This window comes from Melanerpes formicivorus, unplaced genomic scaffold (assembly GCF_026170545.1).
Source record: "Melanerpes formicivorus ecotype bairdi unplaced genomic scaffold, bMelFor1.0.p_v2 SCAF_9, whole genome shotgun sequence".
In the NCBI taxonomy this organism is placed as follows: domain Eukaryota; kingdom Metazoa; phylum Chordata; class Aves; order Piciformes; family Picidae; genus Melanerpes; species Melanerpes formicivorus.
The window spans coordinates 27,422,355-27,494,443 of record NW_027142361.1 but is presented as its reverse complement, the minus strand read 5'-3'; positions in this window follow the sequence as shown (position 1 = coordinate 27,494,443).

Here is a 72,089-nt window from a genome sequence, read left to right as displayed (position 1 = left end):
ATTAGAGGTGCCCTACCTCCAGCCAGGTGGAGGCCAGGGACAACAGAGTATACTGGGATGTGTACGTGAAATGGCCTGGCACTTCAGAAGACCTGAAGTACCGAGCTCTGGTGGACACAGGGGCCCAATGCACCCTGATACCATCGGGGTACAAAGGGGCTGAGTCCATAAGCATTCAAGGAGTCACAGGAGGCTCACAAGACTTGACTGTACTGCAAGCTGAGATAAGCTTGACTGGGAAGGTGTTCAGAAGGAGACTTGATGGGGTGCTTGGTGCCATGGGTTAGCTGTTTGGGTGGGTTGGATTGGTTGATGGGTTGGACGCGATGATCTTGAAGGTCTCTTCCAACCTGGTTTGGTTTATTCTAATAAAGGTTTTTTGTTTGTTTTTTTTTATAAAGGGAATGAATGGGGAAAGCACGACATAGTGACTGGTCCAGATGCACCTTGCATTCTTGGCATTGACTTTCTGCGGGAGGGATGCTTCAAGGACCCTAGGGGGCACAAGTGGACGTTTGGGGTGGCAGCAGTGGAGACTGCAGGCAAAGAACAGCTGTCCACCATGCCCAAGCTGTCAGATGACCCCTCCGTAGTGGGCAGCCATAAGGTGCAGGATTTGAAGTTACCTATTGCCTCTCGCATAGTACATCGCAGGCAATACAGGACCAACAGAGACTCTCTGCACCCCATACACCAACTGATCCGACGACTGGAGAGCCAGAGGGTGATCAGCAAGGCTCACTCCCCCTTCAACAGCCCGATATGGCCAGTGCGGAAGGCAAATGGGGAATGGAGACTGACTGTGGACTACCGTGGCCTGAATGAAGTGACTCCTCCAATCAACGCTGCCGTGCCGGACATGCTGGAGCTCCAGTACGAGCTGGAATCGAAGGCGGCCAAGTGGTATGCCACAATTGACATTGCCAATGCCTTTTTCTCCATTCCCATTGCAGAAGAATGCCGGCCACAGTTTGCTTTCACCTGGAGGGGAGTACAGTATCGGTTGCCTAAGGGCTGGGTCCATAGCTCAATCATCTGCCATGAGGTGATCCAGACTGCCTTGGAGAAAGGTGGAGCCCCTGAGCATCTGCAGTTCATCGATGACATCATCGTATGGGGTGAGACAGCAGAGGAAGTTTACCAGAAGGGTAAGAGGATAATTGACATCCTGCTGGAGGCTGGCATTGCCATCAAGAGAAGCAAGGTGAAAGGGCCTGCCAGGGAGATCCAGTTCCTGGGTGTTCAATGGCAGGATGGCTGTCGCCACATCCCTCAGGAGATGGTGAACAGGGTAGCCACTATGGTGCAGCCCATGAACAAGAAAGAGACACAGTCGTTTTTGGGGCTTGTGGGCTTCTGGAAAATGCACATTCCCGGGTACAGTCAAATTGTGAAGCCTCTCTTCCATGTAACAAGGAAGAAAAATGATTTTGTGTGGGGACCTGAGCAGCAGGTGGCGTTTGACCAGATCAAACGAGAGGTGGTCCCATGTTGTGGCTCTGGGACCTGTTCGAACTGGGCCAGAGATCAAGAATGTGCTGTACACTGCGGCTGGTGAGAATGGTCCTACATGGAGCTTGTGGCAGAAGGCTCCTGGTGAAACCAGGGGCAGGCCCCTAGGTTTCTGGAGTAAGGGGTACAAAGGCTCTGAGGCCAACTACACCGCGACAGAGAAGGAAATCCTAGCTGCCTATGAGGGCGTCTGGGCTGCCTCTGAGGTAATTGGGACTGAGTCACCTCTATTTCTAGCTCCGAGGCTTCCAGTCGTGACCTGGATGTTCAAAGGGAGAGGCTCAACCCCACATCATGCCACAGATGGTACCTGGAGTAAGTGGATGGCCCTGATAACTCAGCGAGCTCGGATGGGGAACTTCGAACACCCTGGCATAGTGGAAGTGATCACCAACTGGCCAGAGGGTGCTGACTTTGGAATGCCACCAGAGCAGACAGTGACCCGTGCTGAGGAGGCTCCCCCATATAACGATCTCCCTGACAACGAGAAGGGCTATGCTCTATTTACAGATGGGTCCTGCCGGCTTGTAGGAAGCAAGCGGAGATGGAAGGCAGCTGTCTGGAGCCCAACAAGGCAAGTGGCAGAAGCAAGGGATGGAGAAGGTGAATCCAGTCAGTACGCAGAGGTAAAAGCTGTCCAGCTGGCCCTGGATATAGCAGAACGAGAGAACTGGCCAGTGCTGTACCTCTACACTGACTCCTGGATGGTAGCCAACGCCTTGTGGGGGTGGCTGAAGGAATGGAGGAGGAATGGGTGGCAGAGAAAAGGGAAGCCTGTTTGGGCCGCTGACCTGTGGCAAGACATCGCTGCCCGCCTGGACAGGCTGCCAACCAAGGTATGGCACATCGATGCACACATCCTCAAGAGCAGAGTCACAGAGGAGCACAAGCACAACCACCAAGCAGACCTGGCTGCTAAAATCTCCCAAATAGACTTGGACTGGGAACACAAGGGTGAGCTGTTCTTAGTTCGCTGGGCCCATGACACTCCAGGCCACCAAGGGAGAGATGCCACATACCGGTGGGCTTGGGACAGATCCCTGGACATCTCTATGGAGGCCATCTCACAGGTCATCCATGAGTGTGACATCTCTGCTGCCATCAAGCAGGCCAAGCGCATGAAGCCTCTGTGGTATGGGGGAAGATGGTCGAAATATAAATATGGAGAGGCCTGGCAGATCGACTACATCACCCTTCCTCGGTCTCACAGTGGCAAGCAGTACGTACTGACCATGGTGGAGGCAAGTACAGGGTGGCTGGAGACCTACCCAGTTCCTCATGCCACTGCTCGCAACACCATCCTGGGCCTAGAGAGACATATCCTGTGGAGACACGGCACCCCCGGGAGGATTGAACCCACTTCAGGAACCATCTCATAAGGGACTGGGCAAAGGAACATGGGATTGAGTGGATTTACCACATCCCATACCATGCACCAGCTGCAGGGAAGGTCGAGCGCTACAATGGCTTGCTAAAGACCACCCTAAAAGCCATGGGGGGTGGAACCTTCAGGAACTGGGAAAAGCACCTAGCTCAAGCCACTTGGTTAGTGAACAGCAGAGGATCTGTGACCCGAGCTGGTCCTGCCCAGTCCGACCTGCTGCAAACAGTGGATGGAGATGGAGTTCCTGTGATTGCTGAGAAGAACCTGCTGGGGAAGTCAGTGTGGGTTTTCCCTGCTGCTGGTGGGGGCAAACCAACCCGAGGGGTGGTCTCGGCTGAGGGTCCTGGTCACACGTACTGGGTTATGTTAGAAACTGGGGACATTCAGTGTATCCCACAGCAGAATGTGACTCTGGCTGAGAGAAGATGAACTCAGAGGAGGCAACACTCATCAATGTAATTAAGTGAATAGTTATAAGTTGTTCTAAGTTTCTCCATCCTAGCTTAATACCAGCCTAGCATCCAAGACTCAACGTACCCACTGCACACCAACCCAAAGAGCTCCTGCATCATCTCACCTGCACCTGTTCCTGATGTCCTTACAGCAACGGACTGTTCCCTATGCCCCTACAGCAATGGACTTGTGACCGTTTGACACTGTCCCCTTAAGAAAGGGAATATGGTGGACGGAAGTTGATAAACGAAAAGAAGGATCTAAACTAATTTCATTGGTAGAGTGGGAGGAAGCACCTTCTGAACTGGGAGTGCAGGAGGGTATCCTGGGCACTCCGGCACTTTTATCTTTAGTCTTTCTTCCGCTCCTCCACCGAGCAGCAGCTCTCTGTGCTGGGCTTTCTGCCAAGGCTTTGGCCTTAAAACTGATAAGCTACCAGGCCTGTATTAACTCCTCGCCAATTAACACAACTGCTCCTAAACTTTGTTCTCTTTCTCTCTCTTTCTAACCCACTCTAGGGAAAAGGGGGAGAGAGGGGGAGAGCGGAGGTGGGGAACCCCCTCAGCAGAGGGGGGAACTCTCATTTCTGTGCTACTCTGTTGTATATCTTTGTATATATTGTAAATATTGTAAATTTGTATATATTCCCCTGCATATCCTACATTGCTTTGTAAATATACAGCTCCACTGCTTTGCTAATTCAGCTGTGAGTTTTTTTTCCCTTTCCCTTCAATTTTCTTTCCCTTTACTTTACAGGGGGGAGGGAGGAGGCTTCTTGGCCTTACCCTTCCAACCCTCGACAGGACTGTTCCTGATTTTTTTTTTCTTTCCCTTTCAAAGACAGACTGATTCCTGATTCTTCCCCACATGCCTGCCCAGTTCAAGCACCACCTACAGTGACCATCACCGAAAAAAGAGAGAGACTGCCCTGGGAGAGAGCGAGCCGGGATAACAAGAGACTTGCACCAAGGATTCACATACCACATGTCAAAATTGCATGAAGGGGCTGTGGCAGGAGAGAAGTGGAACAGAGGGGTGGATTGTGGTGGATTAACGTCTTTTTCTGAAAACAAAAGAAGAAAGCAGGGTGGAGGGCTTGCGGGTACTTTACCCTCCCTGAAGGGCGTTTCCCCCTGAGAAAGCTGAGTCTGTTACACTCGCCCCTCCCTGCCCAGCTAGGGTATAAAAAGCAGGACATCATAGCAGTTGGATCTCCTTTTTGGCTCCTGCCTCTGCTGGATGAGAGCTACTGCAGCTGCCCTCCTGCTCCTCAGCCACGTGGCCGGACCTGATCCTTTTCCCTGCTGCCTCTGCACCTCCTCAGAGAAAGACTGGTTTTGTATTATTTTTTTTCTGTCCCACTCCCATCCATTCTTGTTCCTTGCCCTTGTGAACCTTTTTTTTCCCTGTTATTGTCATATATATATATATATATAATTTGAAGAAAAAAGTCCTTGCCTCTCTACTTCCAAGCTGACTCCAGACTGTTGTTTAGTGGATTTGCTCCTTACCCTTTTTTTTTTCCTTCTCCCTGTTTGGAGGGAGGAGGTGGGGGGGGGAGTGGGGAAGAGATTCTCAGCCTTTTCCCCATTTGAGCTTTTAGCTCTCAGTTAAGGCTCAAACCACTACAAGGCGTTTGAATGCCCGAGGGGTGGAGGCAATTTTGATTCTGTACCACGGCGGTAGAGGTGGCCAGAGCCCTGCTGTGTGCTCGGGCAGCGGTGGGTCTGGCCGTGCACTCGGAGCGGCAACGGTGGTCCCTGGCCGTCCACCTGAGCTGCGGTGGCGGCGAGCACAGCCGTGCGCTCGGAGCGGCGACGGCGGTCCTGGCCGTGCACTCGGGCTGCGGCGGGGCCGGCCCTAGTCTCTTCCCCGACCTGTTCGGACGAGTTCTGAAAATGGCGCCGAGCACCTGGCTCCACCTCTCTTCTTCTCAGTAGGTTCTGGTGTAGCCCCTCCCTCTTCCAGGGGAAGGTTGTGCAGTTGGATGCTGTCACATCTTGGTACGCGAACGCCTAGTGGGAAGGCGGTGTACTGTGACATGCATCTGTAGAGCCTCAGGCCGCGTCTGGAAGCGGTCAGCACTGGGCTTGGGATAGGTCCGTGCAGGGTTGTGAAAGGCTCAGCGTGCTGTTTTCCTGGAGGGGTGAAGAAGTAGTTAGAGCCTGATTGTTCTGACTGGCTTGCCCCAGGGGTGGAAATATGCCGCTGAGTAAATAGAGATGGGAATAAAGGTTTGGTTGAGAAGTTGTGAGGTTCTTCCCAGGTGACCAGGATGTCCAACGGATCCATGAAGAGCCTGCACTGCAGAAGAGTGAACTCTGCATCATCAAGAGTTTCCATTAGATGAGGGAAGAAGAACTGGAATGGACGGACACTAGAGCCTGAATGAGAGACTGTTTGGGTGGATGCCCAGATGAAGATATGGACTTCGCCGAACATGTCATCAGAAGATTTCTGATTTAATGATGTGTTTGGGTGCAAAGATTATGGTATGAAATAAGGGGTGGTGTGTTGCAGTTTGCGCTGGGTGCCCCCCTGCAATGTTTATTTTCTGTGTCCAGAAGTCCAGCCCAGAGGGATGGACACAGGAAATTATGTAGTATTTCCTACCACAATCCTTGGCACCCACTATAAGATCCAGTGCGAAGTCTAGCACACTCTCTTTTCTTCCTCCTCCGTCGGCCAGTAACTGGGGGGACATGTCTCCTGGCTTTGGGCCTGGGTAGGCCCAAGGCCATGGGGGGATAGGCAGTCTCAGATCTAGCCAGCTGAGACTAGCCTAGCAGTGGGAGGGGGAAGAAGGAGCCCTGGGGTTCTTGGGTGTACCATCAGGTGGGGATGGGATCTCTCTGGGTCTGTTTTGGGATCTTTCTTTGTCACTGCACTTTTGGCTTTCTGTAAAAGTTCACTGCTTTCTATTTAAACTTTTCATCACTTTTGCAATCCGTTTGTCTGAGTGTTTATTGTTGCCAGTGGTGGGGAAGGGGGCTGCCTCAACCCAGCACAATATTGTGGTTGCTCGATAACTTTGTATTCTCTCTTGTTAACTAAGTGTGCCTCTGAATGTAGACATCCTAGAGCAGACAGTTTCACCTTTACATTTTGCTTAAAAAAAAAAAAAAAAAAAAAAAGGGAAAAGAGAGAATACCCCATAGCAAAAATTAAAATAAACCTTTATTTAGAATAAACCAAACCAGGTTGGAAGAGACCTTCAAGATCATCGCATCCAACCCATCAACCAATCCAACCCACCCAAACAGCTAACCCATGGCACCAAGTACCCCATCAAGTCTCCTCCTGAACACCTCTGTAGTGGTTTGAGCCTTAGCTGAGAGTTAAAAGCTCAAATGGGAAAAGGCTGAGAATCTCTTCCCCACTCCCCCCCACCTCCTCCCTCCAAACAGGGAGAGGAGGAAAAAAAAAGGGGTAAGGAGTAAACCCACTAAGCAACAATCTGGAGTCAGCTTGGAAGTAGAGAGGCAAATAATTTTTTTTTCTTCAAATTATATATATATGACAATAACAGGGAAAAACAAGGTTCACAAGGGCAAGGAACACGAATGGATGGGAGTGGGACAGAAAAAAAAAAAAAAATACAAAACCAGTCTTTCTCTGAGGAGGTGCGGAGGCAGCAGGGAAAAGGATCAGGTCCGGCCACGTGGCTGAGGAGCAGGAGGGCAGCTGCAGTAGCTCTCATCCAGCAGAGGCAGGAGCCAAAAAGGAGATCCAACTGCTATGATGTCCTGCTTTTTATACCCTAGCTGGGCAGGGAGGGGGAAGTGGAACAGACTCAGCTTTCCCAGGGGGGAAACGCCCTTCAGGGAGTGTAAAGTACCCGCAAGCCCTCCACCCTGCTTTCTTCTTTTGTTTTCAGAAAGAGGCGTTAACCCACCACAACCTCAAATGACGGCGACTCCACCACTCATGGTAAACCTAGAAATGCTGTAACCCTAGAAACATCAACCCTAGAAAGTGTTGTAACCCTAGAAACATCAACTTTGCAAAGTGCTGTAACCCTCTCACCAGAAGACAGCACGAACACGGCACAACTGTCATGAAAATGACAATCAGCAAACCTGCTTAGCACTGACATCAATGACTGTCACGATAAACCAAGATGTCAACAGAAAGCATCTAACTTATAACCGAGTGTCGTGACTGCTTTACTGTTGTGTGAACATTATGTGTGAACATTATTCAGTGTAATTTTATATTGGGCAATGCAATGAAGCTCTTTTTGCTCTTGCTGCTTGCCTGCAAGTTTTCTGTCTGTGAAGCTAGAGCCTGGCCAGATCTACCTTTACAGATTAAAGAAATCTTGCTACCATTAAACAATTCAAGATTTTCGACCATCCTAGAGAAAATAAAGATGCAACATAATCCTAAAGCAGATAGCAAGAGACAGTGCTAAGGATTGCATTTGTGCCTCAATCTCTGTTTGCAATGCATTCAGGCATAATCAAGTCTTCTCTGTCAATAAGAGGAGTGAAATGTAAAGATCGGAACTGTTAAGATCTAAGTTCTTCTTTACAATGTTTGTTATCTTTGACCATGTATTATGCCAACTCTGTAGAGCATTGTAACTAGTTCACCTTAAGCTTTGTGCCTTGTATGGGTTACACCAGTCTGTTAGACATGCTGCACTACAGAACTCTTGCTTTTGCTATACAGCTTAGCTTTACCTTGCTTGCTTCTGTGTTTGCAGTAGCATCTTGTATGGGATGAGAACAACTCCCATGACCAGATTGCTCACAAAAACAAAAAGGGGGATTTGTGACAATGCCAGCAACGAGCAGTGTGAGCAATCTGGCAGTGCAGGCCTAGAGCCTGACATGGTGGTAGGCCACGATCAGCATAAGTGCAGAGCCAGCTAGCAGTGTAGCAAAATAGTGCTGTGCCTGCAGCATGTAACTAAACCAAAACACTGGTAGCTATAAACATGGACAGTTATCTTGGGACAACAGGACATGCACCTGCATCAACAAACCTTGTGTGTCGTTAGTAGTTGGACCAATAATCTGTAATAGTGCAATGTGTGGTCACTCCTAGGGAACCAATGAAGCCATGCCAACAAGGCACTCCGAGTTTATATAAGTTGTAGCAGTTGCCTTGCTACGCACTTCTGCCTTTCCTGTCTCCTGTTCTTCTTCACTTTACTGTGCTATACTTGCACTACAGGCCTGCTCTACAGGCCTCCACCTCAGGCCTGCACCATCAGCCTGCAACACTGGAACAATAAAGGAACAATACTCGATCATATTGGTCAGCCGTATTGATTCCCATCTCCGTCTCCCCAATATCCATACATTCCAATGGCAAATTACTCTTTCTGGGAAGAACTTTCTCCTCACCTCCAGCCTAAGCCTCCCCTGGAACAGCTTGAGACTGTGTCCTCTTGTTCTGGTGCTGGTTGCCTGGGAGAAGAGACCAAGCCCCACCTGGCTACAACCTCCCTTCAGGTAGTTGTAGACAGCAATAACGTCTCCCCTGAGCCTCCTCTTCTCCAGGCTAAGCAGGCTCCCTCAGCCTCTCCTCACAGGGCTGTGCTCCAGACTCCTCCCCAGCCTCATGGCCCTTGTCTAGACACATTACAGCATCTCAATGTCCTTCTTAAACTGAGGAGCCTAGAACTGGACACAAGACTCAAGGTGTGGCCTAACCAGTGCTGAGCACAGGGCAGAATGACTTCCCTGCTCTTCCACCCTTAATTTGGTTTTCAACCCTGATTATTTTGTTTGTTCTCTGGGAATGTTTCTATTGTCAAGACACAGCTCTAGGAGGGGAGAGAACCAGCAGCACTCTTGAGTGATCCATGCTAAAATGTCAGGGTAATATTCCTGCACCTTAGCAGAAGGGAATGGTGTTTGCTTTTACTTTCTCAGAAACCTGGGCTGATCGGTGCTTCTCACCCAGAGGTGTTGGGAGGGATGATGAAGTGCAGGCTGCTGGCCAATTTAGTCTTTGCTTTCAGAAGAAGCGAGTGAATTGCTGCTGCGGTTGGCAGCACTGGGTTGTTGTGACCGTTTGAGGCTGTCCCTTTAAGAACGGGGACATTGTGGCTGAATGTTTATAAATGAAAGACAGATCTAAACTCATTTCATTGGTAGATTGGTAGAAAGCACCTTTGAACTTGGAGTTCAGCAGAGACTTGTGGGCAGTCTTGCATTTTCTCCCCTTCCTGCAGCTCACAGCTTCTGGGCTTTCAGCCAGACTGACCTTGGAAAAAGATAAGGCCTCTGCTAACACACTTGCTCTAACCATATAACTGCTTTTAATTAACAATTGCTCTTTTTCTCTCTTTCTAACCCTCTCTGGGGAAAAGGGGGAGAGAAGGGGGTACAGGGGTGGGGAACCCTCCTCAGTGGAGGAGAGAATCTCATTCCTATGTCATTTTATTGTATATTTTCTGTATATATATTGTAAATACTGTAAATTCTGTATATATTTCCCTGCGTCTCCTAAACTGCTTTGTAAATATAGCACACAATCCCTTTGCTAATCTGGCTGCATTTTTTTTCCCTCTCAATTTTCTTCCCTTTACTTACGCGGGGGGAAGAAGGCTTTGCAGCCTTCCCCTTCAACCCTCGACAGTTGTTAATCTTCACGGAGGTGCCCTGGAGGGATTCTCCCAGCCCTCCTTTGCCATGCCTCAGGCTGTGTGACTGCACAGTAGCTTTCATACTACCCTCTGCCACCAGCCTCTTTTCTCAGTCTGGAGGAGGTACAGAATACAGAATTAACCAGGTTGGAAAAGACCTCAAAGATCATCAAGTCCAACCTGTCATCCATGACCTCCTAACTACTAAACCATGGCACTAAGTGCCATGTCTAATCCCCTCTTGAACACCTCCAGGGATGGTGACTCCACCACCTCCCTGGGCAGCACATTCCAAAGGGTAACAACCCTCTCTGTGAAGAACTTTCTCGTCACCTCAGTCCAACCTCTCAACCAGCACTATCTAATCAACTAAACCATGGCACCAAGTGCCTCATCCAGGCTCTTCTGAAACACTTCCAGTGATGGTGACTCCACCACCTCCCTGGGCAGCACATTCCAATGGCCAATCTCTCTTTCTGGGAAGAATTTCTTCCTCACATCCAGCCCAAAGCTCCCCTGGCACAGCTTGAGACTGTGTCCTCTTGTTCTGTCACAAGGTGAACTTGATTCTCTGAAGCAAAGTTTTCAGATACACTTTGGGGGTGAATATTACCCTGTGGCTTCCTAAAGCAGATGAGAGAGAAGACTTGAGGGGGCATCTTATCAATGCTTCTAAATACTTCAAGGGTGGTGTAATGGGTTGGGGCAGACCTCCTCCCCACCACGCGCAGAAATAACAACTCAGACAAACGGATTGCAAAAGTGATGAAAAGTTTAAATAGAACAGTGAGTGCGTGCAGAGAACTAGAAACACAGTGACAAGAGAGAGACCCAAAACAGACCCAGAGAGATCCCATTCCCACCTGAGGGTGCACCCAAACCCCCAGGGCTCCTCCTTCCCCCCCCCCCACTGCTAGGCTAGTCTCAGCTGGCCAGATCTGAGACTGCCCATCCCCCCGTGGCCTTGGGCCTAACCAGGCCCATGGCCGGGAGATCTCTTCCCCAGTTACCAGGTGGCGAGGAGGAAGGAAAGAGGAAGTGCCAGACCCCGCCGTGAGACTTATAGTGGTGCAAGGGATCATGGTAGGAAATAACCTAATTTCCTGTGTCCACCCACTGGGCTGGACTTCTGGACACAGGAAACACCCCTGTAGCAGAGGACACCCAGCCCAAACTATGACAGGAGCCACCCCTTATTTCATATCATAATCCCTGCACCCAAACACATCATCAAATCAGAAAACTGATGACATGTCTGGCGAAGTCCGTGTCTTCATCTGGGCGTCCACTCAGTCTCTCAGTCATGCTCAAGTGTCTGTCCATTCCAGTTCTTCCTCCTTCATCCAGTGGAACCTCCCGGCGATGCAGAGCTCATTCTCCTGCGGTGCAAGTTCTCCATGGATCCGTTGGGCATCCTGGTCACCTGGAAAAGCCTCACGACTTCTCAGCCAAGCCTCTACTTTTCACGTATGATCACTCGGCGGCATATTCTCCACCCCTGGGGCAGGCCAGTCAAAACAATCCAACCCACGACTGCCTTTTTCAATCCATCCAGGGTGCCGCAATCAACCGCTTCCAACTGCGGTCCAAAACTACACGGATGCATGTCCGAGGTACTCCACCCCCCCACTAGGCATACCCATACCAAAGCAAGACAGCATCCAGCTGCACACCCCCCCCGGAAAGGGAGGGGCTGCACCACAGCTCACTGAGAAGAAGGGAGGTGGAGCCAGGTGCTCGGCACCATTTTCGGAACTCGTCCGAAAAAGTCGGGGAAGAGACTAGGGCCGGCCCCACCGCAGCCCAAGCGCATGGCCAGGTCCGCCGCCGCCGCTCGCCACGCAGCAGGGCTCCGCCCACCTCTGCCGCCGTGGCACAGAATCAGAATCACCTCCACCCCTCGGACACTCAAACAGCTTCTCAAGCGAAAGCCATACACGCGTTCTCAGAGCCCTTGAAAACGGCTTTCCAGCTGGAGTCCCCGTCGGCCCCCCAGGGTGTCGGGAGCTGGCTCGCCCGCTCGCAGCGGCTGGCTCTATCCCCGCAGTGAGAACGGACCTGACTCTGATCTGCTCGCCGCTGCCCCTCCCCCACTTCGCTCCCCGCCGCGGAGGAGGGGCAGGTTCCGCGTTCTCAAGCGGTACCCTGATGCCGATGGTCGAGAACCACCCCTGCCTGAAATAGCAGGAGAAGGTCCGAACCACCGGCAGCGCACCAGTTATCCCCCCACAATCCACAAGAACTCACACGGTCGCCCCGGCAACATCACTTGAGCCCCCAACTGCCAAACCCAAACCGACGCCCAGAACTAAATTTAAACTCTCCATCCTTTGCAATCGATCTGCAGAGTGGGCACAACAGCCAGCCCCACGTTGGTGCGCCAAAATGTAATGGGTTGGGGCAGACCCCCTCCCCACCACGCGCAGAAATAACAACTCAGACAAACGGATTGCAAAAGTGATGAAAAGTTTAAATAGAACAGTGAGTGCGTGCAGAGAACTAGAAACACAGTGACAAGAGAGAGACCCAAAACAGACCCAGAGAGATCCCATTCCCACCCGAGGGTGCACCCAAACCCCCAGGGCTCCTCCTTCCCCCCCCCCCCACTGCTAGGCTAGTCTCAGCTGGCCAGATCTGAGACTGCCCATCCCCCCGTGGCCTTGGGCCTAACCAGGCCCATGGCCGGGAGATCTCTTCCCCAGTTACCAGGTGGCGAGGAGGAAGGAAAGAGGAAGTGCCAGACCCCGCCGTGAGACTTATAGTGGTGCAAGGGATCATGGTAGGAAATAACATAATTTTCTGTGTCCACCCACTGGGCTGGACTTCTGGACACAGGAAACACCCCTGTAGCAGAGGACACCCAGCCCAAACTACGACAGGTGGGTATCAGGAGGATGGGACCAGGCTTTTTTCAGTGGTGCCAGCAACAGGACAAGGGGTAACAGGCAGAAACTGGAACACAAGAGGTTCCATCTAAACATGAGGAGGAACTTCTTTAATTTCAAGGTGGCAGAGCACTGGAGCTGGATGCCTAGACGGCTGATGAAGTCTGTATCTCAGAAGACATTCCAAACCCACCTGGAGGTGTTTCCTGTGTGACCTTGTGAAGCTGAACCTGCCTTGCAAGTGGTCTTGGACTAAACAATCTCCAGAGGTCTGTCCCAGCCCTGATGAGTGTCTTGATTGTTAGGTGGGGAGTAGGACAGAAGTTGGTCTTATTTGCCCTCTCTGAATCATTACTTCTTTTCTGCACAGTTTCAACAGGAAGGATGAAACACCTAGGAGTCAGCAAGTAGGTGTCTGAGTCTTCTTGGGCTGAGAAAGACCCTGAACCCAGGTGCCCCATCCATGGAGCAAGTGCTCCAGACACTAGACTGTGTGTAATAAAACACCACAACCTCTTTTGCCCTTTAGGCCAAAAGAGCAAGGAATCACAGCCTGGGAACTCAGATTTTTATCTGACTATTTCATTGGGCCAGGAGTGAAGAAATGTTTTGGGCTGTGATCATGGTGACTAAAATCAGGAAAAGGGGAGAAGCTGGGAAGCAGCTCTGCCAGCCAGGTTACTCCACTCTGGATACTCTGCTCCTGCAGCACTAAACTGTCAGAAGACACTTGCCCAAGTTCAGCCAGGACATCCACAGCAAAGCAAGGAATCATAGAATAATTGTTTCACCTGGAAAAGACCTCGGGGGCCATTGAGTCCAACCATAAAAGACCTCTAAGGGCAACAAAGTTGGTGAGGGGTTTGGAACACAAGCGCTATGAGGAGAGGCTGAGGGAGCTGGGGTTGCTTAGCCTGGAGAAGAGGAGGCTCAGGGGAGACCTTCTTGCTCTCTACAACTCCCTGAAGGGAGGTTGTAGCCAGGTGGGGGTTGGTCCCTTCTCCCAGGCAACCAGCATCAGAACAAGACGACACAGTCTCAAGCTGTGCCAGGGGAGGTTTAGACTGGAGGTTAGGAAGAAGTTCTACAAAGAGAGAGAGATTGCCCATTGGAATGTGCTGCTCAGGGAGGCAGTGGGGTCACCATCATTGGAAGTGTTTAGGAGGAGACTTGATAGGGTGCTTGGTTGCATGGTTTAGTTGATTAGGTGGTGTTGGATGATAGGTTGAACTTGATCATCTCAAAGGTCTCTTCCAACCTAGTCTGGTCTGGTCTGGTTTGGTCTATTCTATTCTATTCTATTCTATTCTATTCTATTCTATTCTAAGGTCGTAGCCAGGTGGGGGTTGGTCTCTTCTCCCAGGCAAGCAGCACCAGAACAAGAGGACACAGTCTCAAGCTGTGCCAGGGGAGGTTTAGGCTGGATGTTAGGAAGAAGCTCTTCCCAGAGAGAGAGATTGGCCATTGGAGTGTGCTGCTCGGGGAGGTGGTGGAGTCACCATCGCTGGAGGTGTTCAGGAGGGGATTGGACGTGGTACTTGAAGCCATGGTTTAGTTGGTCATGAGGTGTTGGGTAGCAGGTTGGACTTGATGATCTCTGAGGTCTGTTCCAACCTTACTGACTCTATGATTCTATGATTATATTCTATTGAGTACAGCCATAAAAGACCTCTAGGATCACTGAGTACAACCATAGGGGATGTACAGGGGTGGCCCTGTACATCAGGAAGGCAATAGATGCCATTGAGATGGAGAATAGGGACAATCAGGTTGAGTGCTTGTGGGTAAGAATTAAAGGGAAGACCAGCAGGGCAGACATCCTGGTTGGAGTCTGTTATAGACCACCCAACCAGGAGGAAGATGTTGATGAAGCATTATACAGGCAGCTTAAGGCTGTCTCAAGATCTCCAGACCTTATTCTCATGGGCAACTTCAACCTGCCTGACATTTGCTGGGATCTCAACACAGCAGAGAGGAGACAGTTGTCGAGGGTAGAGGGGAAGGCCAGGCCTTCTCCCCCCGCCCCGTAAAGTGAAGGGAAGAAAATTGAAAGGGAAAAAAAAAACCAAACCCACAGCCAGATTAGCAAAGGACTGCGTGTTGTATTTACAAAGCAGTTTAGGATATGCAGGGGAATATACAGAATTTACAATATTTACAATATATACAGTACTATATAACTAAGTAACACAGGAATGAGATTCCCTCCTCCGCTGAGGAGGGTTCCCCACCCCTGTACTCCCCTTCTCTCCCCTTTCCCCCAGAGAGGGTTAGAAAGAGAGAAAAAGAGCAATTGTTAATTAAAAGCAGTTATATGGTTAGAGCAAGTGTGTTAGCAGAGGCCTTAGCTGTTCCAAGGTCAGTCTGGCCGAAAGCCCAGAAGCTGTGAGCTGCGGGAAGGAGGGGGGAAGAGTGCAAGACTGAGACTAGTCTCACTGAATTCAAAACTTAAGACAGTGCTTCTGTTTCTCCACCAATGAAATTAGTTTAGACCTGTCTTGTTTATAAAATATTCAGCCATGGTGTCCCTTTGCTAAAGGCACCGCCTCAAACGGTCACCGTCCACCCCTTCTAAACAATTTCATTGGCTGTTCATACTGTCCATCCAATCCAAGACAATATTTACAGTTCGTAAGTAAAGTTCATAGTCCATTCCAGCCATGCTCAGATGTAGATGATTCAAAAGTCCAAGAAAATCAGAAAATGAGAAAAATGGAAAACAGTCAATTTCTTCGCCGACGAAGCGAAGAAAAGGGAAACGGGGATTCTCAGGGTCTCTTAGTTGACTCAGGGCTCTCAGGGTTCTCAGGGTTCGTACACTGTAGATTCCAAGTAGATTCTTCCTTTGGACGCGATGTAGCTGTACAACAGTTTGAAATTAAATTCTTTCAGCTAAAGTTAAATTTCTTTGTGGAATACACTGAATTTCACCATTCTCTTGCATTACCCAATAAGTGTGACCCGGACCTTCAGCTGAAACCACCCCTCGGACAGGTTTAGCCTCTCTTGAGGGAGAAAATACCCAAACAGCTTTACCCAACAGATTCTTTTCTCTAACAACAGGAAATCTATCACCTTCTACTTTCTGTAGCAAATCTGAATGTGCAGGTCCAGCTCGGTTCACTGAACCTCTACTATTTACCAGCCAGGTTGCTTGCACTAAATGCTTTTCCCAGTTTTTCAAAGATCCACCCCCTAAGGTTTTAAGAGTGGTCTTCAACAAACCATTGTAGCATTCAATCTTCCCCGAAGCTGATGCATAGTAGGGAATATGGAATATCCACTCAATACCGTGCTCTTTTGCCCAGTTCTTTACAAGGTTGTTCTTGAAATGAGTTCCGTTGTCTGACTCAATCCTCTCTGGAGTTCCCTGTCTCCACAGGATTTGTCTCTCCAGACCGAGAATGGTGTTGCGTTCAGTTGCATGTGGAACTGGATAAGTTTCCAACCATCCAGTGTTTGCCTCTACCATAGCAAGCAAGTATTGCTTACCAGAACGAGAATGTGGTAGAGTGATGTAGTCAATCTGCCAAGCTTCACCATACTTGTACTTGGACCATCTGTCACCATACCACAAGGGCTTAAGTCGTTTTGCCTGCTTAATAGCAGCACAAATGTCACAGTCATGGATGACTTGTGTGATAGCATCCATGGAAATGTCTATGGATCTGTCACAAGCCCATTGGTATGTTGCATGTCCGCCTTGATGTCCTTGACGAATCATGAGCCCACCGAGCTAAGAATATCTCACCTCGGTGTTTCCAGTCGAGATCAAGATTAGAGTCCATGTCTACTTGAGAAACTCTTGCAGCTAGATCTGCCTGATGGTTGTGTTGCTGTTCCTCAGTAGCTTTGCTCTTAGGAATGTGAGCATCGATGTGTCTCACTTTCACTGGAATTCTCTCGACTCGATCAGCAATGTCCTGCCACAGGTCGGCTGCCCAAACAGGTTTTCCTTTCCTCTGCCAACTACTCTTCTTCCAGTTCTTTAGCCAACCCCACAGAGAATTGGCTACTATCCATGAGTCGGTGTAGAGATAAAGCTTTGGCCATCTCTCACGTTCATCCACGCCGAGAGCTAGCTGGACAGCTTTTACCTCTGCGAACTGACTGGATTCTCCTTCTCCATCCTTCACTTCTGCAACTTAGCATGTTGGACTCCACACTGCAGACTTCCACCTTCGCTTGTTTCCAACAAGACGACAGGAACCATCTGTGAACAAAGCATATTTCTTTTGATCATCAGAAAGGTTATTGTAAGGAGGAGCTTCCTCAGCGCGAGTTACTTTCTCCTCTGGAGGGTTAGCACAGTTGATACCTTCAGGCCAACTTGAGATCACCTCCACTAGACCAGGTCTTTCAAGATTTCCCATTCGAGCTCTCTGTGTTATCAGAGCCATCCACTTAGACCATGTTGAGCCTGTAGCATGACGTGGTGTGGAGCCTTTACCTTTGAACATCCAATTCAAAACTGGTAATCTGGGAGCTAAGAGAAGTTGTGATTCAGTTCCAATTACTTCAGAAGATGCTTTTACTCCTTCATAGGCAGCTAAAATTTCTTTCTCTGTTGGAGTATAATTAGCCTCTGAACCTCTGTAACCTCGATTTCACAAACCAAGAGGTCGTCCACGTGTCTCACCTGGAGCTTTTTGCCACAAGCACCAGGTTGGACCATTGTCACTTGCAGCTGTGTACGGAATGTTCTTAATGTCTGGAACATCTCGGAAAGGTCCCAGACCCATTGCTTGAATCACCTCTTGCTTTATCTGGTCAAAGGCTGCTTGTTGTTCAGGTCCCCAGTGGAAATGGTTTCTCTTTCGAGTCACATCATACAGAGGTTTCACAATCTGACTGTATCCAGGAATGTGCAGTCTCCAAAATCCCACTATCCCCAAGAAACGTAAGGTCTCTTGCTTGTTTGTGGGATTTGCCATGGTAGAGACTCTCTTTACCACATCCACTGGAATGTGTCGGCGTCCATCCTGCCACCGCACTCCCAGAAACTGAATCTCTGTGGTAGGTCCTTTCACCTTGTCTCGTTTGATGGCAAAACCTGCATTCAGAAGAATGTCAATGATTTTGTTACCTTTCTCGAAGACTTCCTCAGCAGTTTTACCCCAGACGATGATATCATCGATGAACTGGATGTGTTCTGGAGCACCGCCTTTCTCCAGAGCATCGTGGATTACCGCAAGACAGATGCTAGAGCTGTGGATCCAGCCCATTGGCAATCTGTTGAAAGTGTACTGGATTCCTCTGCAGGTGAAAGCAAACTGAGGCCTGCATTCCTCTGCTATGGGAATAGAGAAAAATGCATTAGCAATTTCTATGGTAGCATACCATTTGGCCTCTTTGGATTCCAGCTCATACTGTAGCTCCATCATGTCTGGTACTGCTGCACTCATAGGTGGTGTTACTTCATTCAGGGCTCGGTAGTCGACTGTCAGACGCCAGTCTCCATTCTGCTTCCGCACAGGCCACTCTGTACTGTTGAAAGGTGAATGAGTTTTGCTGACGACTTTCTGACTCCAACTGACGAATCAGATTCTGAATGGGCAACAAAGAGTCACGGTTGGTTCTGTATTATCTTTGATGCACAGTCTGAGAAGCAACCGGCAATTTAATGTCCTGTATCTTATGTCGTCTCACAACTGCAGATTCATCGGAAAGCTCAGGTCTAGCAGACAGCTTCAATTTTTGTCCATCAATTTCTATAGAAGCTACTCCAAAAGCCCATTTGTAACCTCTAGGGTCTTTGAAACGCCCTTCTCTCAGAAAATCAATTCCCAAAATACAAGGTGTGTCAGGTCCAGTCACAACTGTATGCTTCCTCCATTGTTTACCAGTTAAACTTATATTAACCTCCACCTTACTTAACTCTTGAGATCCACCTGTGACTCCCAGAATAGTTACAGACTCAGATCCCTGATAATTTGATGGTATTATGGTGCACTGAGCTCCTGTGTCAACCAAGGCCCTGTACTTCCAAAATTGTGAAGTGCCAGGCCACTGGATGTACACATCTGTGGTGGTTTAGGCTGGGTGCTGGCCCGGATGCCACTGCACAGAACACATCTGGGAGGTCCCTACGGGTGGGCCCAGCCCAGGGGGTGGTCACAGGCAGGTATTCAATCCCATAATGCCCTGCTCCCCTATAAAATTCCCATGCGGGGTCTCCACTTCCTCTTTCGTCCCCAGCTGCAGCCTAGGTAAAATGGTGTGAGCCGCCTCCCTTGGGCCTGTCCAGGCCCAAGGCTGGGTTGGGGGGGGAGGAAAGAGCCCTGGGGGGGTTTGGGTGTACCCCCAGGTGGGGATGGGATGTTCTTGGGCATGTTCTGGGATCTCTCTCTTTGTCACAGTGCTTGTGGTTCTCTGTAAAGCTTTCATTGCTGTTTGTTCTTAAATTGTTTTTCCTATTTAAACTTTCCATCACTTTTGCAGTCCCTTTGTCTGAGTCGTTGTTCCTGCCCGTGGTGGGGAGGGGGTCTGCCCCAACCCATTACAACATCCCAATAGATTCTATTATCTCTGTTATCCCTCTCCTCCCCCTGGCGGGAGGCAGGGCACCCCTAGTTATGGAGAGCATGCCCACATGTGCATTGCACACAGTGTGCAGTGTTATAACTGGAGCCACTGTTGGAGCTACTAGAGTTGTTCTGGGGAACTGTGGAAGTAACAGCTACCCTTCTGGTATTGCTACCTCGGGTTCTGCCACTTTGCAATTCCCTTAGTCTCCTGAAAAGATTAGAAGTTGGTTGGCCATCCCAGCGGTTCATGTTCTCACCAAACTGATCACGCAGAGTTATCCAAATAGTCCTACGTGACTGCCTTGGTGGTCTGTTTTGATTTGATCTCTTTTGGAATGACCTCCTTGGAGGACGTGTATTCCTCACAGATGAAACTTGTATCCACCTGGAGGAAGAATTGAAATTATCCCTTTGTGCCAATTGGGATATGGAATTTCTAAATTCATCCTTTAAGTCTCTCATGCAATTCTGTATATCACCAGACATAGTTTTAATGGCCGAAACCCAAGAAACATGTGTCATGCTATCCTCCAATTGTCTCATTTGATCACTGAATTGGCTGACCGTAGGAGAAGCTCCACCATAACTTCTTGACACAATTCTGCTTGCCAGCATGTTTGCATAATTAGAAGGAACAAGCTTGATGATCTTTTTAGCAAGACCAATACCCACAGGAATGTCATCAGGATTCAGAGTTTCATGTTCACCATAGAGTAGCTCTCTAACAGCAAATTCTCTCAAGCGCTTAATTCCCTCATCTATGGTAGTCCAGGGTTTAGGATTCCATGGAAGATCATCTCGAGAAGGGTATCTCAGGGCAACCGCCATTAAAAGGCGTATCCACATATTAACCTTACCGAGAACCCTGCCTAGATGTCTATCTATTCCATTATCCCTTGAGAGAGTTCCTAACTGAGCTGCTGACTTGTCTCCAACTGTTAGAGCTGGCGCACCTGTATCATAACACGTACTAAGCCAAGCTACAACTGGCTCCTTATCTGCCCTGGTGTAATCTTTATGGACATTTCGCAATTCTTCACGTGGTGAAGAACACTCGGAAATGTCATCTGACTCCTCCTCTCCCTCAACTTGTTGTCCTAATAATCCGGCTGCCATTTTCTCGGGGACCTCTTTAAGCTGAGAACCACCTTTGCCAGCTCCTGTCCTAGCTGCATCTCTATCCCTCTTTGCTCTCACTAAGTCAGCTAGATCTTTAAAACAAATCTTCTCTTCCTCCTCAGCAGGATCTTTTCTAGTAGAGGGTCCCTCATCAGGATCAGTGTCCTGCTCTTCTCCTCCATTAGCTCCTGGATCAGCTTTGTTCTTTCCACTTCTAGTCTTTAAAACAGCCACCTTAACTGGAGCTGTGTTTGAATTTACAGCCACCTTAACAGAGGCTGACAGGTCCTGAGATAAATCAGCTGCTGGGGCAGTGGCTTCCGGTCCCACCATGCAAGAAGACGGAAATGACCCTGCCCTATTAATGGCCGTAAAAGAAGCGGGAGGAGGAGAAGGAGGAGGCGCCATATTGGCATCTGCCGCCGCCCCTGGCAGCTTGCCAGAATCAGCGGCAAAACCGTTCAGAACAGCTTTTCCAATTAACTTTTTAGCTTTCTTTTTAACTGAGACATATTCTCCACACTCCTCATCACTAGACGTCTCTGGGACTGACCCAGAGCCACGCCGTTTTCTCTTTTATCTAGTTTTAATAACAAAACACGGTCTGGATACCTTCCTCTCCCGATGCAAAGAAAACAGCAGATATGCAATCACCATCACCAGCAGCAGATTTACACACACCAAATAAATCACCTTTGGATCCCAGCCATCACTTAAAGTTACTCTTTCTTCTAGTGGGATCTTAAACTCTTTTATCTCAGTCGGGAGAGTGCTAGAGGTCACATTCCTGTATCTCACTGGCCAGAAGAAATCCACACATTTTCCATACCAGAGTCTATCTCTATACATAAACCACAAATAAATTATCCACACCAAATATTTACCCAGGTAATCCAGAATCAAACCCAAACAATATCTGTAAACCAGAGCCCCAAAAATTGAAAAAAATAAATGCTCTAATATCCACAGCAGCTTCATGTTTGCTAACCTGGCTATAAAACACTAAATCAATAAAGCAATAAAGCAATAAATTAAGCTAATTATGCAACGCACGTTGGGAAGCCAAGAAAAAAAATGTCAAGGGTTGAGGGGAAGGCCTCAAGCCTCCTTTCCCCCCCCGTAAATAAAGGGAAGAAAATTGAAAGAAAGGAAAAAAAACACAGCCGGATTAGCAAAGGATTTTTGCTGTATTTACAAGCAGTTTAGGATATTCAGGGGAGCATATACACAATTTACACTATTTACAATAAATATACAGAAATATGCAAAAAAAGTAACACAGGAATAAGATTCCCCTCCCCCACCAGGAGGAAGGGTTACCCCCTGTACCCCCTTCTCTCCCCTTTTTCCCCAAAGAGGGTTAGAAAGAGAGAAAAAGAACAATTGTTAATTAAAAGCAGTTATATGTTAGTAGAGGCCTTATCTGCTCAAGGTCAGTCTGGCCGAAAGCCCAGAAGCAGCAAGCTGCGAAAGGAGAAAGTGCAAGACTGAGTGAGACCAGTCTCACTGGGAATCAAAACTTAAGGCAGTGCTCTGCTTCTCCACCAATGAAATTAGTTTAGACCTGTCTTGTTTATAAAACATTCAGCCATGGTGTCCCTTTGTTAAAGGCATTGCCTCAAACGGTCACATGATCGAGTCAAGAGAATTCCAGTGAAAGTGAGACACATCGATGCTCACATTCTTAAGAGTAAAGCTACTGAGGAACAGCAACACAACCATCAGGCAGATCTAGCTGCAAGAGTTTCTCAAGTAGACATGGACTCTAATCTTGATCTCGACTGGAAACACCAAGGTGAGATATTCTTAGCTCGGTGGGCTCATGATTCGTCAGGACATCAAGGCAGAGATGCAACATACCAATGGGCTTGTGACAGATCCATAGACATTTCCATGGATGCTATCACACAAGTCATCCATGACTGTGACATTTGTGCTGCTATTAAGCAGGCAAAGCGAATTAAGCCCATGTGGTATGGTGACAGATGGTCCAAGTACAAGTATGGTGAAGCTTGGCAGATTGACTACATCACTCTACCACATTCTCGTTCTGGTAAGCAATACATGCTTACTATGGTAGAGGCAAACACTGGATGGTTGGAAACTTATCCAGTTCCACATGCAACTGAACGCAACACCATTCTCGGTCTGGAGAGACAAATCCTGTGGAGACATGGAACTCCAGAGAGGATTGAGTCAGACAACGGAACTCATTTCAAGAACAACCTTGTAAAAAAATGGGCATAAGAGCACGGTATTGAGTGGATATTCCATATTCCCTACTATGCACGAACCCTGAGAACCCTGAGAGCCCTGAGTCAACTAAGAGACCCTAAGAATCCCTGTTTCCCTTTTCTTCGCTTCGTCAGCAAAGAAATTGACTGTTTTCCATTTTTCTCATTTTCTGATTTTCTTGGACTTTTTGAATCATCTACATCTGAGTATAGCCGGAATGGACTATGAACTTCACTTACAAACTGTAAATATTGTCTTGGATTGGATGGACAGTATAAACAGCCAATGAAATTGTTTAGAAGGGGTGGACTGTGACCGTTTGAAGCAGTGCCTTTAAGAAAGGGACAGTATGGCTGAATGTTTTATAAACAAAAGACAGGTCTAAATGGATTTCATTGGTGGATTGGTAGAGTGCAGCTTTAAGTTTTGAGTACGACTGAGACTTTCCTCAGTTCACTTTTCCCTCCTCCCTTTTTGCAGCTTGTGGCTTCTAGGCTCTCTGCCAGACTGACCTTGGACTGATAAGCGTGAGGCCTGCAAACCTACTAACATTTTGCTCTAATTTATAACTGCTTTTAATTAACAACTGCTCCTTTCCTCTCTTTCTAACCCTCTTTGTGGAAAAAGGGGAGAGAAGGGGGAACGGGGAGGAACCCTCCTCCAGCAGGGGGAGGGTAATTTTGTTCCTGTATTACTTTGCTGTATATTTCTGTGTATATGTTGTAAATACTGTAAATTGTGTATATATACCCTGCAGTCCCTAAAACTGCTTGTAAATACAGCGTTCCTTTGCTCATCCAGCTGTGCGTAGCTGTGGTCATTTTTTTCCTTCACTTTGTGGGGTGAGAAGGCTGGGCCTTTATCCCAAACCCACGACACTGGTGATAAGGAAGGAGGAACACAGACACCAGACAATGGGTACACTTCTTCTGGCCAGAGAATGGCCTGGGCAGACCTTTCCAGCTCTTATCTTTATAGCCCACGTTAGGAACAATTGCCATGTCCTCAGCTTTTATTTATGGAGCTCTTATCCTGGAGGTTAATGATTCTAAACAAGGCTGCTGCCTTCAGCATGGTGGGGGCAGCCTGGATGCTCACACAGCACAGCAGAGCTCAGCAGGGAGGTGAGAGCACAGAGTCACAGAAACATTCAGGTTGGAAAAGAGCCTCAGGATCACCAAGTCCAACCCAGAACCCTGCTCTACAAGGGTCACCCCTAAACCATAGCCCCAAGCACCACATCCAAACCACCTTCAAACACAGCCAGGCCTGGGGACGCCATCACCTCCCTGGGTGGTCCCTGACCACTCCTGCTGGGAAAAATTTCTTCCTACTGTCCAGTCTAAACCTACCCAGTGGCAGCTTGAGGCCATTCCCACTTGTTCTATCACTAATTACCTGTGAGAAGAGACCAGCAGCAGCCTCTCCACAGTGTCCTTTCAGGCAGTTGTAGAGAGCCAGGAGGTCTCCCCTCAGCCTCTTCCTTTCCACACTAACCACCCCCAGCTCCCTCAGTCTCTCCTCATCAGATTTATTCTCCATGAAGAGCTCAGTCCAAGCAAAGAATAATATCTAGCCCTGCTCAATAATGAAAACAGTCAGCATGATGTCATTGTGTTGTTACAGCCGTGGGAGATAACTCCTGACATCCTTATTCCCTGCTCCAGCGGTGCCCATGGTGTTCAGGTCCTGGCAGGAGACAAGATGGCTCAGCAGCAGCAGCAGCCAGGGCCCAAGTGATGACTGCAGAAAACTGCTGATGTTTTCCTGTATTGCAGGGTCCCTCCCTGCAGGAAATAATGCATTGTACTGTGGAGCTCCTCGCTTTCCTGCCAAGTCCCCCTGGGGAGCCAGCCCTTACCCCTGCCCTACACCACTGACACCCCACCACCAGCACTGGGAGAGAGAAAAAGAAAGAGTTCACCTTGTCCATGGAGGGGGAAAGTGAGTAAGAGCCTTGCTTCCCAAAGGGGAAAACCCCCAGAGGTGCTTTAAAGCTGGGCTCCCATCAATTAAGGCAGGGACCTGATCCCCAGATGACATCAGCCCATGGCACATAGGGCTCTGATCCAGTTCTCCATGTGGAAATCACAGGTAACTGCTGGGTGGGAGAGCCGATCTGCTCAGGGCTCTACAGAGGGATCTGGCCAAGGTGGATTGATGGGCCAAGACCAATGGGATGAAGGTCAACAAGGCCAAGTGCCAGGTCCTGCACTTGGGTCACAACAACTCCATGAATGCTCCAGGCTTTGGAAAGAGTGGGTGGAAACCACCCAGCAGAGAAAGACCTAGGGGCATTGGTTGACAGCTGGCAGAAGGTGAGCCAGCAGTGTGCTCAGGTGGCCAAGCCCACCACCAGCATCCTGGTCTGGATCAGCAATAGTGTGACCAGCAGGAGCAGGGAAGTGATTGTCCCCCTGTTCTCAGCACTGGTGAGGCCACACCTCTAATACTGGGTTCAGTTTTGGGTCCCTCTCTCCAAGAAGGACTCAGGTGTTGAAGCATGTCCAGAGAAGGGCAATGAAGCTGGAGAAGGGTGCAGAGCACAAATCTTGTGAGGAGCATCTGAGGGAACTTGAATTGTTTAGCCTGGAGAGGAGGCTGAGGGGAAACCTTCTCACTCTCTTCAAGTCCCTGAAAGGAGGTGGAAGCAAGGTGGTGAGTCAGTTTGTTCTCCCAAGGAACAAGCAATAGGACAAGAGAAAAGAGCCTGAAATTATGCCATGGAAGGTTTGTGTTGGTCCTGAGGAACAATTCCTTCCCCAGAAGCATTGTCAAGCCCTGGAACAGTCTGCCCAGGAGGGCGATAGAGTCCCCTCCCTGCAAGCACTGAAAAGCTGTTTTAATGTGGTGCTGAGGGCCATCTGGCTGTGCTGGGTTAATGCTTGGACCTTAAAATGTCTTTTCCAACCCAAATGATGCTAGAGATTGATTGCCTTAGCAGACTAATACTGCAGATGGATTCATTACCCACCCACGAGCTGCCCTCAGGTGGTCACTGTGGCACACGTGTGCTGGACCTCCACCTCCCCCAGCATCACCTCCTGCAGAACAAGGAGCTGGAAAGAGGGAAGGAGCTCCCTGCATTGCCAGTTATTGTTCTCATATGGAAGTGCATTCAGAGCAACTTAATTGTGGACCCAGTCCAAAGAAAACAGAAGATTCTGCTCCAGTGGCAGTGAGCTCTGGAGGGAATCCATTCTGGTTCACCAACTCCTGCAGGAAGGCTTTCTGATGCTTTTCTGCGCCACCTCCTGCATCTAAAGGTCTCTCCCCTGCCACAGCCACAATGCTGGCCCTCTAATCTGGGGACGACGGAGATTGGAATCAATACGGCTGATCAATATGATCTAGTATTGTTCCTTTATTGCTTCAGCATTGTTCCGTTATAAAGCAAGCATAGTGCAAAGCAGACAGTAGAGCTGACAGGCTAGTAAGGAGTGCGCAGAAGTGTGTATTAAGAAAAACTTTACAACTTATATAAGCTCAGGGGGCATTGCTGGCATGGCTTCATTGGCCCCTCACGAGTGACCACACACTGTACTACTGTGGATTATTGGTTAACACGCAGGATTGTTGATATATGTGTGTGTCCTGTCATTCCAAGATAACTCTCTATGTTTATGGCTACCAGTGCCCTGCTTTGGTTACACAGTGCGGGCACAGCACTGTTCTGCTATACTGCTAGCCACTTCTGCACTCATGCTGGGCACGGCCTACCACCATGTCAGGCTCTAGGCCTACACTGCCAGATTGCTCACACTGCCTGTCACAACCATTACCACAAATCCCCCTTTTTGTTTTTGTGAGCAATCTGGTCACGGGAACTATTCCCATCCCATACAGCATAGGTCAATCATTGCATACATTAAAGGAAACAGCATTAACAGCATTGTCAGCTATAAGGCACAAAAGCAATGAAAACAAAAGAAACATCAGCAGTAAAGACCCAGTCAGGTCTGAGCACGTTGTGTACAAAGATCAAGGCACAAGCGGTTCACAAATACAGCATGTTAATCCTCAGCACGATCCTCTGCAATCTACTTTATGGGCAAGTCACATCTTTATTTTTCCAAGATGCTTGAGAGTCACAAGCTGTTTAGGGTTAGCAAGACTCTCCTCAATCCACGAAGATGAAGTTGGCCAGACTTCTTCTTCACAGATAGGGGAAAACTGCTTTGCAGGCAAGCAGTGAGAGTGAAAAAGGCTCCATCAGTGGGTCGTAGATGACATTCTGAGGACTCATTATTTTAAGCTAAACTAACCACAATGATGCCTTTCTACTCATCCTGATATGAATCTCTTAGGTGTTACACTCAAATCTAAGCTAGATGCTTCCTGCTGACATCTTGGATTATTGTAGGAGTTGTTGAGGTCAGTGCTAGGTAGGTTTGCTGCTTGTCATTTTCATGATGGTTGTGCTATCTTGCGGTGAGAAAATTGATGTTTCTAGGGTTAGAGCACTTCTAGGGTTACAGCATTTCTAGGGTTAGAACATTTCTAGGGTTACAGCATTTCTAGGGTTACCATCAAAATATTTTTTTTTGCTATGGGGTATTCTCTCCTTTCCCCCCTTTTTTTTTTTTTTTTTTTTTTTTATAATCTCTCGTGTTGGGACTTAGTTTGCAGTTGATTTTGTTATTGGCTCTGTTAAGGTTTTGTGCTTGTCTGTTGCATATTTGTTGTTTTGCTGCATGTACTTTTGTTTCATTATAATCTTGTTGTTACTTAGTTATATTCGTTGGTATTATTTAATTGCTTGTTATTTCAATTTTTGTAACTGCTTATTTGTATCATGTTTCTTCATTAGATTTTCTATATTATGTTACTCTATTAATTTTGTCATTGTTGCTTTGTTTGCATTTTTTATCATATATTTGTTCATTTCTAAACTTCACTATACATTTTGTTGTCAACTCTACTATATGCATGTTTTGTTAACTTATCTTTATCTATTTTTTTGTTAATTTTTTCTTTATTTTTGTTAATTTATCTTTTATTTTTTCAATTTTTTGTTTGTTTTTGTATATTATTTGTTATTCTTATTTTTCTATTTTGTATTCTATTTAGTCATACTTATTCTAACAATCCTTATCTATGTTATATTTTACTTAATCATACGTATCTTAACAATCTTATTATCTTAACAATCTTATTATGTTTGCTAATAATCCTTACGGTTAACTACATTTCTTATATTACTAACCCCTTCATGTCTATTAATAACTCTTTTTCTTTGTTGTTTTTTAAATAATACTCAGTAATCCTTATTTTTTAATTACTATGAACACAAAGGAACACTTATATTCTGATATCCTTATATTAACCTCTTAACTTATGCTACTACCAAAAATCCTTAAAACTTCAATACCTAAAAGGACAATAAAAGGAATGGTAGGCTAACTAAAAACAAAATCCTTAACATGAAAAAATCATTTAACACAATATTCATCTATGTCCTATATTCTATGGAGATATCCTAAAATGCCATGGCATGCAGAAAAGGACTATAAAGGAAAAGAAAACTATAAACCAAAGGAAAATCTTTGGAAGACCTAAGGTCATTATCCTAATGCCTAATGAATCAGCCTAAATTAGCCAAACATCAATCCACACGGACATAAAAAGGAAAAATGAATTTGAACCAACTAATACTATAGTTGCACTCAAGTGGCAGAGGTATGAGCTGCTTCGTAGTATTTGCCTTTTTTGAATGGTTTTGGCGCTGATTTTTCGACTGCCTGTACGGCTGTGGCCAAATAGGTAGCCGTGTGCTGGTGCATCATTCGTTCTGCTGCATCCAGCAGCTGTGCAGTAGAAGCACCTCTCGGTACAGTGCTTAGAGCCTGCTTAGTTTTGTCGTTAGCATTATCAAATGCCAGAATGTCCATCATTTTAGCCTTCATGTCGGCACTCAAGTCTGGATTAGAGTTTACTGCTGTGTGCAACCTATCTATGAAGGAACCGAACGACTCTGTGGGGCCCTGCCGAATGGAGAAAAATGTAGGGCCGGACTTACCGTCCTGGATTTTCCACCAAGCTCTGATCGCTAGATCCTGGCTTAACTGCAGGACCTGATCAGGGAGTCGTATTTGCCGATCTGTTCTAATGAAGTCTCCTGTCCCCATGAGTTGATTAAGAGTGACACCGTGTAAGGGGTCTGTTGGCTGCCGGGGTGTGGCTTCCGCGGCAGTGCAGGCAGTTTGCCACTTATCGAGAAATTGTAAGCGCTGATGTGGTGTTAATAAGGTATTTGCCAACATGCATGTATCGAAGGGCGTTAGCAAATGTGTTGAGAACAACTGATCGATTATGGCAGAGGTATAGCCTGACTTCAGACCATAAGTAGTTATAGCCTGCCTAGCTTCTTTTAGTAGTTTCCAATCCAGAGATTGCCATACTCTGTCTTGACCTTGCAGTGCTACTGGATATGCACATACAGGAAAATCTACAATCAATCCCTCTGTAGCTGCATTTTGCACAATAGCTCTCCACTGACCCAATATTGGGTCGATTCCCGATCCTCCCACCTCCCCATTCCGTACATTATCGGCCCGTCGTAATACGAGCTGATTTTCAGTCGTGATGGTGTCGTCCCCCGATAACGACTGAGATGAACGAGGCGAGAAGGGTACAACGGCCAAAGGCGCTGGGGGGGCCGCTGCTGGAGGAGCCGTTGCAGGAGGAAGCGCCGTTAGGGCTGTTGGGGCTGCCGAAGTCGCTGCTGCGGTGACTGCTACCGGGGCGGGGACGGCCGTCAGGGCTGCCGGGGCGGAAATCGCCGCCGACGCCACGGTCGGTGGTAGTATCGGTGGTGCGTCGGTCCGGGTCGCGTTGGTCGGGACCGCTGGGACCGCGAGGGCAGCCGAGACTGGTGGGACCGCTGGGGCCGGGACTGCGGCGGGCGCCGGGGCCGGGACCGAAGCCGAGGCCGGGGCCGGGGCGGGCGAGGTCGCAGAAGTGCCGCAACCACGAGCCTCTAAGCGATCCATCCTGTCCAGGAGAAGCTGCAGAATGGCGCTGACGCTGTTCGGCTTCCTGCTATCGGTGCATTCGTCTTCTGAATCTGAGCTGTTGCTGGCAGCATTGGAGGAAGATGACGATGATGAGGATCGAGCACGCCGAGCCACAGACTTTACTGCCTTTTTGTTGCTTTTTTGCTGCTTTGGACGAACGGCAGGTGTGGCGTCTGCTGAACGCGATGTGTGCACCAAGATGGCGGACGTGGCGTCTTCTTTCTGCATTTTTTGGCGCGCAACGACCTCCATCTTGTCTGTGGGCGTTTCCTCGGTCGGGTCGGAATTTTTATCTGTCGCTACTGACGCAGTGGTAAAAGATCTTTCTTTGCAAGAAGCAGGTAATAAAGGAGTAGCAGTTTGTGCAGAAGAACGCGTAGCCGGTAATTTATTTTGCGATTGTGGCGAGGAGGCTGTCGGGGCGGCAGACGATGTAGGGGGGGGGGGGGGGGGGGGGGGGTGCGGAAGGTTCCGCGTCTCCCTTTTTCGTCCCGGCTTCAACTAACGCCGCTGCAGCCGAATCGAGAGCAGATTTTTCTGCTTTTAGCGATTGCAGTGTATCTGTAACCGTTCGCCACAAGGTGCCATAGCGAAAAGCCCTTTTCGAGCCCTGAGACACCTCATCCCACAGCCGGGCTCCAATTTTGTCCCATGCTTCGGAAGTAAAAGCTTCATGTACTGTGGGGATTAGACCGTGATCCCGGGCCCAGGCTAATAGCCCTTTCAAAGTCCCAGAATTATAAGTAATACTTCTCATAGAGAGAATATCTTGGAGGACTTTCAGCACAGCCTCTTCTTCTTTACTAAGTGCTGACCCCATGTCCTCCCCCGGCCGCTCACCGGATCCTGGTGAGATTCACTTCCTTTTCGAGCGCGCGCTGCTAATTTTTTCAGCACCGGGGCAGTGCTGTTCGGCCGGCTTTCCGTATCGCTCAGACGTACCTCTTTATGCTGAATCGATCAACATTGTAGGCCGAGGATCCCAAATCACGAGTTCGGGCGCCAGTTCTGGGGACGACGGAGATTGGAATCAATACGGCTGATCAATATGATCTAGTATTGTTCCTTTATTGCTTCAGCATTGTTCCGTTATAAAGCAAGCATAGTGCAAAGCAGACAGTAGAGCTGACAGGCTAGTAAGGAGTGCGCAGAAGTGCGTATTAAGAAAAACTTTACAACTTATATAAGCTCGGGGGGCATTGCTGGCATGGCTTCATTGGCCCCTCACGAGTGACCACACACTGTACTTGTGGCAATGCCAGCGACGAGCAGTGTGAGCAATCTGGCAGTGCAGGCCTAGAGCCTGACATGGTGGTAGGCCATAAATGCAGAGTTAGCTAGCAGTGGAGCAAAACAGTGCTGTGCCTGCAGCATGTAACTAAAACAAGACACTGGTAGCTATAAACATGGACAGTTATCTTGGGACAACAGGACATGCACCTGCATCAACAACCTCGTTGTGTCATTAGTAGTTGGACCAATAATCTGTAATAGTGTAATGTGTGGTCACTCATAGGGAACCAATGGAGCTGTGCCAACGAGGCACTCCGAGTTTATATAAGTTGTAGCAGTTGCCTTGCTACGCACTTCTTCTTCTGCCTTTCCTGTCTCCTGTTTCTTCTACACTTTACAGTGCTATACTTGCACTACAGGCCTGCTCCATAGGCCTGCACCTCAGGCCTGCACCATCAGCCTGCAACACTGGAACAATAAAGGAACAATACTCGATCACATTGGTCAGCCCAGCCGTATTGGTTCCCAATCTCCGTCGTCCGATATCTGGCGCCCGAACAGGGACACTTGGTTCCTTTGTCAATACCATCCCTTACATACAGCATTCAATACTAATTCAGACCTGACTCACGATATGAAGATAGAAATGTGGATATTTTGGAATTTGACAATGCTAATGAAGAAACTAAACAGGTTCTCAGCATTTTGTCAACAGGTGCTACTGCCTCATGACTGCAGGACCACAACGAATGAAGGCATCGACAAGCAGCAATGTATCTAGCCACGGCCATAGAAGCAGTCCTGAAATCATCATGCCTCTGAGAAACCTAGGTACCTTAAAGTGTCTGACTGTTGGACAGACTCGAAAGGGTCACAAATCTAATCATTTTACTCGAGATCGTCGCAGAAGCTGCTCCTGCAGCGTGAATATACCCCGCACGACGACACCAAACCAGGGTCCTTGGACCGCGCCCCCCCACCTTCCCCTCCCCCTCCCCCCCCTCCCCCAGCCCCCTCTGGCAGCGCACAGCGGACCTGACAACAGCCGCATATCTCCTTTTGAATCCACAAAGCATTGTCGAGTTTAACTGGCATGGTCCTTTGGGTCACAGACCCTGTGCTCTGTTAATTGGCAGATGACAGTCTATCTTTAGACAGGGCATTCTTATAATTCCTGGTTCAATACATTCTGATTATGACTGGACTATGAAAATTATGCTCAATACCATTGCCTCTCCTGTTAGCACTCTTGTTGGGACAGAAATTGCTTAGCTAATACCATCTGAGTCCCAAGTGCCTAAAACTTATAACAGAATCCAAGGGCAAGAAGGCTCAGGTTCCACTGATATGCCTAATACCTCATTAGCCCTTGTTATAGATGACTCCAGATAAAAGTTTTTGGTAACAGATTTATTGGCACTAAAAGATCGTAAAAAGGCAATAAAAGCAATAAAAGCAAGCAAAGCAACCGGTTGGGCATGTGAGGGTACAAAACTTCACCCAAAAAGCAACCTTACAATAGTTTTCTTCATCTTATATAGTTACATCATCTACATAAGCAAACTTATGCTAAATAGAAGGCAGGCATATGATAATTAGTCTTAGAATAGATGGTCAAATCCCTTCTCCCTACTTTCAGTGTGGTAAGGGTCAAAGCATCCACTTTCACGCATGCCCAATTGTGCAGGCTTCTTATCTGAAGAAAACAAATTCCTAGTTCTGAATGTTTATCTTTAAGACAGCTCCTTCTCAGCCGTGATGTCTCCAATTAACCAGACAGTATCCTTGCAAGTCTGCAAGATAAGTTTCTTTCCCTTTACCCTCTAAACAGGCCTCACAAGATCCTGACCCTTAATCCCAGTGCACTCTAAGTCTTACAATTTTAACACAAATCACCAGTATATTCATCACAATCCCCCATTTTCTTTTTGTCACCATTGATTTGTGGTAAAATTTCCAGATATTTCAGAACCTTCTTAATTGGATCATAATTAAGTTCCTCTATTTTAATCACCTTCAGATCATAACCATCTGCTTGTAACTTATTGGCATAAACAATTTTACCTAAAGGTCTTACCATTTTTAAACAACAATTACAATGAATTACACAGATCAGTATTACAATTATTCCAACAGGTATTACAAACAATTGTTTAAAGCAACTTATATTCGATAAGCAAGAAGTTAACTTATCCCATATTTCTTTAAATCCAGAAGAAGTATCATCCAAAGAAATCTGATGTCATATTTGATTGTGATCTACAATCACTTAACATAACTACAGATTAACATAACTACAACAGCTTACATTTATGACTACACATACAACATGTAAGAAATCCAAAACCAACCTATTTTCAGTAGATACTTTTGAGAGACTATTGACTTCAAGCTACTGAGCTTTTATTCATCTATGCTTGCATTCATCATAATTTCAGCTGTAGCAGAAAATTTTACCATTGCTTTTTCAAGTTCGCTAACCCCAAGCCAAGGTAGAAACCTCCTACCAAAACTATGAAACTTGTTATGCCTGGTTGGTAGTGGATTTGCTCCCCTCTTGGTTCTTCTTGCAAAGCTCCTGAGTAATTCCTGTGGCTGATTTACTATAAAGATATGAGGATAGGCCAGTCCTATAGCACATCTTCCTTACCCGCCTAAGGGTAATACCTTATAAGCATTTATACCACATATCCAATACCATCCTGACCCAATAGGTATCAGCCATCCTTTAGGTATGTGTTCTTTCTTTCTGGTCTGATCATGGCTCCCCATATTTCCTTCTTCCTAACTAATAAATTGTGAACACTTTGATTACTGCCCTATAAAAATTATATTCCCACATCCAGGGTCAGTCCTATTTCCCCTTTATTCCTGCCTATAGTTGTCTTCCAACATCGCTGGATACAAGGTACAGGCATATTTACATCCAAGGGTTCTTCAAATTGTAATCTCCCCCTTAACTGAGATTGTGGAATCTTGGTACAATCCTCAAGTTGCTGGGCTTCTGGAATGCTTTTTGTATTTCTGTTACATCAGGAAAGACTGTCCCTATCAAAGGAAACCTGTGTGCTGAATTCTCAGGTAGCTGGGAACATATCCAACAGTAAAAGGACACTACTGCCTGTCTGATGCAGGCTTGAACCCACGACCCTGAGATTAAGAGTCTCATGCTCTACCGACTGAGTTGACTGTGCTCCCTTTCAACAACTGCAGATAAGTGTTCTGTTCTCATACCTTTACTTCAGATGATGTTATAATCTTAGCTCCATAATGGCCTTTCAACCTACCTGTCATTACTAATATTAGAAGAGAATTTATCCACACATGGGAACATGGTCTTTGATTTTGATTGGACTCCTTATACAAAAACAGGGTTAGGATCAAGATTAGGCTCCACCAGTAGATGTTAACTCTGCCTCCTTAGCCTACTGGGTGCAACCAGCAGCCAGGTGTCATGTCTTCTTGGCAGCAGTTACATTCTTCAGGAGCCCCACAGATTCCTTAACCCACTTTAAGATTTCATTCGGAGTCTCTTCTCTGCTTCCTCAGTTAGCTTGTTTACCATTTCCCATTGTGCTTTTGTTATTTCAATTCCTCTTCGCTCAAAATCCTCTACAATAATTTTTCTTATGTCTTCCTTACTTTTTTTTTCCTTCTACTAGCCCTTTCAATTTCAAAAACCTGATCTCCTTCTACGATCAGGTGACTGCCTGGTGGATGTGGGGAAGCCTGTGGATGTAGTCTACCTGGACCTCAGCAAGGCTTTTGACACTGTCTCTCACAGCAAACTCCTGGCCAAGCTGTCAGCCCATGGCTTGGACAGCAGCACTCTGAGCTGGGTTAGGAACTGGCTGGAGGCAGAGCCCAGAGAGTGGTGGTGAATGGTGTCACATCCAGCTGGTGGCCAGTCACTAGTGGTGTGCCCCAAGTATCAGTGCTGGGCCCCATGCTCTTTAACATCTTTATTTATGATCTGGATGAGGGCATTGAGTCCATCATCAGTAAATTTGCAAATGACACCAAGCTGGGGCAGAAGTTGATCTGCTGGAGGGTAGAGAGGCTTTGCAGAGGGACCTAGAGGGATGGGCAGATTCCAACGGCATGAGATTTAACACATCCAAGTGCTGGGTTCTGCACATTGGTCACAGTAACCCCATGCAGTGCTACAGGCTGGGATCAGAGTGGATGAAGAGTGGCCAGGCAGAGAGGGACCTGGGGGTGCTGGTTGATGGTAGGCTGAACATGAGCCTGTAGTGTGCCCAGGCAGCCAAGAGGGCCAATGGCATCCTGGCTTGCATCAGGAATAGTGTGGCCAACAGGAGCAGGGAGGTCATTCTGCCCCTGTACACTGCACTGGTTGGGCCACACCTCGAGTACTGTGTCCAGTTCTGGGCAGTTTAGGAAGGGGGTTGACCTGCTGGAGCGTGTCCAGAGAAGGGCAATGAAGTTGATGAGGGGTTTGGAACACAAGCCCTATGAGGAGAGACTGAGGGAGCTGGGGTTGCTTAGCCTGGAGTAGAGGAGACTCAGGGGTGACCTTATCACTCTCTACAACTACCTGAAGGGAGGTTGTAGACAGGCAGAGGTTGGTCTCTTCTCCCAGGCAGCCAGCACCAGAACAAGAGGACACAGTCCCAGGCTGCACCAGGGGAGGTTCAGGCTGGATGCCAGGAAGAAGTTCTACACAGAGAGAGTGATTGCCCACTGGAATGGGCCGCCCGGGGAGGTGGTGGAGTCACCACCACTGGAAGTGCCCAGGAGGAGACCTGATAGGGTGCTTGGTGCCATGGCCCAGTTGATCAGGTGGGTTGGATTGGTTGATAGGCCGGACGTGACGATCCCGAAGGTCTCCTCCAACCTGGCCTACTCTATTCCATTCTATTCTATTCTAATTGTTCTTGGTATCCCTAACTAAAAATTTCTCTAGCCTTTATTTCCCACTTATGCCAATCCCTTTCAAGAATTTTCCATGGGGATTTAAATCCTTTTTCGTTTCCACAAAATAAGATCTCTATATTTATCAATCCAAACTGCCTATTTTTGGGCCTACTTTTACAGTTTTACAGTTACAGCATTCAGGACAAAATACTCCTCAATTATAAGAGATACAAGACCATTTCTTACAGCATTTAAAACATTTACAAGTTACCCATCCCCCATGAGTTCTATGATGTTTTATACACAGAATGAAATGGGGATATTCCTCAATGTTCTCTTGCAACACAGATTCAATATCACACGCTATTGCATATATTTCAGGAGGTGGGTCTGTCTTGTAAGTTCCGGAGCTTTCAGAATGAGATGTTACAGCATTGCATCGAGTACTTATCTGTCAGCACTAACTGCAGTCTCGGAGATGCTTCCAATCATCTGTATAAGTGGTGTGGAATTCATGCTGATGTCAGTTTTGCTTTGTCTGTAGAGTCACTCTAATCTCTCCAGGCTCAGAGGTTACTGTCCTTTCACTCGCGACACATGCGGCCACCCTTTTTCTGCAGTCCGGACAGCTGTAATCTGTTGTTGACAAAACAAAAAGAGATCTCTCCCAAGAGAGTGTATTCAGTCTCTGAAACAACTAACAAATCGTTTAAACAAATCCTTTTCCAGATTCCATTTCTGTATTTTCAAGCAGGGGCACATTAAAAGGTTCCCCTTTAGCTTCAATTACTGTTGCTGGGGTTTTTCCTTTTCAACCCTCTTAGGAGTCTTTTGTATAATCAATTTTCTGCTCCCATATCTACCAAAAAAATTACCTCCTCCTTCTGGGGACTCATTAGACATTCTTGTCCCCAGAAGATACAGCCCCTGACACCTTTATCCATGATCGATAGTACCCCAAAGGTCCGAGCAGCTGCCTGATTTCTGACTTTCCCTTACAGCAGTTACAAACAGTTTAACCTCTGCTTTTTGTTTCTCTTCATCCCTCCTTACATATACTTTCTGAGCTTCCCATAGTAACTCCTCTAATCCCCTGTCTTGCCAATCCTCGATCTTTTCCAGTTTCTTTCTAATATCTCCCCATGATTTCACCACAAACTGTGTCCTGAGAAGTAGCACGCCAACTGCAGGATTGGGGTCTATTCCAGAGTACATGTGCAAATCTTTCTTTAATTTTCCCATCCACTCTGCAGGAGATTCATCTTTCCTCTGTTGGTCACTAAAAGCTTTATCAAAATTCTGTCCTCTAGGAACAGCTTCCCTAATTCTTTGTATTATTATAGTTCTCAGGTCACTCATATTCTGTCTCCCTTGGGGCTGCTGATGGTCCCACCCAGGGTCTTGATTAGGCCACTTTTGATCTCCTGGTGGCCCCCCCTGGTTCTGCCTTTCCCATATTCTCATACCAGCCTGTCTAATCCTGTTTCTTTCCTCTGCAGTGAATAGAATACTCAAAATAGACTGCACCTCTTTCCAAGTATATGTATTGGGACCCAAAAATTGGTCCAGTCTCTCAGCTACACCTAAGGGATCATCCAGCAAGGTACCCATCTCTTTCTTAAAACTGCGGACATCTGATGTACTGAGAGGTACAGCCACAAACCCTATTCCTCCTTGCTGCCCCCCCATAGGCACTTCCCTGAGTGGATGGAATCCTACACTGTCTCCCTCTTGTTCATTCCTGTCATTCCTCACTCTGCTTCTTGTTTGGGTGGGTGAAGGAGAAGTTGGTTGCAGGGCTATTTGATTTAGGGGACCTTGACCCCTGTTCTGGTGAAAAGGTGGTGGTAGGTTATCCAGGGGTTCCCATTTCTCCTTCTCCTTGTCTTTGTCCTTATCCTCAGTTCTTAATATTGGAACAGGAGAGGGACGTGAGACCCTAATCCAAGTAGCAACATATTCAGCTTCTTCCTTACTAAAACACTTTTTAGAATTCACATGATGGTTCAAAGCTTGGCAAATCCAATCCTCAAAAGATCCAAAAATAGGCCAAAACACATGTGGTCTTAATGATTCTTTTGGCCATACCTCCATACAGTAGTGAATCATTCTTTCCTTTGATTTCCCTTTTCTCTGTCCATCATCCTCCCAGTATTGAATGAGCATTCCTAATGGACTCTCTGGAGGAATAGAAGGTAAAGCCTTCTCTCCATCCTGCCTTGATGACTTACTCTTCTTTTGTCCCATTTTCTCCTGACTACCACAAATATTACAAATAATAAACAAATAAAATAAAACTAAAATAAAATTAAACTAAAATAAAAAACTAAAAAAATCCAAAGAATTCCAAAAACTCATGCGAGTGGAACAGTCTAAACAATTCCTACTCACGAATACAGTTCCTGGCTACTACAAAAACTCATGCGAGTGGAACAGTCTAAACAATTCCTACTCACGAATACAATTCCTGGCTACCACAAATACTTAGGCAAGTGGAATAAACCACAAATACTCATGCAAGTGGAACAATACCACAAATAATCATGCAAGCGGAATAATCAAAATAATTCCTACTCACGAATACCCCTCTTCTTTACCAGCCAGAGCCACCGCACCAGATCCACCGTACCTCCCCCCTTGCAGAACCTGAAACAGCGGACTCAAACACTCAAACTATGGTAGCTGAATACAAATGTAGCCGAATCCTTCCCCCCCAAGCGGTATTCTCACCACCATGGTCGTCGTCGCTTGGATCTCGTATACGAAGTTTTACGGGGTCCACGTCCTCCAATTGGACGTCAAACAACAAAACAGCACCAAAAAAAAAGGAAAAAAAAGGAAAATAAAATAAAATAAAAAAAAAAATATTATTTGCTTGCCTTTATTGAGTTCTGATCGTGCTGACCTTTCCGTCTTTTGACTACAATGAAGCCACAGAAAATGCTGTGGGGCGCCTCTTCATTTGCAGTTCAAAATATGTGAAGGTTCAGACGATTCCCGGCCAACGCACCATTTGTTATAGATGACTCCAGATAAAAGTTTTTGGTAACAGATTTATTGGCACTAAAAGATCGTAAAAAGGCAATAAAAGCAAGCAAAGCAACCGGTTGGGCATGTGAGGGTACAAAACTTCACCCAAAAAGCAACCTTACAATAGTTTTCTTCATCTTATATAGTTACATCATCTACATAAGCAAACTTATGCTAAATAGAAGGCAGGCATATGATAATTAGTCTTAGAATAGATGGTCAAATCCCTTCTCCCTACTTTCAGTGTGGTAAGGGTCAAAGCATCCACTTTCACGCATGCCCAATTGTGCAGGCTTCTTATCTGAAGAAAACAAATTCCTAGTTCTGAATGTTTATCTTTAAGACAGCTCCTTCTCAGCCGTGATGTCTCCAATTAACCAGACAGTATCCTTGCAAGTCTGCAAGTTTCTTTCCCTTTACCCTCTAAACAGGCCTCACAAGATCCTGACCCTTAATCCCAGTGCACTCTAAGTCTTACAATTTTAACACAAATCACCAGTATATTCATCACAGCCCTAAAAATCCAAAAGAGAAAACTGGAACAGATTTTAACTGTCAGACACCCTTGTGGACAAATTATACAATTTTCAATTATTATGGATACTGGAGACGATGTCATCATTATACCTAGTCATAAACGGAATGGTCACTAGCCATTGCTCATGGCAAATTTTGAAGTCATGTGTTTAAAAGGTATCCAAACAACCTGGGTTAGCAAAGAGCCAGTGCAATTAGCTTTTAACTACAGCAAATCAATCACTGTAAGACCGTACATGTTAACCCTTCCAGTTGCTCTATTGGACTGATATGCCTTAAGTCAACTAGGAGCAAAACTTGTTACCGTTCCTTTTTTGTGGTGGCTACAAGTCAGCAACCAACCCTCAAATTAAAATGGAAAACACATAATCCAGTATGGGTGGAACAATGGTCGTTCAGACACGATAGGCTGCAAGTCGTTAAGACCCTAATACAGAAACAATAGCAACTGGGTCACACCTTGCTAGCCACCCACCCTTACCCCCACCCCCAGAAAAGGGAGGATTTTCTAGTACTACTCTTGCCAACCAAAGCTCTGCTCTGATTTAAAGTTACAGTGCTAATTTCTTCATTTCTGATTGCAATGTCCTTAAGAGATTTGTTATTTAGATATTTGCTAAGTTTTCCTGGTAAGCATAATGAATGGTAAGCATTTTATATTTACAGATACCTAGTACATAGTAATTGTAGAAAGGTGTAAGTACTTAGTAATGAGTTCACATTGTAAGATTTCTTTTGGTTCGAACCTTCTTAGTTGTGTGCCATGGCATTTCAAAGGAGCTCCATGTAATATAGGTAAGACTTGTAGTAAATAGGTATTAATTTTAAAAAGTATTCCTTAGCTAAGGTAATGTCTTTATATTTCCTTCCTAGACATAGACTAGGAAAAAAAACATACAAAAAATACAAAAAACCAAAAACAAAACCAAAAAGTTAAACAAAAAAAAACCCCAGAAATATATAACAAAAGCACAAAAACTCTGGATACAAAACATAGAGTACTAAATAACAGAATAGTAATAAAAAAGAAGAGCAACAATGAAAATAAAATATTAAAAACAAAATATGACACATTGAAAAATCATAAAGATTACTAACACAGAATAGCTATTAACAAAAAAAGACATAAGAATTGTTAGCAAAAAAATGAAAATAAGGATTATCAAGACTACTAGATTAAAACAAACAAAAAATTATACAAAGAAAAAGTTGAGAAAATTAAAATGAAAAATGATAATAAAAAAGAATTAATAGAAAAGGTTAAAAAATATAATAAAAAATAAAAAATGAAAATTAAAATAGAAAATAGATTAAATAAAACAAACATGCAAAATAAAAAATAATTACAATAAAGAATATAAGATAAAAAATAAACTATTAAACACTAGATAAAAAGAAAAAAATAGAAATTACAAAAATAAAAGAAATTGAAAAAGAAAAAATTGATTGGCATAATAAATTAAAATACAGATTAAAAAATTGCAATAAGAAAATAAAAATTATAATAAAGAAGGTAAAAAAAGAAATAAATTAAAAATTACAAAAAGTAAGTTAAAAATAATAATAAAAATTTAAAGAACAAAGAAAAATTAAAATACAAAATAACAAAAATTAATTGAATAAAATTATATCAAAATTAGATTAAAATTAACAAACAAAAAAGTTAACAAAAATAATTAAGAAGTGCAAAAAAAAAATAAATTGCAATGAAGAAAAAACCACATTAAAACAGTATAGAAATAAATTTAAAAACGAAAATTGAAATTAATTAAAGATTAAACAAAAGAACTAGATTAAAAGTCAAAATATTAAAAATATCAAAATAATAAATTCACAATAGAAAATAATAATTAAAAATTAAATAAAATAACAAAAAGAAACAAAATAAATAAAAGAAATCCATTCAACATAAAGCGTGAAACAACTCAAGTTAGAATTAAAAAGAAAGAAACTATAAAAATAATTTACAAAATCAAAATTGAAATGAAACTAAATTAAAAAATTAAATAAAAACAATTGCAAACATGTAAAAAATAATAACAAACCCCTTAAATCCATATAATGAAATCAAACAAAAATGAAATAGATTTATTGAAAGTAGATTTCAAAATGTTAAAGAAATGAAGCAAAAAATTAATTACAAATTCAAAAATAGCTCACATTAAAAACAAACAAAACCCACTCAAAATTAGTTAGAAAATCTGTGGAATCATAGACTCGTGGAATGAGTCAAGGTTGGAAAGGACCACAAGGATCATTTAGTTCCAACCACTGCCATGGGCAGGGACATCTCACACTGGATCAGGCAGGCTAGAGCCTCGTCCAGCCTGGTCTTAAACACCTCCAGGCATGGGGCCTCGGCCATCTCCTTGGGCAACCCATTCCAGGGCTTCATCATTGTCACAGTGAAGAATTTCTTCTTCACATCCAGCCTGAATCTTCCCATCCCCAGCCTTGTTCCATTCTCCCTAGTCCTGTCATCTCCTGACATGCTAGGATGTCCCTCCCCAGCATTCTTGTAGGCTCTCTTCAGATACTGGATGGCCACGATCAGGGCACCTCGAGCCTTCTTTTCTGCTAACTGCAATCATCGCAACAAACAACGGCGGAAGAATCAAGACCACGAGGACACAGCATTTCCCATGCAGTCGAACATCGATCACAACAACTGCTATGATCATCTGGGATCAAACAGCATCACTCAGAAGAATGTACCACAGCATCATGTGAATTAGGATTGAATATTGTGGTTGCTTGATAACTTTGTATTCTCTCTTGTTAACTAAGTGTGCCTCTGAATGTAGACATCCTAGAGGATGCAGTTTCATCTTTACATTTTGCTTAGTAGAGATTATTAAAAAAAAAAAAAAAAAAAAGGGGGAAAAGAGAGAATACCCCATAGCAAAAAATTAGCTCATGGCAACTCTAGAAATGCTGTAACCCTAGAAAATGTTGTAACCCTAGAAAGTGCTGTAACCCTAGAAACATCAACTTTGCAATATGCTGTAACCCTCTCACTGCAAGACAGCACGAACACGGCGCAACTGTCATGAAAATGACAATCAGCAAACCTGCTTAGCACTGATCAGAATGACGGTCACGATAATCCAAGATGTCAACAGAAAACATCTAACTTATAACCGAGTGTCGTGACTGCTTTACTGTTGTGTGAACATTAAGAGATCAGAATTGCTAGGATGAGCAAAAACACATTATTCAGTGTAATTTTATATTGGGCAATGCAATGAAGCTCTTTTTGCTCTTGCTGCTTGCCTGCAATTTTTCTGTCTGTGAAGCTAGAGCCTGGCCAGATCTACCTTTACAGATTAAAGAAATCTTGCTACCATTAAACAATTCATGATTTTTGACCATCCTAGAGAAAATAAAGATGCAACATAATCCTAAAGCAGATCGCAAAAGACAGTGCTAAGGATTGCATTTGTGCCTCAATCTCTGTGTGCAATGCATTCAGGCATAATCAAGTCTTCTCTGTCAATAAGAGGAATGAAATGTAAAGATCGGAACTGTTAAGATCTAAGTTCTTCTTTACAATGTTTGTTATCTTTGACCATGTATTATGCCATCTCTGTAGAGCATTGTAAGTAGTTCAACTTAAGCTTTGTGCCTTGTGTGGGTTACATCAGTCTGTTAGACATGCTGCACTGCAGAACTCTTGTTTTTGCTGCACAGCTTAGCTTTACCTTGCTTGCTTCTGCGTTTGCAGTAGCATCTTGGATGGGATGAGAACAACTCCCATGACCAGATTGCTCACAAAAACAAAAAGGGGGATTTGTGGCAATGCCAGCGACGAGCAGTGTGAGCAATCTGGCAGTGCAGGCCTAGAGCCTGACACGGTGGTAGGCCATAAATGCAGAGTTAGCTAGCAGTGGAGCAAAACAGTGCTGTGCCTGCAGCATGTAACTAAAACAAGACACTGGTAGCTATAAACATGGACAGTTATCTTGGGACAACAGGACATGCACCTGCATCAACAACCTCGTTGTGTCATTAGTAGTTGGACCAATAATCTGTAATAGTGTAATGTGTGGTCACTCATAGGGAGCCAATGGAGCTGTGCCAACGAGGCACTCCGAGTTTATATAAGTCGTAGCAGTTGCCTTGCTATGCACTTCTTCTTCTGCCTTTCCTGTCTCCTGTTTCTTCTACACTTTACAGTGCTATACTTGCACTACAGGCTTGCTCCATAGGCCTGCACCTCAGGCCTGCACCATCGGCCTGCAACACTGGAACAATAAAGGAACAATACTCTATCACATTGGTCAGCCGTATTGGTTCCCAATCTCCGTTGTCTACATGTACTACTGTGGATTATTGGTTAACACGCAGGATTGTTGATATACGTGTGTGTCCTGTCATTCCAAGATAACTCTCTATGTTTATGGCTACCAGTGCCCTGCTTTGGTTACACAGTGTGGGCACAGCACTGTTCTGCTATACTGCTAGCCACTTCCGCACTCATGCTGGGCACAGCCTACCACCATGTCAGGCTCTAGGCCTACACTGCCAGATTGCTCACACTGCCTGTCACAACCATTACCACACTCTAAGGCTGACCCCCAGGGACCACATTTAGGCCCACCCACTTGCCAGCTCATTTTGCTATGACCTTGAAGATCATCAAGTCCAGAGATTAACCCAGCACTGCCAGGTCACCATGAAACCATGGCCCTCGGCACCACATCGCCATAGCTTTTAAATCCCCCTGGGGATGGGGACTCCACTACTTCCCCGGGCAGCCTGTTCCAGGATTTGGCAACTCTTCTGGGGAAGAAATTGCTATTAATGTCCAACCTAAACTTCTCCTGGTTTGGCTTCATGCCAGACTGTCCTATTTGAGTAACTGAAAGCACCCTGGGGTCAGGTCCTGGGCTTTATTCACACTCTAATCAAAGCTGATGCCTGGGAAGACCTGAGGTCCTGGTGGTGCTGAAAGTGGGGTGAGATCTGCTTCCTCCCAAGAGTCAAAGCACGAAAAGAAAACCTTGCTTGACCTTCCCCTGGTGATTTTAGAGGAGTTTGGCCATTGGAGCGGGCTGCCCAGGGAGTTGGTGGAGCCACTGTTCCTGGAAGTGTTTAAAAAGGGACTGGCTGAGGCACTTAGTGCCAAGGTTTAGCTGATTAGATGGTGTTGGGTGATAGGTTGGACTTGATGACCTCAAAGGTCTTTTCCAAGCTGGTTAATTCTGTGTTGGTTTTTTTTTCCACCTCCCCAAAACAGCAAATTGCTGTCGGTTTGCCCTGAGGCAGAAGCTTGGCACAAGCTTGCTGCAGCTTTCTTGGTTTTCCTTTTAACAGAATCAGAGAATTGTCAGGGTTGGAAGGGACCTCAAGAAGCAGCCAGTTCCAACCCCCCTGCCATGGCGGGGGACACCTCACACTACAGCAAGTTGCTCACAGCCACATCCAGCCTGGCATAAAAAACCTCCAGGCATTAGGTTTCCACCACCTCCCTGGGCAACCTGTGCCAGGCTCTCACCACCCTCATGGGGAACAATTTCTTCCTAACATCCAATCTCAATCTACCCATTTCTAGTTATGCTTCTTTCCCCCAGTCCTATCACTCCCTCACACCCTCAAAAGTCCCTCCCCAGCTTTCTTGGAGCCCCTTCAGATACTGGAAGGCCACAATTAGGTCTCCTGGGAGCCTTCTCTTCTCCAGACTGAACAATCCCAACTCCCTCAGTCTGTCCTCATAGGAATAGAATAGAATAAACCAATGTTTAGAATAGAATAAATCAAACCAGGTTGGAAGAGACCTTCAAGATCATCGCGTCCAAACCATCAACCTATCCAACCCAGCCAAACAAATAACCCATGGCACCAAGTACCCCATCAAGTCTCCTGAACACCTCCAATGACGGCGACTCCACCACCTCCTTGGGCAGCCCATTCCAATGGGCAATCACTCCCTCTGTATAGAACTTCTTCCTAACATCCAACCTGAACCTCCCCTGGTGCAGCCTGAGACTGTGTCCTCTTGTTCTGGTACTGGCTGCCTGGGAGAAGAGACCATCATCTGCCTGTCTACAACCTCCCTTCAGGTAGTTGTAGAGAGTGATAAGGTCACCCCTGAGTCTCCTCTTCTCCAGGCTGAGCAATCCCAGCTCCCTCAGCCTTTCCTCATAGGGCTTGTGTTCCAAACCCCTCACCAACTTCGTTGCCCTTCTCTGGACTTGTTCCAGCAAGTCAACATCCTTCCTAAACTGAGGGGCCCAGAACTGGACACAGTACTCGAGGTGTGGCCTAACCAGTGTGGTGTACAGGGGCAGAATGACCTCCCTGCTCCTGCTGGCTACCCTGTTCCAGATGCAGGCCAGGATGCCATTGGCCTTCTTGGCCTTCTTCAGCCTGCCATCGACCAGTACCCCCAGGTCCCTCTCTGCCTGGCCGCTCTCCAGCCACTCTGACCCCAGCCTGTAGCTCTGCATGGGGTTGTTGTGGCCAATGTGCAGAACCTGGCACTTGGATGTGTTAAATCTCATGCTGCTGGATTCTACCCATCTGTCCAGCCTGTCGAGGTCCCTCTGCAGAGCCTCTCTACCCTCCAGCAGAACAACTCCTGCCCCCAGCTTGGTGTCGTCAGCAAATTTACTAATGATGGATGTGGTGAAGGCACATTATGCCCAGATACTGAATCTTGTCCCAGCATGTGGGCAAGTTCCCCCTCCTCCAGGAGGAAGACAAAAGCCAAGGAATTAGCCAGGCTTGCACGCACCCAGCGCATGCAGTGCTCCTGCTGACACCAAGTATGGGCATAATTCTTGCTTCACGCTTTCTATAGGCTGAAGCCAGTTGTGGTGGGTTAACGCCTCTTTCTGAAAACAAAAGAAGAAAGCAGGGTGGAGGGCTTGCGGGTACTTTACACTCCCTGAAGGGCGTTTCCCCCCTGGGAAAGCTGAGTCTGTTCCACTTCCCCCTCCCTGCCCAGCTAGGGTATAAAAAGCAGGACATCATAGCAGTTGGATCTCCTTTTTGGCTCCTGCCTCTGCTGGATGAGAGCTACTGCAGCTGCCCTCCTGCTCCTCAGCCACGTGGCCGGACCTGATCCTTTTCCCTGCTGCCTCTGCACCTCCTCAGAGGAAGACTGGTTTTGTATTATTTTTTTTTTCTGTCCCACTCCCATCCATTCTTGTTCCTTACCCTTGTGAACCTTGTTTTTTCCATTGTTGTTATATATATATAATTTGAAGAAAAAAAAATTATTTGCCTCTCTACTTCCAAGCTGACTCCAGATTGTTGCTTAGTGGATTTACTCCTTACCCCTTTTTTTTTCCTCCTCTCCCTGTTTGGAGGGAGGAGGTGGGGGGGAGTGGGGAAGAGATTCTCAGCCTTTTCCCATTTGAGCTTTTAACTCTCAGCTAAGGCTCAAACCACTACAGAGTGCCCATTGCTCAAGCCCAGCCTCGAGGAATCTATAAGTATCACCCCAGTAGGTAAACAAGTTGCCCCCTCATTCACTTTGTCTCTGTGCTTGCTCGAGACAGCAACTCCCGAGCTGCAGCCTTTGCCATTGAGCTTACTGTTGTTAGCTTCTGTTATACATGCACGCATACTGAAAGCCTCTGCATCGTTAAGAAGCCCAGAGGGAGGACCTTCGCTTTTTCTGAGGAGCTCAGCGTTGCTGCAGCCAGTCGTACCGACCGGGAGAGCCCACCGTGCCACTGGACCAACCCCCGAGGGTAAGATCTGCCCAGTTGCCGGGGAGAAGGGACTTGATCGATACCGAGTCCACACGTCTAGCCCCCCGTAGCGGGAGAGGAGCCACCGAGTGCCGCTCTGAGCCCTGTGAATCTCAGGGAAGACTAAAGCATTGTTCGTGCTTATACTGCACCGAACCCAGACCACTCCGAGAGTCCCGCTGCTCCTTTAAGCTCAGTAAACGAGAATCCACCGCCTAACACAGCCGCATTCTCTCCCCGAGGCTGTTTGCATCAGCCCCGAGAACCGCCATGGTTGGGCCAACCCCCGTAGCTTTGCCTGCTGCCGCGTCGTCCGAGTCCACCTACCGGCCACCATCATCCCGCCCTGCCGTATGAGCCACGGGCTGACCCCGACCAGGACCGATCCCTGTTGTCGGGAGGGAATTGAATATCTTCCACGTGCTTTCCATCCACTAGCACTCAGTTCAAAGTATCCACGTCCAGCAGAGTAAGCGCTGACGCATAGAAAGATTGTAATATTGCTGTGTATAGCCAGAAGCCGCCCGCGTCCCGCCGAGTCGCCATCTAGTGGCCAAGCGGCAGAACTGCGCCCTTCATTATATAAATATAGAGATAGTCTGTAACTAGTTCAATTAAGTTCTAATCATAACATTAAGCCACTTGTGGAATCTATTTCACGAACGTGCACTAGAACATGTATATAAGTTGGTGATTCATCGGTTATTAATAATTTGATAATTAATAAAAACAATATTTTCATAATTCATATTTCATATTAATAAATTTAATAACCCCTTCACCACAATGGACTCAATGCTCCTCTTCTCCAGGCTGATCACCCCCAGCTCCCTCAGACTCTCTGGAAGGCCACAATTAGGTCACCTCAGAGCCTTCTCTTCTCCAGACTGAACAGCCCCAACTCCCTCAGTCTGTCCTCATAGCAGAGCAGCTTCAGCCCTCTGCTCATCCTTGTGGCCCTTCTCTGGACACCTTCCAGCACCTCCAGATCTTTCCTATGATAGAGGCTCCAGAACTGGACACAGTGCTCCAGGTGGGGTTTCACCAGAGTGGAGTGGAGGGGGAGAATCGCCTCCCTGGCCCTGCTGACCACATTTCTCTTGCTGCAGCCTAGGCTCTGCTTGGCTCTCTGGGCTGCAAGTGCTCACTGCTGGCTCCTGTTGAGCTTCTCCTCCCCCAGCACCCTCAAGGCCTTTTCTTCAGGACTGCTCTCAAGCCGGTCCCTGCCCTACATCAGGCCAGCCGAAGGGTGGTGGTGGTGCTGAGGACACAGCCTCGCTCAGAAGCTATTTCTCCTCACCCCTATTTCAACATGAGGAAGCTTCTCAGGCTCCCAGCAGCAGCAGCAGCAGCAGCAGCAGCAGCAGCAGCAGGAGCCCAAGCGGCACAAAAAGAGGACGGATGCGGAGGGTTTGACCTCTCGGCAGGCAGCGACTCAGCGCAGGGCTCGGCAGCTGCTGCCTTCCTGCCATTGAAATGCTGAGCAGCCACATTTCCGTGGGTAAATAGGAGATGGAAGTGGTTAAAAAAGAGTTAAATGAGGTGGGGGAAAAACCACACAACAAAAAAAAAAACCCACAACACAAAACTCAAACGACCCAAATAGGAAAGACAATTCAGAGTCACAGAGTCAGATTTGGGTTGGAGGAGACCCTCGGAGGGCAGTTTGCCCAACCCCCACCCCCTGCAGTTAGCACGGAAACCTCCAACTCCAGCAGGCTGCCCAGGGACACAGGGAGTCTGATCTTGAATGTCTCCAGGGATGGGGCCTCAACCACATCCCAGGACAACCTGTTCCAGTGGTTTACTGTTCCACTATTTTGCTGTTCCACTGTTTCACTGTTCCAGTATTTCATCACTCTCATTGTGCAGAACTTCCTCCTGATGTCATAGAATCATAGAATCAATAAGGATGGAAAAGACCTCAGAGATCATCAAGTCCAACCTATCACCCAACACCTCCTGACTAACTCAACCATGGCTCCAAGTACCACATCCAATCCCCCTTTGAACACCTCCAGGGATGGTGACTCCACCACCTCCCTGGGCAGCACATTCCAATGGCCAATTGCTCTTTGTGTGGATAACTTTCTCCTCACCTCCAGCCTAAACCTCTCCTGGCACAGCTGGAGACTGTTTCCTCTTGTTCTGGTGCTGCTTGCCTGGGAGAAGAGACCAACCCCCACCTGGCTACAACCTCCCTTCAGGGAGTTGTAGAGAGCAAGAAGGTCTCCCCTGAGCCTCCTCTTCTCCAGGCTAAGCAACCCCAGCTCCCTCAGCCTCTCCTCACAGGGCTGTGCTCTAGACCCCTCCCCAGCTTTGTTGCCCTTCTCTGGACACATTCCAGCATCTCAATGTCCTTCTTAAATTGAGAGGCCCAGAACTGGACACAGGACTCAAGGTGTGGCCTAACCAGTGCTGAGCACAGGGCAGAATGACTTCCCTGCTCCTGCTGGCCACACTGTTCCTGATGCAGGCCAAGATGCCATTGGCCTTCTTGGCCACCTGGGCACACTGCTGGCTCATGTTAAGCTGTCTGTCAACCAGGACCTGGGTCCAACCTAAACCTCCCCTGCTCCACTTCCAAACCATTGCTCCTCATCCTATCACCCCAAGGCCTTCTAAACCAGTCCTTTCCCAGCCTCCCTGCAGGTCCTCTTCAGATATTGAAATGCAGCTCTAAGGTTTCCCTGGAGCCTTCTCCTCTGCAGGCTGCACAGCTCCAATTCTTTCAGCCTGTCTGTTGTAGATGTTCTCCAGCCCTCTGATCAAGGTGGAAAACAAAACCCACGTTGGAATAGCTCTTGTGTAACCCACCAGGTCCATGCAGCTGTGCTGGGGAGGCTGGCTCCAAGAGCTGCTTTTTCCCTGCAAAACCAAAAAAGGTTGCTTTGTTGTTGTTTTGGGGTTGCTTTTTTGCCTCCCCCCCACTAAACCATGGCATTCATGCTAAGGTAAACAGCAGCTTGTAACAGCACAAGGCTTTTGCTTCCCTCTTGTTGTCTGTGGTGGGGGGGGTTGAGCCATCTGCTCTACACCCCCAGCTTTGAAAAGATGATGTCAAAATAGATCTTCAGGAGCTCCACGAGAGCCATGAAAGCAAAAACACACAACTGTGGGGGAAAGGCAAATCTTTCCCCCCCACCCCCAAATGGAAACCCCAGGGCTTCTGTCATGACAGCAGCTCTCCAAAAGATCTCCCAGAATTGTTTTGGTTGGCAAACACCCCCAAGGTCATCCAGTCCAACCACCAACCTGGCCATTAAACCATGTCCCCAAGTGCCATGGCCACACATCTCTTGAACACTTCCAGGGATGGTGGCTCCACTGCCTCCCTGGGCAGCACATCCCAATGCCTGACCACTCTTTTCATAATGACATTTTCCTACTGTCCAACCTAAATCAAACCTCCCCTGGCACAATTGCAGGTCATGTCCTCTCATCCTGTCACTGGATGCTAGGGAGAAGAGACCAATCCCCACCTCACTCCAAGCTCCTTTCAGGGAGCTGCAGAGAGCAATGAGGTCTCCCCTCAGCCTCCTCTTCTCCACACTAAGCACCCCCAGCTCCCTCAGCTGCTCCTCCCCAGCCCTGTTCTCCAGACATTTCCCCAGCTTGGTTGCCCTTCTCTGGACCTGCTGCAGCACCTCAAGGCCTTTCTTGTAGTGAGCCCCCCATACTGAACCCAGTGTTTGAGCTGTGGCCTCATCAGTGCCCAGCTCAGGGGCACTATCACTACCCTACTCCTGCTGGCCACACTGTTCCTAACCCAGGCCAGGATGCTGTTGGCCTTCTTGGCCACCTAAACACACTGCTGGCTCATGTTCAGCTGGCTGTCAACCAGCACCCCCAGGTCCTTTCTTGCTGGGCACCGTTCCAGCCACTCTGCCCCAAGCCTGCAGTGTTGCTGGGGTTGTTGTGACCCCAAGTGCAGGAGCTGGCACTTGGGCTTGTAAAACGTCATATATCTGACCTCAGCCCATCGATCCAGCCTGGCTAGATGCTGCAGGATGCTCCTGCAGTGCTCTGACCCTGCCACAGGGACCGTGCAGCCCTGCTCTGGGTAGCACTCCCAGGCTCACCAAGGCTCAGTGGCCTCGGTGCAGCTCAGCCAGAAGAGGGCACAGCTGCATCGGCTGCTGACCGCGCTGGAGATGGAGGGGAACACCTCCTAAATGAGGTCCAGTTCGTCCAGTTCCAGTTACAAACCACAGCAATGGAAACATTCCAGCCTGGCTATTATTCCTGTGGTGGGGTGGAAGGGTAAGGCCAAGAAGCCTCCTCCCTTCCCCCTTGTAAGGTAAAGGGAAAGAAAATTGAAGGGAAAGGGAAAAAAAAAACTCACAAGCTGAATTAGCAAAGCAGTGGAGCTTTATATTTACAAAGCAGTGTAGGGTATGCAGGGGAATATATACAAATTTACAATATTTACAATATATACAAAGATATACAATAAAGTAACACAGAAATGAGAGTAACCCCCCCTTGCAGAGGGGGTTCCCCACCTCCGCTCTCCCCTCTCTTCCCCCCCTTCCCCAGAGTAGATCAGAAAAGAGAGAGAGAGAGAAAGAAAGAAGTTAAAAGCAGTTTTGTGTTAATTGGAAAGCAGTTAATACAGGCCTTCTATCTTATTGGTTTCAAGGCCGAAGTCTTGGCAGAAAGCCCAGCACAGAAAGCTGCTGCCCAAAGAAGAGGCGGAAGCAAGACTGATAGAAAAGTGCTGGAATGCCCAGTTCACTCCCAGTTCAGAAGGTGCTTCTTCCCACTTTACCAATGAAATTAGTTTAGATTATTCTTTCCATTTACCAACTTCCGTCCACCATATTCCCTTTCTTAAAGGCACAGCCTCAAACGGTCACAATTCCTAAAGAGGCAGTGGTGTGGGGAGGTGCTCCCTTGGGTCTGGAAGGAACCAACCTCTGCCCAGAGTTTGTGTGTCTGCATGAGTCAGAGCCCAGCTACTGCTCCAAACTATGACTTAGGATCATGCTGATAGCATTCTGTAATCTCTTCATTTTTGTTGTTTTCTTTATTTTATCTTATTTATATATATATATTTTAGTTCTTTTATTTGCTCTGCAGTTCTTTATTGCAAGCATGGGGCTGGTCTCTGAGTGAGTCTCCACCACCAAAAGGCTGGTAGAGAAACTTTGTGAGGGTTTAAAATGGACTCATGGCATGCCAGGGTCTGTGAAGGAAATGGACACACATTTATGTACTTCCTTTGGCCTGGGTGGGAGCATTTTATTCCCCAGGTCCTTAAAAGTCTTTGCAGCTTGTTGCTTGCCTGTGGTTAAGCCTGGTCTTTCCCATGCCAGCAGGGTTTAAAGCTTTCCATGCATTTGAGAAGCAAGTCAGAGCAGGACTCAGCAGGAGCTGACCAGGTCTTCCTCATGCTCATGCAAATCAGCCAGCTTTGATGACACTGGAAATAAAGCTCCAGCAATGCTCACCAGCTGGCTCCCAACATCCACAGCCTCTGTTGAGCTCCCTGCAAAAAAACAATTAAGGCAGGAGCAGCTTCTTGCAGAGAGAGAGTCAACACCAAAAGCTTGAATGAAAGCCAGGTACATGCTCTGGGAGAGAGCACATGGCCCCAAGAAACTCACAGGCTGGGGACTCTCAAAATACAGAATACAGAATTAACCAGGTTGGAAAAGACCTCAGAGATCATCAAGTCCAACCTAACCCCAGCACCATCTGATCAACTAAACCATGGCACCAAGGGCCTCATCCAGGCTGTTCCTGAACATCTCCAGGGATGGTGTGGTGAAGAGGTTATTAAATTTATTAATATGAAATATGAATTATGAAAATATTATTTTATTAATTATCAAACTATTAATAACCGATAAATCACCAACTTATATACATGTTCTAGTGCATGTTCGTGAAATAGATTCCACAAGTGGCTTAATGTTATGATTAGAACTTAATTGAACTAGTTACAGACTATCTCTATATTTATATAATGAAGGGCGCAGTTCTGCCGCTTGGCCACTAGATGGCGACTCGGCGGGACGCGGGCGGCTTCTGGCTATACACAGCAATATTACAATCTTTCTATGCGTCAGTGCTTACTCTGCTAGACGCGGATACTTTGAACTGAGTGCTAGTGGATGGAAAGCATGTGAACAATATTCAACTCCCTCCAGACAACAGGGATCGGTCCTGGTCGGGGTCGGCCCGTGGGGTCGACCCCGAAAAGTCAGCTTGCACGGCAGGGCGGGATGATGGTGGCCGGTAGGTGGACTCGGACGACGTGGCAGCAGGCAAAGCTACGGGGGTCGGCCCAACCACGGTGATTCTCGGGGCTGATGCAAACAGCCTCGGGGAGAGAATGCGGCTGCGTTAGGCGGCGGATTCTCGTTTACTGAGCTTAAAGGAGCAGCGGGACTCTCGGAGTGGTCCCGGGTTCGGTGCAGTATAGGCACGAACAATGCCTTAGTCTTCCCTGAGATTCACAGGGCTCAGAGTGGCACACATGGCAGCTCTTCTCCCGCTATAGCGGGGCTAGGCATACGTGGACTCGGTATCGATCAAGTCCCTTCTCCCCAGCAACTGGGCAGATCTTATCCTCAGGGGTCGGTCCAGTCCTCTGGTGGCATGGTGGGCTCTCCCGGTCGGTACGACTGGCTGTAGCGACACTGGGCTCAGCTTTGCTAAGGAACTCCCTCTGTGCTTCTCACGATGCAGAGGCTTTCAGTATGCGTGCATGTATAACAGAAGCTAACAACAATAAGCTCAATGGCAGAGGCTGCAGCTCGAGAGTTACTCTCTCGAGCAAGCACAGAGACAAAGTGAATGAGGGGGGCAACTTGTTTACCTACTGGGGTGATACTTATAGATTCCTCGAGGTTGGGCTTGACCAATGGGCACTCTCATAAACAACTGGCTTCAGCCTATAGAAAGCATGAAGCAAGAATTATGCCCATACTTGGTGTCAGCACAAGCACTGCATGCGCTGGGTGCGTGCTGGCCTGGCTGATGCCTTGGCTTTTGTCTTCCTCTTGGAGGAGGGGGACTTGTCCACATGCTGGGACAAGATTCAGTATCTGGGCATAATGTGCCTTCACCACAGATGGTGACTCCACCACCTCCCTGGGCAGCACATTCCAATGGCCTATCTCTCTTGCTGGGAAGAACTTTCTCCTAACATCCAGCCTAAACCTCTCTGGCACAGCTTGAGATTGTGTCCTCTTGTTCTGGTGCTGGGTGCCTAGGAGAAGAGACCAACCCCCACCTGGCTACAACCTCCTTTCTTGTGTAACATTGCTCGGCCCCTACCTGGCACAGGGGTGGGAGGAGACAACTCCCTCTGCCTACAAGCCCTGAGGGACAGCATCTGATTGAATCCTCTTGTTTTCTTTAAACGTGCTCCATGTGTGAGAGGGAGGTGGGGAGAGCTTATGAGGACACCACACATTCTGCACCCCCCAGACCACCCAGCACAAAGCAGTCAGCAGTTGCGCGCCGGAGGCAAAGGAGAAACTGCAAATCGATGTAGCAACAATCTCAGAGGCAAAACAGCCTTTGGTGGGAGTGAAGAGGGGCTCTGCCTTTCATCCTGCAAGGTTTTTTCTGGGCAGGAGCCTGCTGATGCCAGGAGATGATAGAATCTGTCCAGAGAAGAGCCACGAGGATGAGCAGAGGGCTGGAGCTGCTCTCCTATGAGGACAGACTGAGGGAGTTGGGGCTGTTCAGTCTGGAGAAGAGAAGTCTCTGAGGATACTCTGGATGTGGAGGAGTTTGAGTGCAGAGGAGCAGGAGCAGGGCATAGCTAGTAGGAGCACTCCTCACCACTGCCAAAGCAAGATAAGGGCAAGAACAGCTTGGATTTTATCTGCAAGAGATATGAAACTGCTTGTTTTGAGAGGTTATTGCCCAGAGGGGTGGTGGATGCCAGCAGGTCAAGGGAGGTGATTCTTCTCCTCTGCTCTGGTGAGACCCCACCTGGAGCTCTGTGTCCAGGTCTGGAGCCTCTGTTACAGGAAGGATCTGGAGGTGCTAGAAGGTGTCCACAGAAGGGCCACGAGGATGAGCAGAGGGCTGGAGCTGCTTTGCTATAAGGACAGAGTGAGGGAGTTGGGGTTTTTCAGTCTGGAGAAGAGAAGGCTCTGAGGAGACCTAATTGTGGCCTTCCAGTATCTGAAGGGGGCTCCAAGAAAGCTGGGGAGGGACTTCTGAGGGTGTCAGGGAGTGATAGGACTGGGGGGGATGGAGCAAAACTAGAAATGGGGAGATTCAGATTGGATGTGATGAAGAAGTTGTTCCCCATGAGGGTGGTGAGAGACTGGCACAGGTTGCCCAGGGAGGTGGTGGAAGCCTCATGCCTGGAGGTGTTGAAGGCCAGGCTGGATGTGGCTGTGAGCAACCTGCTGTAGTGTGAGGTGACCCTGGCCATGGCAGGGGGGTTGGAACTGGCTGCTCTTTGAGGTCCCTTCCAACCCTGACAATTCCATGATTCTATGCCCCATCCTTGGCAAGAAGTTGGACAGGGAGGGCTCTGAGCATCCCCATCTAGCTGCAGATGTCCCTGCTCACTTCAGGGGGGTTGGACTAGATAACCTTTGAAGGTCCCTTCCCACCCACATCATTCTGGGATTCTATGAGAGAGCTTGCTTTGAACACTGGAAACATCTCAGAAATACGTGGAGGCAAATCAGGTTTTGGCAGTTGATGCTGGAAAGCAAGAGGGATTCAAAGCCTGATTACACATCCATCACCTCCACCAGCCCTGGGAGAGCTGCAAACCACACCAGCCAGCCAAGGAATGCAGCAGCACTGTGGGAGCAACCCCCTGGGTGGGCACAACCCAATGGGCAGGGTCTCAGGCACCCTGTCCTGGTGGCATCTGCTGGGGATCTTACAAAACCCATTCAACCCCCCTCCCAGCTTTAGCCTGGCAGTGACTTCAATGCTGCAGGAACACTGAGTGACAACAAGAAACTGATAAAGCTGCAGGGATGGTCCTTAAAGTACACATTGCCAGAAGGAAAGGTAAGGCCAGGAATCAGGACTGCCTCACTGAAAGGAAACCTCTCCTCCTGCTGAAAAGGGGGAGGGATTGAGACATTCTTGCTGTGCTGATGCTCAGAAAGGGCAAGAAGCTTGGGTGGGAGCTCGTCCAGCCTCACTCATCTTTTTCTTCCGTCCTGGTGAGCATTTACTCCAAATAAATGCATCACAGAATCAGCCAGGGTGGAAAAGACCTCAGAGATCATCAAGTCCAACCCATTAACTAAGAGCTAACACCTCCTGACAACTACACCATGGCTCCAAGTGCCACATCCAATCCCTTTTTTAACACCTCCAGGGACAGTGACTCCACCACCGCCCCGGGCAGCACATTCCAATGGCCAATCTCTCTTTCTGGGAAGAACTTCCTCCTCACCTTGAGCCTAAACCTCCCTTGGCACAGCTTGATACTGTGTCCTCTTGTTCTGGTGCTGGTTGCCTGGGAGAAGAGACCAACCCCCACCTGGCTACAACCTCCCTTCAGGGAGTTGTAGACAGCAACAACAGAATCACAGCATGAGATTGAACACATCCAAGTGCCAGGTTCTGCACATTGGCCACAACAATCCCATGCAGCGCTACAGGCTGGGGTCAGAGTGGCTGGAGAGCAGCCAGGCAGAAAGGGACCTGGGGGTACTGATTGATAGTAGGCTGAACATGAGCCTGCAGTGTGCCCAGCTGGCCAAGAAAGCCAATGGCATCCTGGCCTGCATCAGGAACAGTGTGGCCAGCAGGGGCAGGGAGGTCATTCTGCCCTGTACTCAGCATTGGTTAGGCCACACCTTGAGTCCTGTGTCCAGTTCTGGGCTCCTCAGGTTTGGAAAGATTTTGAGTTAATGGAAGGTGTCCAGAGAAGGGCAACAAAGCTGGGGAGGGGTCTAGAGCACAGCCCTACGAGGAGAGGCTGAGGGAGCTGGGGTTGCTTAGCCTGGAGAAGAGGAAGCTCAGGGGAGACCTTCTTGCTCTCTATGAGTACCTGAAGGGAGGTTGTAGCCAGGTGGGGGTTGGTCTCTTCTCCCAGGCAAGCAGCACCAGAACAAGAGGACACAGTCTCAAGCTGTGCCAGGGGAGGTTTAGGCTGGATGTTAGGAAGAAGTTCTTCCCAGCAAGAGAGATTGGCCATTGGAATGTGCTGCCCAGGGAGGTGGTGGAGTCACCATCCCTGGAGATGTTTAGGAAGAGCCTGGATGAGGCACTTGGTGCCATGGTTTAGTTGATTAGATGGTGCTGGGTGATAGGTTGAACTTGATGATCTCTGAGGTCTTTTCCAACCTGGTCAATTCTATTCCATCATAGAAAAAAAAAAACCAAACAGCAATTCTGCTGGGCTGTAAGGATTTGTCTAACACAGGAGAAAAGGGCCAAGGGCTAATTACTCTCCATACAAACTGGTTTTGAGCTGGGGGAGCAAAACATGCATGGAACAGGCCCAGGGCAGTTTTCCAGGAGCTCACCTCCATCCCTCAAGCCTCTTCCTCTTACTTTGAGCCACCAAGTCCTTTTCCACTCATCAAGCACACAGCATCTTCTGGGCTGCTCGGGCTTCAGTAATGACTAACAGGGTCTGAGAACATTAAAGGTCACGGGGAGCTTTGGGTGGTGGGTTGGAGAGCTGACATCTGTGCTTGCTTCACCACAAGTAAACAGAAACAGCACATTGGAGGGGGGAGAAGGCACTTCAGCCCCACATTGCCACATAGATGTGAATCCTGCCTGCCCTGTGTTTTGCAACTAGTGTGCTGCTGAGGCACGATGCAGACATCACATTGATTTGGCTGCTCAGCTAGAAGGCCACAAAAATATGTGGCTGGGGCCCTGTTTCCCCCCACACTTTCCTAACCAGCACTTTCTCCAAGAGAGGAGCCCAAAATTCCAGCAGCAGCTCCAGCTGCTTAACCAGCAACAACTGACTCCTTTCCCCCTGGTCCCCAAGCAGACAGCCCTAAGCCATCACCCTCGCCCCAGGGCAAATCCACCAGGGAAAGAGCCAGACCACCCTCCTCCTGGGAAGGGGCAAGTGCTGACAGCTGGAGAGGGAGGTTCTGGGTTGGTGTGGCAGTTGAGGCTGGGTGCCCCTCCTGTTACTGCCCCAGTCCCACACACTGGCCATGTAGCATCATTCTGGGTAGGTATTTAGCTGGGAGAGGTTTCAGTCAGCTCTGGCAGGGCTGACATTTTCTTGCTCTAAAAGCAGGTGGCCTCGATGGTCCCGAAGGTCTCTTCTAACCAAAAGGATTCTAATATGCCATGGGGAAAAAAAAATTCAGATCAGAGGCTCACAGGTTAGAATAAACCTTTATTAGAATAAACCAAACCAGGTTGGAAGAGACCTTCAAGATCATCGTGTCCAACCATCAACCAATCCAATCCACCCAAACAGCTAACCCATGGCACCAAGTACCCCATCAAGCCTCCTTCTGAACACTTTCAATGACGGCAACTCCACCACCTCCCCGAGCAACCCATTCCATAGCGCAATCACTCTTTCTGTATAGAACTTCTTCCTAACATCCAACCTGAACCTCCCCTGGCGCAGCCTGAGACTGTGTCCTCTTGTTCTGGTACTGGGTGCCTGGGAGAAGAGACCATCATCCGCCTGTCTACAACCTCCCTTCAGGTAGTTGTAGAGAGTGATAAGGTCACCCCTGAGTCTCCTCTTCTCCAGGCTGAGCAACCCCAGCTCCCTCAGTCTTTCCTCATAGGGCTTGTGTTCCAAACCCTTCACCAACTTTGTTGCCCTTCTCTGGACTCGTTCCAGCAAGTCAACATCTTTCCTAAACTGGGGGGCCCAGAACTGGACACAGTACTCGAGGTGTGGCCTAACCAGTGCAGTGTACAGGGGCAGAATGACCTCCCTGCTCCTGCTGGCCACACTGTTCCTGATGCAGGCCAGGATGCCAGGGGTTGTCAGGGGTTGGAAGGGAGCTCCCAGAGATCATTGAGTACACCCCCCCTGCCAGAGCAGAGCCATAGAATCCAGCACAGGTCACACAGGAACACATCCAGATGGGGCTGGAAAGTCTCTAGAGAGAAGAAGATTCCACAGCCTCTCTGGGCAGCCTGTTCCAGTGCTCTGTAACCCTCACAGTGAAGAAGTTCTTCCTCAGGTTGAGGTGGAACCTCCTGTGCTGGAGTTTCTATCCATTGCCCCTGGCCCTATCCCAGGGTGAAAGTGAGCAGAGCCTGTCCTCTCCCTCCTGACCCCCAGCCCTCAGATATTGATAAACATTGATTAAATCTCCTCTTATTTTTCTCCTCTCCAGACTGAACACCCCCAGGGCTCTCAACCTCTCCTCCCCAGGCAGTACTGCAGTCCCTTCGGCATCCTTGTAGCCCTCCCTTGGACTGTCTCCAGCAGATCCCTGTCCATCTTGAACTGGGGAGCCCAGAAGTGGATGCAGTGTCCCAGGTGTGGCCTCACCAGGGCAGAGTAGAGGGGGAAGAGAACCTCTCTGAGGAGAGCCAGGAGAAAAATAAGGAGCAACACCCCCTAAGCTCTCTGTATAGGACCAGGGTGGGGTTTGAAGTGCTGGGTGCCTTCTGGTGCTGCTGTGCTCTGCATGCTGGCCCCCAGCCCCTGTGCTTTGCATTCCACTTTCACAGTATCACAGTATCACAGTATAACTAAGGTTGGAAGAGACCTCGAGGATCATCGAGTCCAACCTATCAACACAGACCTCATGACTAGACCATGGCACCAAGTGCCACATCCAATCCCCTCTTGAACGCCTCCAGGGATGGTGACTCCAACCACCTCCCTGGGCAGCCCATTCCAATGACGAACGACTCGCTCGGTGAAGAACTTTCTCCTCACCTCGAGTCTAAACCTCCCCTGACGCAGCTTGAGACTGTGTCCCCTTGTTCTGGTGCTGGTTGCCTGGGAGAAGAGGCCAACCCCTTCCTGGCTACAACCACCTTTCAGGTAGTTGTAGAGGGCAATGAGGTCACCCCTGAGCCTCCTCTTCTCCAGGCTAAACAATCCCAGCTCCCTCAGCCTCTCCTCATAGGGCTTGTGCTCAAGGCCTCTCACCAGCCTTGTTGCCCTTCTCTGGACACCTTCAAGTGTCTCAATGTCCTTCTTAAACTGAGGGGCCCAGAACTGGACACAGTACTCAAGGTGCGGCCTAACCAAAGCAGAGTACAGGGGCACAATGACTTCCCTGCTCCTGCTGGCCACACTATTCTTAATGCAGGCCAGGATGCAGGCACACTGCTGGCTCATATTCAGGTGGCTGTCGATCAGCACCCCCAGGTCCCTCTCTGTTTGGGAGCTCTCCAGCCACTCTGACCCCAGCCTGTAGCTCTGCATGGGATTGCTGTGGCCAAAGTGCAGTATCCGGCACTTGGACTTGTTAAATGCCATTCCATTGGATTCTGCCCATCTGTCCAGTAGGTTGAGATCCCTCTGCAGAGCCCTTCTATCCTCTAACTGACTAACATCTGCCCCTAACTTGGTGTCATCTGCAAACTTGCTGATGACTGACTCGACCCCCTCATCCAGACCATCAATGAAGATGTTAAAGACAACGGGGCCCAGTATTGATCCCAGGGGGACTCCACTACTGACTGGCCACCAGCTGGATGTGGCACCATTCACCACTACTCTCTGGGCTCAGCCCTCCAGCCAATTCCTAACCCAGCATGGAGTGTTGCTGTCCAAGCCACGAGCCGACAGCTTAGACAGCAGTTTACTATGGGGGACGGTGTCAAAGGCCTTGCTGAAGTCCAGGTAGACCACGTCCACCAGATGGGTCACCTGATCATAGAAAGAGATCAGGTTGGAGAGGCAGGACCTGCCCCTCCTAAATCCATGTTGGCTGGACCCAAGCCCTTGGCTGTCCTTCAGGTGCACAGTTATTGCCGCCAGGATAATCGGCTCCATCATTTTCCCTGGCACTGAGGTCAGGCTGACAGGCCTGTAGTTTCTGGGTGCCTCCATCTGACCCTTCTTGTGGATGGGTGTCGTAGGGTTGGAAGGGTAAGGCCCAAAAGCCTCCTCCCTCCCCCCTGTAAAGTAAAGGGAAGGAAAATTGAAGGGAAAGGGAAAAAAAAACTCACAGCTGAATTAGCAAAGCAGCGGAGCTGTATATTTACAAAGCAATGTAGGATATGCAGGGGAATATATACAAATTTACAATATTTACAATATATACAAAGATATACAATAAAGTAACACAGAAATTAGAGTTCCCCCCCCCTGCTGAGGGGGTTCCCCACCTCCGCTCTCCCCCTCTCTCCCCCTATTCCCCAGAGTGGGTTAGAAAAGAGAGAGAAAGAGAAAAAAAATTAGAAGCAGTTTGTGTTAATTGGAAAGGAGTTAATATAGGCCTTAGTAGCTTATCAGTTTTCAAGGCCAAAGCCTTGGCCGAAAGCCCAGGAGCTGCAAGCTGCTGCCCGAAGGAGAAGCGGAAGCAAGACTAAAGATAAAAGTGCCGGAGTGCCCAGGATACCCTCCTGCACTCCCAGTTCAGAAGGTGCTTCCTCCCACTTTACCAATGAAATTAGTTTAGATTGTTCTTTTCATTTACCAACTTCCGTCCACCATATTCCCTTTCTTAAGGGGACAGCCACAACCGGTGACAGTCCACCCCTTCTAAACAATTTCATTGGCCGTTCATACTGTCCATCCAATCCAAAACAATATTTACAGTTCGTGAGTAAAGTTCATAGTCCATTCCGGCTATGCTCAGATGTAGATGATTCAAAAGTCCAAGAAAATTAGAAAATGAGAAAAATGGAAAACAGTTCATTTCTTCACCGACGAAGCAAAGAAACGGGAAACAGGGAATCTCAGGGTCTCTTAGTTGACTCAGGGCTCTCAGGGATCTCAGGGTTCGTGCACCGTAGATTCCTCGTTGATTCTTCCTTTGGACGCGATGTAGCTGTACAGCAGTTCGAAGTTAACCTCTCTCAGCTAAAGTTAAATTTCTTTGAGGAATACACTGAATTTCACCATTCTCTCGCATTACCCAATAAGTGTGACCCGGACCTTCAGCTGAAACCACCCCTCGGACAGGTTTAGCCTCTCCTGAGGGAGAAGATACCCAAACAGTTTTACCTAACAGATTCTTTTCTCTAACAGGAACTCTATCACCTTCTACTTTCCGTAGCAAATCTGAATGTGCAGGTCCAGCTCGGTTCACTGAACCTCTACTATTTACCAGCCAGGTTGCTTGTGCTAAATGTTTTTCCCAGTTTTTCAAAGATCCACGCCCCATGGCTTTAAGAGTGGTCCTCAACAAACTGTTGTAACGTTCAATCTTCCCTGAAGCTGGTGCATAGTAGGGAATATGGAATATCCACTCAATACCGTGCTCTTTTGCCCAGTTCTTTACAAGGTTGTTGTCTGACTCAATCCTCTCTGGAGTTCCATGTCTCCACAGGATCTGTCTCTCCAGACCGAGAATGGTGTTGCGTGCAGTTGCATGTGGAACTGGATAAGTTTCCAACCATCCAGTGTTTGCCTCTACCATAGTAAGCACGTATTGCTTACCAGAACGAGAACGTGGTAGAGTGATGTAGTCAATCTGCCAAGCTTCACCATACTTGTACTTGGACCATCTGTCACCATACCACAAGGGCTTAAGTCGTTTTGCCTGCTTAATAGCAGCACAAATGTCACAGTCATGGATGACTTGTGTGATAGCATCCATGGAAATGTCTATGGATCTGTCACGAGCCCATTGGTATGTTGCATCTCTGCCTTGATGTCCTGACGAATCATGAGCCCACCGAGCTAAGAATATCTCACCTCGGTGTTTCCAGTTGAGATCAAGATTAGAGTCCATGTCTACTTGAGAAACTCTTGCAGCTAGATCTGCCTGATGGTTGTGTTGCTGTTCCTCAGTAGCTTTGCTCTTAGGAATGTGAGCATCGATGTGTCTCACTTTCACTGGAATTCTCTCGATTCGATCAGCAATGTCCTGCCATAGGTTGGCTGCCCAAATGGGTTTTCCTTTCCTCTGCCAACCACTCTTCTTCCAGTTCTTTAGCCAACCCCATAGAGCATTGGCTACCATCCATGAGTCGGTGTAGAGATAAAGCTTTGGCCATCTCTCACGTTCATCCACGTCGAGAGCTAGCTGGACAGCATTTACCTCTGCGAACTGACTGGATTCTCCTTCTCCATCTTTCGCCTCTGCAACTCGGCGTGTTGGACTCCACACTGCAGACTTCCACCTTCGCTTGTTTCCAACAAGACGACAGGAACCGTCTGTGAACAAAGCATATTTCTTTTCATCATCAGAAAGGTCATTGTAAGGAGGAGCTTCCTCAGCGCGAGTTACTTTCTCCTCTGGAGGTTTAGCACAGTTGATACCTTCAGGCCAACTTGAGATCACCTCCACTAGACCAGGTCTTTCAAGATTTCCCATTCGAGCTCTCTGTGTTATCAGAGCCATCCACTCAGACCATGTTGAGTCTGTGGCATGATGTGGTGTGGAACCTTTGCCTTTGAACATCCAATTCAAAACTGGTAATCTGGGAGCTAAAAGAAGTTGTGATTCAGTTCCAATCACTTCAGAAGATGCTTTTACTCCTTCATAGGCAGCTAAAATTTCCTTCTCTGTTGGAGTATAATTAGACTCTGAACCTCTGTAACCTCGACTCCAGAAACCAAGAGGTCGTCCACGTGTCTCACCTGGAGCTTTTTGCCACAAGCACCAAGTTGGACCATTGTCAATTGCAGCCGTGTACAAAATGTTCTTAATGTCTGGACCATCTCGGACAGGTCACAGACCCATTGCTTGAACTACCTCTTGCTTTATCTGGTCAAAGGCTGCTTGCTGTTCAGGTCCCCAGTGGAAATGGTTTCTCTTTTGAGTCACATCATACAGAGGTTTCACAATCTGACTGTATCCAGGAATGTGCAGTCTCCAAAATCCCACTATCCCCAAGAAACGTAGGGTCTCTTGCCTGTTTGTGGGATTTGCCATGGTGGAGACTCTCTTTACCACATCCACTGGAATGTGTCGGCGTCCATCCTGCCACCGCACTCCCAGAAACTGAATCTCTGTGGTAGGTCCTTTCACCTTGTCTCGCTTGATGGCAAAACCTGCACCCAGAAGAATGTCAATGATTTTGTTACCTTTCTCGAAGACTTCTTCAGCAGTTTTACCCCAGCCGATGATATCATTGATGAACTGGACGTGTTCTGGAGCACCGCCTTTCTCCAGAGCATTGTGGATCACTGCATGACAGATGCTAGAGCTGTGGATCCAGCCCATTGGCAGTCTGTTGAAAGTGTACTGGATTCCTCTCCAGGTGAAAGCAAACTGAGGCCTGCATTCCTCTGCTATGGGAATAGAGAAAAATGCATTCGCAATGTCTATGGTAGCATACCATTTGGCCTCTTTGGATTCCAGCTCATACTGTAGCTCCATCATGTCTGGTACTGCTGCACTCATAGGTGGTGTCACTTCATTCAGGGCTCGGTAGTCTACTGTCAGACGCCAGTCTCCATTCTGTTTCCGCACAGGCCATACTGGACTGTTGAAAGGTGAATGAGTTTTGCTGACGACTTTCTGACTCTCCATCTGACGAATCAGATTCTGAATGGGCAACAAAGAGTCACGGTTGGTTCTGTATTGTCTGTGATGCACAGTCTGAGAAGCAACCGGCAATTAAATGTCCTGTATCTTGTGTTGTCCCACAACTGCAGATTCATCAGAAAGCTCAGGTCTAGCAGATAGCTTCAATTTTTGTCCATCAATTTCTATAGAAGCTACTCCAAAAGCCCATTTGTAACCTCTAGGGTCTTTGAAACGCCCTTCTCTCAGAAAATCAATTCCCAAAATACAAGGTGCGTCAGGTCCGGTCACAACTGTATGCTTCCTCCATTGTTTACCAGTTAGACTTATATTAACCTCTGCCTTACTTAACTCTTGAGATCCACCAGTGACTCCCAGAATAGTTATAGACTCAGATCCCTGATAATTTGATGGTATTATGGTGCACTGAGCTCCTGTGTCAACCAAGGCCCTGTACTTCTGAAATTGTGAAGTGCCAGGCCACTGGATGTACACATCCCAATAGATTCTGTTATCTCTATTACCCCTATCCTCCCCCTGGCGGGAGGCAGGGCACCCCTAGTTATGGGGAACATGCCCACATGTGCATTGCACATAGTTTGCAGGGTTATAACTTTGCATGTTATAACTGGAGCCACTGTTGGAGCTACTAGGGTTGTTCTGGGGAACTGTGGAAGTAACAGCTACCCTTCTGGCATTGCTACCTTGGGTTCTGCCATTTTGCAATTCCCTCAGTCTCCTGAAAAGATTAGAAGTTGGTTGGCCATCCCAGCGGTTCATGTTCTCACCAAACTGATCACGCAGAGTTATCCAAATAGTTCTACGTGATTGCCTTGGTGGTCTGTTTTGGAATGACCTGTTTTGGAATGACCTCCTTGGAGGATGTGTATTCCTCACAGATGAAACTTGTACCCACCTGGAGGAAGAATTGAAATTATCCCTTTGTGCCAATTGGGATATGGAATTTCTAAATTCATCCTTTAACTCCCTTATGCAATTCTGTATATCACCAGACATAGTTTTAATGGCCGAAACCAAAGAAACATGTGTCATGCCATCCTCCATTTGTCTCATTTGATCACTGAATTGGCCAACCGTAGGAGAAGCTCCACCATAACTTCTTGACACAATTCTGCTTGCCAAAATGTTTGCATAATTAGAAGGAGCAAGTTTGATGATCTTTTTAGCAAGACCAATCCCCACAGGAATGTCATCAGGATTCAGAGTTTCATGTTCACCTTAGAGTAGCTCTCTAACAGCAAATTCTCTCAAGCGCTTAATTCCCTCATCTATGGTAGTCCAGGGTTTAGGATTCCATGGAAGATAATCTCGGGAAGGGTATCTCAGGGCAACCGCCATTAAAAGGCGTATCCACAGATTAACCTTACCGAGAACCCTGCCTAGATGTCTTTCTATTCCATTATCCCTCGAGAGAGTTCCTAACTGAGCTGCTGACTTGTCTCCAACTGGAGCGCCTGTATCATAACATCTACTAAGCCAAGCTAGAACTGGCTCCTTATCTGCCCTGGTGAAATCTTTACGGACATTTTGCCAATTCCTCACGGGGTGACGAACATTCTAAAATATCATCCTCTTCTTCCTCTTCCTGAACTTTTTGTCCATATAATCCTGCTGTCATTTTCCCAAGGATCTCTTTAAGCTGAGAACCACCTTTGCCAGCTGCTTTCCTAACTTCATCTGTATGCTGCTTTGATCTCACTAGTTTAGCTAGATCTTTAAAACAAACCTTCTCTGCCTCCTGAGCAGGATTTGTTAGAGTGGAGGGCCCCTCACCAGGATCAGTCTCCAGCTCTTCTTCTCCATCTTTGGCCTTTGCACCTCTAGTCTTTAAAACAGCCACCTTAACAGAAGCTGACAGGTCCTGAGATAAATCAGCTGCTGGGGCAGTGACTTCCGGTCCCACCGAGGGAGTGGGTGGAAATGACATTGCTCCATTAATGGCCGATGGAGAAGAAGGAGGAGAAGGAGTAGGTGCCATGTTGATACCAGCCGCCGCCCTTGGCAGCTTGCCAGAATCAGCAGGAGAGTCATTTAGAGCAGCCTTACCAATTAACTTTTTAGCCCTCTTTTTAACTGACACAGATTCCTCACATTCCTCATCACTAGATGACTCTGGGACTGATCCAGAGCCACGTCGTTTTCTTTTTGATCTATTTTTAATAACAAAACACGCCCTGGACACCTTCTCCCGATGCCAGGAATACAGAGAATACACATTAGTTATCACCAGCAGCAGAATTATACACATGAAATAAATCACCTTTGGATCCCAGGCATCACCCAAAGTTACTCTCTCCTCAGGCGGAATCCTAAAACCCTTTATCTCAATTGGGAGAGTGGTGGAGGTAACATTCCTGTATTTCGCCGGCCATAATAAATCAATACATTTTCCATACCATAGTCTAACTCTATACATAACCCACATATAAATTGTCCGCACCAAATATTTACCCAGGTAATCCAAAATCAAACCCAAACAATATCTGTAAACCAGAGCCCCAAAAATTGAAAAGAATAATCGCTCCACAAACCACAACACCTTCATGTTTGCTAATTCAGCTAGAAAACACTAAATCAATCAAGTAATAAATTAAGCTAATTATCGAGCCGCACGGTGGGTACGCCAAGAAAAAAATGTCGTAGGGTTGGAAGGGTAAGGCCCAAAAGCCTCCTCCCTCCCCCCTGTAAAGTAAAGGGAAGGAAAATTGAAGGGAAAGGGAATAAAAAACTCACAGCTGAATTAGCAAAGCAGTGGAGCTGTATATTTACAAAGCAATGTAGGATATGCAGGGGAATATATACAAATTTACAATATTTACAATATATACAAAGATATACAATAAAGTAACACAGAAATTAGAGTTCCCCCCCCCTGCTGAGGGGGTTCCCCACCTCCGCTCTCCCCCTCTCTCCCCCTATTCCCCAGAGTGGGTTAGAAAAGAGAGAGAAAGAGAAAAAAAATTAGAAGCAGTTTGTGTTAATTGGAAAGGAGTTAATACAGGCCTTAGTAGCTTATCGGTTTTCAAGGCCAAAGCCTTGGCCGAAAGCCCAGGAGCTGCAAGCTGCTGCCCGAAGGAGAAGCGGAAGCAAGACTAAAGATAAAAGTGCCGGAGTGCCCAGGATACCCTCCTGCACTCCCAGTTCAGAAGGTGCTTCCTCCCACTTTACCAATGAAATTAGTTTAGATTGTTCTTTTCATTTACCAACTTCCGTCCACCATATTCCCTTTCTTAAGGGGACAGCCACAACCGGTGACAATGGGGACCACAGAGGCCAGTTTTCCAGTTATCTGGGACCTCACCGGTGAGCCAGGACTGGAGGAAAATGATGGAGAGCGGCTTGGCCAGCACATCTGCCAGCTCTCTCAGCACCCTAGGATGGATCCCATCTGGTCCCATGGACTTGTGAGTGTCCAAGTGGCTCAGCAGGTCCCAAACTAATTCCTCATGGATTTCCGGGGCATTACACTGCTCCCTGACCCCGTCACCCAGCTCAGGAGGCCACTCGTCCTGAACTCCTGCCTTGCTGTGAAAAATTGAGGCAAAGAAGGCGTTCAGGACCTCAGCCTTTTCCTTGTCTTCAGTCACCGTGTTCCCCTCCAGGTCCAATAAGCAGTGCAGGTTCTTCCTGCCCTTCTTTTTAGTATTAATGTATTTGTAAAAATGCTTTTTATTGTCTTTGACAGAGGTGGCCAGCTTCAGTTCCAACTCGGCCTTTGCCTCTCTAATTTTATTCCTACATAATCTAACAACTTCCTTGAACATACCTCGAGAAGCCTTCCCCTCCTTCCAAAGGTGATACAACCTCTTTTTCCCCCTTAAATCCTCCAGGAGCTGCTTGCTCATCCAGGCCAGTCACCTTCCCCGCTGGCTCATCTTTCGGCACATGGGAAGTTTCTGAAACAGGCTGAAGTTTGCCCTCCAAAAGTCCAAGGTGAAGGTTCTGTTGGTGCTCCTCCCTATCTCCCTGCATATTGAAAACTTCACTATCTCGTGGTCACTGCACCCTAGGCAGCCTCCCACGATCACGTCTCCCACCAGCCCTTCCCTATTGGAGAACAGCAGGTCAAGCAGAGCCTATCCCCTGGTAGGCTCACTTAACAGCTGCGTCAGGAAGCAGTCCTCCATTCCCTCCAGGAATCTTCTGGACTGCCTCCTCTATGCTGAATTAAGTTCCCAGCAGATATCTGGCAGGTTGAAGTCACCGGCAAGATCTGATGATCTTGAGACAGCCTCCAGTTGTTTGTAGAGTAATTCATCAGCCTCCTCATCCTGGTTGGGTGGTCTGTAACAGATTCCAACCAGGATGTCAGATTTGTTAGGCTACCCTCTGATTTTAACCCACAGGCTCTCAAGTCCCTCATCTTCCACCTCAAGTTCTGTGGCAGAGAGTGACTCCCTAATATACAGAGCCACTCCTCCTCTTCTCCCTCGCCTGTCTCTCCTAAAGAGCCTGTAACCCCGCAGTGTAGCACTCCAGTCGTGCGTGTTGTCCCACTGTGGTGGGTTTGAGAGAGAAGGCTTAGCCTCCTCTCCCCCACAAAGAGGAAGAAAAAAAAAAAACAGCTAGCCAGCCAGAGAAGCAAAGGGATAATGCTATATTACAAGCAATTTTGGGGAATGCAGGATATGTACACAATTTACAGTATTTACAACATATATACAGAAATATACAGCAAAGTAAAAAAAACCAATAATACAGGAACAAAATTCCCTCCTCCGGAGGAGGGTTCCCCCCCTGTACCCCCTTCTCTCCCCTTTTTCCCCAAAGAGGGTTAGAAGGAGAGAAAAAGAGCAGTTATTAATTACAGCAAAGTGTTAGTAGGCCATAGTTGCTTATCTGTTCAGGGTCACTCTGGCAGGGAGCCCAGAAGCAGACGAGCTGGAAAGGGAGAAGGGAAGGAGCGAACGGAGGAAAGTTCCAGCTGCACCTAAACTTAAAACTGCATTCTACCAATCCACCAAGGAAATTAGTTTAGAATATCTGATTGTTTTTGTTAATATTTCAAAACATTCAGCCATAGTGTCCCAGCACTGTCTCTTTCTTAAAGGCACAGCCTCAAACGGTCACACCCACCAAGCTTCTGAGATGGTGACTATATCATAGTCGCCCTGGTGGACCAGGACCTCCAGATCCTCTTTCTTATTGCCCAGGCTGCGTGCATTGGTGTACGTGCACTTCAGCTGGGCTCCTGACTTCTCAATTGACCCTACCTTGTGCCCTACTCTTTCCTCTGCAGAGGGACCGATTGCCTCACCCACCCCCTTCAGACCTAGTTTAAAGCCCTCCTAATGAGCCCTGCCAACTCTAGTGCTAGGACTCTCTTACCCCTTCTAGATAAATGTATCCCATCAGGACCCAGCAGGTCGGGTGCAGTGAAAGTTGTCCCACAATCGAAGAAACCAAAGTTCCTCTGCTGGCACCATCCCGAGCCAATTTTTGATGGTGTGGGTTCTCCCATTCCTCTCAGTGTACACCCCTGCCACTGAGGGAACTGAGCAGAACACCACTTGAGCTCCTGCCCCATCAATCAATTGTCCAAGGGCCCTGAACTCCTTCTTAATCGCCCTGGTGCCCTTCTCATCAATCTCATCACTCCCAGCCTGTATTACCAGCAGAGGGTAATAGTCAGTGGGCTGGATAAATTTAGGGAGTCTCCTTGCGACGTCCCCTACCTGCGCCCCAGGTAGGGAGCAGACCTCCCTGTGGGATGGGTCGGGATGACATATGGGTCCCTCAGTACCCCCCAGGAGAGAGTCCCCAACAACTATAACCCTTCTCCCTTTCTTTGTGGAGCTGGTAGTTATAGCTGGTGGGGACCGCTTGGCCTTAGGCTCCCCACTGGATGGCTGCTCCTCAGCCCTCTCATCCCCACTGCCCTTGGCCTGCAGGACCTCATACTTATAATGCAAGGGCAGCAGAGGAGGAGGAGAGGGCCGGGGTGGATTTCTCTTGCCACCCCTGGCAGGGACCTGTATCCATCCCTCTCCGTTTCCAGGGACCCTTCCCTTGGCAGGGGAGATCTGCAGAGCCTTCTCCCACAAATCTAACTCCCTTGCACTTTCCCTTATTGTCCTTAGCCTAGATACCTCCTCCTTCAGCTCGGCCACTTCGTCCTTCAGCTCTGCCACCAGGCTGAGGAGAAAGTTCACCTGGTCACACCTGACACAGGTGTCCTCTCCCTCCTCCTCTATTCCAAGTGCCAGGCTGAAGCACTCACTGCAGCTGGCAGCCTGGACTCCCGCATGCTGGTACAGCAACTCTCTATGGGTAGATGCTGTTTTTCTACCCTTCATCCGAGTGATGACCGTCGTGCAACATTTGAGTGAAAACAAAACAAAAAAAAATTTACTTTTTTTTTTCTTGTAAGCAGCCGATCGGCTATCGAACCAAAATGGCGCTGCGTGCACAGCCCGGGCAGGATTTCAACCTGCCGCGGCTGACGTCAGCCTCCCATTCCCGTGCACGCTCGCGAGAGCACGATCCTGCCGGAGCCCCTGCCTGCCAGTAGTCCTCCCGACCCGCAAAACCCCGAAAGCAAGGCGGAAAGCCGAGCAGAAAGCTCACAATCCAAGTGGAGCGGTCCCGAAGCAGCGGTCCCGATCGGCTATCGAACCAATTTCCCCCAATTCATTGCAGCCAGGGCCACCCCAAACAATTGCCTGCAGGTTAATGACAAGAGGGTGAGAGGAGGAGGCGGATGCTTGATAACAGCAGTCAGTGTTGGTCCCCTGGGAGAGCTGTGCTGTAGACAGCAAACAGCAATCCATCAGGGCAAGGAGAAGGTGGAGATTGGGGGCTGTGATTGTTCCATTTGCTCACTGAGAAGTGAAGGCAAATCTTTATCTGTGGAGAGCAGAGCCTGGGGAGATGGAGATAACGCAGCTCCATGGCACTGCAGCCTGTGATACCCACCCAGCTGCCAGGCTTTCAGAGCCTCTCTTTTAATTGCCCCCTTCCAGCTTGACTTGATTGGAAAATAAACCATCAGGAGCCTTTAGAAGGAGAGCCAGGAGCAGAGGATGCCTGACCAAGGAGACTGAGTCCATCCATCTGCTCCAATGGGGTCTGCTCCATCCAGGGGAAGATTCAGCCCCAGGTCTCGTGGATGAGTGAAGGTGGGACTGGAATCACAGCCCTGACATAGAATTGTTAGGGTTGGAAGGGACCTCAAGGATCATCCAGTTCCAACCTTGCTTCCTGCTTTAAATACAGAGTAATAAACCCTTCAGAATACTCAGGGAGTCCTTCAGAAGGGAAACAAAAGCCTGTGGGGCTGGAGATAGTGTTGGGTGATAGGTTGGACTCAATGATCTCAAAGGTCTTTTCCAACCTGGTCTATTCTATTCTATTCTATTCTATTCTATTCTATTCTATTCTATTCGCAATGCAGAACCTCCTTTGCAATAGAG